The sequence below is a fragment of the Sabethes cyaneus genome, chromosome 1 (genome assembly GCF_943734655.1).
Source record: "Sabethes cyaneus chromosome 1, idSabCyanKW18_F2, whole genome shotgun sequence".
Lineage (NCBI taxonomy): Eukaryota > Metazoa > Arthropoda > Insecta > Diptera > Culicidae > Sabethes > Sabethes cyaneus.
Window position 1 is genome coordinate 142977895 of NC_071353.1, and position 72089 is coordinate 143049983.

The following is a 72089-nucleotide window of genomic DNA, read 5'->3' on the forward strand; positions in this document are numbered from 1 at the left end:
GTTCATTCGGAGGACGTGCTGAATATGTTTCAAATCCCGAAGAACTTTGTTATAAAGTGCACAGTATGTATCCACTTACGACTCCTATCGAAAGTATTTACGCGTGGTTTAGGCCTGCGTCGGTTTTGCTACAAACAACATATTTTGGCACTCTGCCTGTCCACAATTTGCAAGTTCTCAATATTTTCTATTTCTATTTCGTAATCTTCAAAATAATTTAAGCTACTAAAATAAACCTAAGACGGCTAATCAACTTACCCACCTTCCTATCGACTGCTCTTCAAAATTGTACGACAAAGTTGCTCTTAGAAGTGCGCTTTCTTTCACTTCCAACGTTCTTTCACAGCGTTGAGGTTTTCCACGATGTCGACTGAAATCTGTCACTGAAAAAAAAAGATTGCTTTTGTCAATCAAAATTGTTTCGTTTGTTTTACAGTAGATCAACATACCATTGCTGATGCTATTGATTATCGATTATCGATCCTTTAGCATAGAACACTAAATGTGCCATAAATTATTCATTGTAGGTTGCTTGTCGTGGGTGTTAAGTTGAGTTGAGAAACTTTCGGTTAGCTTTTTGATTACGTGTTCACTCTTTTCCTTACTGCCAGCACGGGATAATCAGTAGACCCGTCACTTGTGTGCGGAGAAAAAGTAATTCTAAATATGGTTTATTCTTAAACTGCAATAGTACGACTGCTATTCTTAGTTCAAATTACTTCACCGAATAATTCACTGGTCAAACTCTTCCTGTATTTCCTCTTCCTCGCTGTCCATGGTGACCGTCGAGGAAGTCAGCGGTCGCTGCACCCGTCCCGGATTGGCGTACGGTTCCAGATTGACGCCCGTTTCGGTCACCAGCTTGTCCAGCAGGCTTTTCTCCACCAGCTCCTGCTGGTACCAGTCGAGTTTCTTCTGCGCCAGTTGCTTGACGTGAAACAACGCTTCCGAATATTGGTTGGTCGAGATCAAACACTCGATCAGCATGGCTAGCAGGTCCCACACGCGAACCGGTGGGGCGATCGGTTCCTCCAGTTTGACCTTGAGAATTTTTATTGCCGCTAGAAATTCTCGCCTTTCGACGGCATCCTGGAGATCGATTACCTTTCTGACTTCCATCATCGCTTGCTGCAGTGTTTCGTTAATTTTCTGCGATGGAGGCGTAGCTCTCGATAGACATTTTCCCGCTTCTTGTAGTGCTTTCAATGCTTTGTCGTAGTCACGGAATTCATCGATCTCGGCCTGTGCGCAGTTAGCGTAAAAATTCGCCAACTGATTGTAGGCCTGTCCTTTGGTGTAGAAAGTAACGATATTTTTCAGAATCTTAGAATCACTCTGCCAATTCAGAGCCTGCAAATAGTTTCCGGCCATTACGTACACTTCCTTCTGTCGTGACATTCCGGCGAAGAATATGATTTTATCTGTGTCACCCGATTTGAGTAAACTTTTCATCGCACGAATTTTATCGCCAGCTTGGGTGAACTTCTTCGTAGCCGAATGATAGTCGCCCTGTTCTTGCAAAATTTCACCAAGCTGAATCAAGATCTTGATTCGCAGATCCTCCGGTACTTCATTTTTTGTCGGAGTCAACAGTTCTGCCAGGGTTTCCGTCAGCGGGACCGAATGTTCGGCAGCTATCTGCAGCGCCCGTTCCAGCTGCCGAGTGGTGGCCAACAGCTGAACTGCCTTATAGTTTTGTTCTACTCCGATGAAGAAGTCCGCACATCGGCTGACCAACTCCGGATCCGAGCTGGCGTCCAGCTCGGAGGCGATCACCTGCAACGATTCGGGTTGTTGCGACTTGAAAGCCATCTCAACCGCTTTGTGAAGCATTCCCGCCCGATGGTATAGCTCGACAGCTCGGCGGAAATCACCATTTTCTTCGAAGAACGCAGCCGCAGAAGCTTTATCCCGTGGTCGAGCGATGCAAGCCACTGCCCACAGATCATCCTGCAGATCGTTCTCCTTGCAAATGCGGACGGCATTACCGTAGGTTTGTGCCCGCGTATAAAATTGAATTGCTTCGGCAAATTTACCACAATTTTCGTAGTATCTTGCCAGATGATAGCAAGCGGCTCGATCCCCGCTGTTCCGCGCTATCTCGTCGGCTTTGCCGACCTGACCGATGAAGCAGAGAATTCTAACCTGCGAGAACCAATCGTCCGATTTCTGGTACACCTTGAAGGCACCCTCCATATCGCCGCTACTTTCGATATACTGCGCCCACCATTTGAGCAGCTCCGGATCTTTCGTTGTTTGCATGTATTTTTTCAGCGCTCCCGGGTCGTCCATCAACAGCTGACTGACGTTGTGCATTAAAGTGTTTGTTTTTTCATAGTACTGAATTGCTTTTTGAGTTTTACCGTTTTCCTTTAGCCACTCCGCATACTTGTGGTACGTATTTTTCAGATGCACCCTATCCAAATGCTCGGCTATTTCCAGTGCTTCGTCGAACCGCCCGGCAGCTTGGTACAGTTTGTTCAGCAAATCGTATCGACCGACTTTCTTGTACAGAGCCTCCGCTTCCGGTATCATGTTTAATTCGATAGCCAAAATTGCCACTCGACACTCGTGTTCCAGGGAGAGGTCTTCCATGGCCTTCCGAAGCGCCCTAACCGATCTGGCCATTTTGAGATGACCTAGGCACACCTTCGCCACATCCAGACGGCCTGTGCTTACACAAAGCTTCGCCAGATTGGTCCAAACCGTGTCCGATTTCAGTGAACGAATACAGCTGAAGGCTTGATCCATATTTTCCTGCGCTACGTTTAGACTAAAGTTTAGAACCATATTTCTGGTGACCAAATCACAATGCTCTAAACCTTTGAAGTCTCTCAGTGGAATCAACTCAATTTGATTCAGTTTCAAAATAATCACATGTGGAATGCATAGGTTTATCAACTGCTCGCCACTGGCGAGTTCAATCTGCTCCAGTTCCTTAAATTGAGATTTTTGATCCACAAATAGTATGTTGATCTGAGATTCCGGAATACTTCCACCTTTACCAGAGGCTTTTTGTGCTGGCCCACAAATCGGCTTCGCCTCGCAAGCCAGCATTCGCGGATCATCCGAGTCCCAGTAGAAATTGATTGGCATGTACTGAACGGTCGTCGAGTCCGAATCCGTCTTACCCGTGGTAAACTCGTAGTACTTGATGACGTTGCTCTCCAAATTCCACAGGTACAGCTTTCCATCCGGAAGCAGCTGCTCGTTGGCGATGGTCAGCGCTAGGTACGTTCCCGTTGCGTTGCTTTTGGCTGCGATAATTTCGCCAAACTTTTCGAACAAATCGTACCCGCACTTGGAGGGCTGAACCAGCTTTAGCTCATGGCGGGAAACGTCGAACAGCTTAACGTAACCGTTCATGGTGAAGACGGTCAAAAAAGGACCCAATAGATCGGCGCCAATCGGTTTTCCTAAAATTAAATAAAATGTTATGGGTTTTTTCTTTGAATTCGTTTGGCGTACGGCTACGTATTACGGGAAGGTTATTGCAATAAATTTTCAAATGCGAGTCACGTTATCGGTTATTTCGACAAAAAGGTCTAACAATACGATATATTTGAGCGGATTTAGGAACAGAAAACTTGATCCAAAACAAGTCCAAAATTCTGATAAGGCTGAAACAACCTGTTGGTTCAAATTCTGTGCATCAAACACTTATTAATGGAAGAGGGTTTCAAGCACCAAGAGGGAGTTGAACATCTTGCAAAACTACTTAAGCTTATTACAGCGCTGTAACTTATCGTGTTTGTTGCAAGTTGTCGCAATCATTGGTACTGTTTGTGATGTTATATATTTTGACGTCGTTGGTGTAAAACAGGCGGCATCCAGATGCCAGTATAACAGAAAGTTTGTTGATAAATAGCGAAAACAAAAAAGGTTCAATATTACGCCCTTGGGGAACGCACAGTGGCCCAAAAGGGCGAAAAGTGGAACTTTTTTCCTAGTGTCTTTCGCTTTTATTTTATCATTTACGGTCTTCAGCACTTTTGTTCGTATGAATATCCCCCTTAATGTAAAACTGTCAAAAGTTAGTTTTATTGCTTACTATTATGAAAATAAAAAAAAAAAAACATTTTGTGTTAAGAAATACAGACATAGCTTCTTCGGCAAAGTTGTAAATAATGTAAAAACAAGCAACTTTGCTGAAGAAATAAAATTTCTATCTTTATCGAGTGCTGAATTATAGCGCATATTCTTTGAAATTTCTCTAAAAATTAGTTTTTCATTCTTAGCTTTTGTTAGTTGCATTTTACACGAACCCATTGTTCTAGGAAATTATCAAAGCACTCAAAATACACGTTTTTGCAGAAGACCGCAAATCCCTTGGTCTTTTACTTTGTAAGTTATCATATATTCAACCTTAAAATTTCCATCGCTTCACGAGCCTATGGGGTAAAATGGGACGAGTCGATTTATGAAATCAGTGCTTCATCTCAAAGCTTAAAAGTCAAGTACTATAAACTTGTATGGGTTCCGCTTATCCCCAACCACCCAAATGAGAGGTGGTTAGGAGGAGGAAATGAGAGGAGAGAGGGATAGATTGCATTTTACAAGAATATATGGTTCTAGCCGATTATTGAAAGACTCAAAATACACGTTTTTGCAGAAGATTGCAAATTTCTAGGACCTTTCCTTACAAAGTTATCGCTATGGGCTCGTGAGATTAAGGAAAAATAAAGCTTAAATAAGCGATAACTTTTTAAGGAAATGTCCTAGAGATTTGAAACCATCTGCTAAAACATGTGTTTTGAGTCCTTCAACAATCGCCTAGAGCCATATATTCTTGTGAAATGCAACCAACATACGCTAAGTATGAAAAACTTATTTTTAAAGAGCTTCCAAAGAAAATGCTCTATAGCTCTGCACTTGATAGAGATAGAAATGCTATTTCATTAGCAAAGTTGTTGCCTTTGTATTTTTTATAATTTTGCCGAAGAAACCATGAGCCTTTAGCGAGCGCGAAACACATAAAACGTATGCTTACCGTGCTCTCATTTGGGTGGTTGGGGATAAGCGGAACCCATACAAGTTTATAATACTTGACTTAAGCTTTAAGTTGAAGTGCTGATTTGATAAATTCACTAGCCCCATTTTATCCCATGGGCTCGTGAATCTATGGAAACTTAAAGCTTGAACATGCAATAACTTACCAAGTAAAGGTCCAACAGATTTGCGGTCTTCGGCAAAAACGTGTATTTTGAGTGCCTCGATAATTTCCTAGAACATTGTATTCTTGTAAAATGCAACTAAGAAAAGCTAAGTATGAAAAACCAATTTTTAAAGAAGTTTTTAAGAATATGCCCTATAGTTCAGCACTCTATAAAGATAGAAATTTTATTTCTTCAGCAAAGTTGCTAGTTTTTAAATTGTTTACAACTTTGCCAAAGAAGCTATGTCTATATTTCTTAACACAAAAAAGTTATTTTTTTATTTTCATTATAGTAAACGATGACTAACTTTTGTCAGTTTTAGATTAAGGAGGAGATTCATACGAACAAAAGTGCTGAAAACCATAAACGATAAAATGAAAACAAAACACACTAAAAGCTCTACTTTTCTCCCTTTTGGACTTCTGTGGAACGCCCAGGAAACATACGTAAACACTTCGGAATGGAAAGCTTCGATCTTAACGCAAAGTGATCGATTTGTCAAATAGGAACTGAATCAGGCGATCAAGGGTACGTAGACTCCAACTTTCTCTAGTTTGCTTAACAGAATTCCTTCATATCAGTGTAGAGAGCATCAACCTGTCCACCGTTGCCCATTGTGCGAACGCAGAATGATGCAAGTTCGGTCAAATTTATCGCCACAGTCTCTCTTGTCACCTTTCTTGTGAATAGGGAATATAAATGAGGAACAGTTCAGGAAATTTGATCTCTTGCAGTGACCTGTTAAATAATTTCGTAGGTGGAGCAAGCAATACCTCCGAGCAAACCTTCAAAATTGACGATGGAATGCCATCTGAACCAGCAGAATATGAAAGCTTTTAACTTTTGGAGAGCAGACGTGACGATGTGTTCACTAATGTGAAATGGGTGGAGCTCAAAAACATATTCAATGGATTTATAAAATATTGGTCAAAAAGATCGCACTTCTCAAATGCAGAGCTAGCAACTTGTTACCTCTTTTGACTGAAGCTGATTAGCAGCGAAAGCCGTACTTACTATGGGTTTCACAAGCAATTGCGGTCGAGCAGACCAAGCCCCGTACAAAGTGCACCATGTATAAGACGCTCATTACACTGGTTGTTCTCTACGGGCATAAAACAATGCTCGAGGAGGACCTGCGAGTGTTTAGAGGTTTCCAAAAACCAGGCTAAAAACGATCTTCGGCGACGTACAGGACAACGGAGTATGGAAACGGAGGATGAAAAGGTGGCTAAAGCTGGTCGGATACGATGGACAGGGCATGTTGCAAGAATGCCGGACAACCACCCTGCAAAGATGGTATTCGCCTCAAATCCGGTAGGAACAAGAAGACCTGCAGCGTAGCGAGAAAGATGGTTAGACCAGGTGAAGCGAGATCTGGCACAGTGTACTCGATGTCCAAGGAATTGCAGACTGGAATCCCACAACCGAGTAAATTGGAGAAACTGATTATTGTCACCAAACTGCAGAGCATTATCCCTGAGTTTCAAGTTGGAGACAACAGCACCGAAAGAGTTCAGGTGCTCATAAATGCTGCTAATATTGTTACGACGATCCGGTGGTAAATAGATCACATCCGTATTCACAACTCGACGAGGCGTAGCAATTCTGACCCATAGCTGCTCTACGATAACAGAAATAGGCTTCTAGCAAGTTGAAACAGCAATCAGAACTCCCTCGCCACGGGTTTTTATACTGTTTCAGGGGTTACGATTGATGCGATGGACAGCAAAGCCATTGCCGAATAGCTGCGCACTGTATAACCATTCGTCAAGCCATGTTTCTGTCAACATGATAACATCGTAGCGCTTGTCTGCAGCCGCAAAGGCTCCGTTGCTCCGTTACTGGAGGATTGAGGAGTTTTACGCGAGGATAACAGTTTCTGTGCCACGGCATGTGCAACCGGCTACTTCAAATACCCGATAGGCACATAGGAACTTGGTTATAGATGCCTACCGTTGCTTGTTTCTACAAGCAACTCGAGAAATTATTGTGAACGAGCTCAAGCAGCGGTTTTACGTGCCGAGGTAGCGTAACTCAACATCGGGAAGAAGCCAATCTCAACAGCTCAACACGTTCAGTACAAGTTCGAATTGGACAAAGCGCAGTGAAAAGGTAGATAGTTCTATTTGTCCACGTAATCTGTCGTTTTGTTCGTTCTCAGGGATGTCGAGCGACATCATATGAAATCTACCAGAGCTTCGAGTCGGGTTTTCCAGCCACCTTCATCTTTCCACCACGAGATGCTTTTAACAATATCCGTAGAAGCAGAGTCTATCGTGAATTGACAATCTGTGACGTTTTGCAAGCCACTGATCGACCGGTTTGGAGTTACTAGATTGGGTGCCCTAATTCCGTCTTCGTCGTCAGTGGCAGCCTAGAGCCGAGGTGGCTCGTACTGTTTCAAGCAGTCGTTTTCACTCCATCTGCTGAACTGATATTCCACCAGAACGACCGTGACCTCAGACATTTGCATGTCTCCTCGCCCAACGTGATACTGGGACGCACTACAGATGGAATTATGGACGCCCCCGATCCCCCCGTCACAGTCGAGCCTTTCCAGTCAGCGACCAGCAGCCGTCCCGGTCCTGTTGGCGGGTTTCAGGCAAGTTTGAAATCGTTGATCCCAGCCCCACTGTTGATCCGTTCTTCGCTTCTAGTTCATCGCAATCGAGCCTCTCAAAACTCCATCTCGTTCACGTCTATTACCAGAACGTTGGTGGTATGAATACGAGTGTTCCTGACTACCTGCTAGCATGCGCCGACAGTCCGTACGAGATAATTGTGCTGACCGAAACCTGGCTTGACAACCGTACGTGCTCTCGGCAGATATTTGGGCCGAACTACGAAGCCTTTCGCTGTGATCGAAGTGTGCTCAACAGCCTCAAAGCTACGGGAGGCGGAGTCTTGATTGCGGTCCACCGCCAGTTGCAGACCTTCGTCATCGAAAACGTCGAGTGGTTGCCGGTCGAGCAAGTATGGGAAAATATCAAACGTACCTCCTGACCGCATCGGAGACCCGCTTATTCTGAATGCACATATTAATTCAGTTAACCTAATAGCATCGATGGCATCTGCGTCGGATGACATTATTATTCTGGGCGATTTCAATCTACCAAGCATTAAGTGGCGTGAAAGCGGCAACGGGTACCTGTACGCTGACATGGGTTCGTCAACTTTATCGCCTATCAATATTGAATTGCTCGATTGCTATAGTACTCCAAGCGGTCAACAAGTAAACGATAGACCCAACGAAAATGGGCGCCTCCTCGATCTATGCTTTGCCAGTGTTCGTAGTCAGGCCCCGGAAGTAAATATTGCGCCTCCGGCCGTCTTCTACGACTACGCCCGTGCTGATTTTGGGGATATTCTAAATGTTTTAAGCAGCATCCACTGAAGCACAGTTTTAGATAATGACGATATAAACACTGCTGCCACAACCTTCTCCAATATCTTGAACTACGTTATCGATCGTCACGTTCCCAAAAGAACTGCTCCCGCTCAGTAGCAGACATCCTGGCTAAACACTATGTTGCGACGTCTCAAATCCGAAAGGAAAGCTGCTCTAAAGAAATTTTCGAGGTACAGGACCTTAGCCCTCCGCAACCACTACCTGTCGATTAATACAAGATTGTTACCTTGTAACCACCCAAGTTGTTACCAAAGTGTTAATTTGCAAAACTTCGTTACACAAGATTGCAGTAGACCGGGTACCCAAATGAAGAATAGATTTTCATCATTCATATTATAGCCTTTGTTCAAGTTAGTTGATAATAAATAGTTCTACAAGATTGAAGTATAACATATTGGCGACGAGGATTTAAACTCGAATTCATTGCTTTGAAGGAAGAGCCATTCATCCAAAATGGCAAGATCTGGAGGCGATTTTCAAGACCTGTATCGGCAAATTTTGCGACAGAATAAGGAGATGGCGGAGCAAAACGCTCGGATGATGCAGTTTATGGAACGTTTCGGCATTCAAGAAAACGCTTCAGCGCGGTCATCGAGCAGTCCGGAATTCATCATCGAATCTCTGGCATCCAACATCCGGGAATTCGTCTATGATCCAGAAAACGGTCTCGTTTTCGACCGGTGGTACCGGAAGTACGAAGATCTCTTCCTCAAGGACGGGGCGAAGTTGGAGGATGCAGCAAAAGTTCGGTTGCTACTGAGAAGCCTTAGTGTGACTGTGCATGACAAGTATGTCAACTTCGTGCTTCCAAAGCACCCCCGTGAATTTTCATTCGAAGAAACAGTGAAGAAATTGAAAGAGCTGTTCAGCGTTCGCGTCTCACTGTTTAGCAAACGGTACCTATGTTTTCAACTGAGCAAAAACGACGCTGACGATTTTGTGACGTACGCAGGTATAACCAACAAATACTGTGAAGATTTTGAGCTGAACAAGATTACGGCCGATCAGTTCAAAAGCCTGATTTTTATGTGCGGGTTACGCACTCCGAAGGATGTCGACATTCGAACAAGACTTCTATCCAAGCTGGAAAACAATGCAGAAGAGGAGTGTAATCTTGAATCACTCATCGCAGAATGCCAACGTCTTCAAAACCTGAAACATGATGTAGCTATCGTGGAACAGAAAAAACCGAAAAGTTCAATTTGTTCAGTCAAGCAAAACAAACCACCATCGATTAAATCGCGCTCAAAGGAAAGCAAGAAGTCAAAGACTGAAGGTCCTAAAACACCCTGTTGGCAGTGTGGCGGAATGGATTACGTCCGAGACTGCACATACACGAAGCATGTTTGTCGGAACTGTAAGCAAACTGGACATAAAGAGGGTTATTGTGGCTGTTATACGACGAAAGCGGCATCAAAGGGGAAGAATAAAGTAAATGGTATTTACTCTATAAACCAAGTTAGCTATCCTTCGAGACGAAAGTTTCTGACAATCGACATCGATGGATCTTATATCACGCTACAGTTGGACACTGCTTCCTATATTTCAATCATCTCACAGAAGCAGTGGAAGAAAATGGGTTCACCTTTACTGACTCCTACTACTCAAACTGCTAGGACAGCGTCAGATAAGCCGCTTCGTCTACTTGGTAAACATCGATGCACAGTTACTCTTGGAGATATCACCAAAACTACAGTTTTATATGTGACAATCAGTTGCATAAATTTGTTCGGGCTGGATTGGATCGAGTTGTTCGAACTATGGGACACCGCACTATCTGCAATTTGTAACCAAGTTTATGCTGGTGCCGATCCAGCTAATATAGAATAGCTAACATAGAACAGTACAAAGCCAAGTTTCCAGATGTGTTTAAGCCTAGCTTTGGACACTGTAACAAGATGAAGGTTCACCTATATCTCAAGCCAGATGCCAGACCTGTCTTCAAATCTCCTGTCTTCACATCCATAGAGAAGATTAATGCTGAATTGGATCGTTTGCAAGGATTGGGTATCATTACGCCAGTGGATTTTTCGCAATGGGCTGCACCAACCGTAGCAGTTAAAAAGCCAAGAGGAAAAGTGCGCATTTGTGCGGATTACTCAACTGGACTTAATGCTGTTTTGGAATCCAATCGCTATCCGTTACCAGTACCAGATGATATATTCAGCAAGCTTAACGGATGCCGGTATTTTAGCATCATCGACCTGAGCGATGCTTATCTTCAGGTTGAAGTTGATGACGACTCGAAGCAGCTACTAACGATTAACACGCTCCGAGGCCTCTTGCGGTTCAATCGACTTGCGCCGGGCGTAAAATCTGCCCTGGAGCTCTCCAGCAATTGATGAACAGCATGGTTGCTGGACTTAAAGGAGTGGACTCGTTCTTGGACGACATTTTGGTGTATATCAGAACTGAAAAGGAGCATCACGAATCTCTTTACGGTCTGTTTCAACGTCTCCAGTCATACGGTTTCATTTTGAGGGAAGAAAAGTGCAAACTTCTTCAGCCGCAGATCAAATACCTTGGACATATTGTAGATGCCAAAGGACTCCGTCCTGATCCGGTCAAGATTGAATCTATCATCAAAATGCCGCCGCCGCATGACTTTACAAGTCTACGTTCATTTCTTGGTGCGGTAAATTTTTATGCAAAATTTTTCCAGGAGATGCATCAGTTGCGATTGCGACGGCCACTTGACGCGCTGCTTAAGAAAGACACCAAATTTAATTGGAATAGTGAGTGCCAACAATCATTCCAGCGGTTCAAAGATGTTCTTCAGTCGGATTTATTGCTTACGCATTATGATTCTGCTCTACCCATCATCGTTGCTGCTGGCGCATCGCAGTCTGGAATTGGCGCATGGCTGATGCATTAGTTTCCCGAAGGTACTCTGAAAGCTGTTGCACACGCGTCTCGCTCTCTCACTTCCGCAGAGGCAAATTATGGTCAGATCGAAAAGAAAGGTCTTGCATTGGTGTTTTCCGTAACGAAATTCCATCGCATGCTGCTAGGTCGCAAGTTCACGCTCCAGATAGATCACCAGCCACTGTTGCGAATTTTCGGACTGAAGAAATGAATACCTGTTCACAAGGCAAGCCGACTTCAACGTTGGGCACTGACACTCATGTGCTATAATTTCGATATTGAATACGTATCCACAACTCAATTCGGATATGTCGACGTACTATCTCGATTGATCGACAGCAACGTCAAACCAGATGAGGATTTTATCATTGCTTCTATACAAACGGAGGACGACGTTGAGGTGCCACTTCAAGAAGCCATCAGCACACTACCGGTAACATTCAAATCGGTGCGTAGTGCTACACTCCAGTGCCCAGGGACTCCAGCAAGTGGAGCAGCATATCCATCTTGGATGGCCTTCTAAGCTCGACAGCATTGTCAACGCTGCAGTACGACCGTTTTTCGTTCATCGAGATGTATTGTCGGTTGTAAAGGATTGTGTTATGATGTCTAACCGATTAGTAGTTCCAGAAAATTTACGTAAGCGAATTATGAAGCAACTTCATCGAGGACATCCGGGGATGGAGAGGATGAAAGCTGTTGCACGTAGCCATGTGTACTGGCCAGGAATCGATGATAATATTGCCGACTTCGTAAAAAGGTGTGATAATTGCATTACTCATTCGAAGACGCCAACAAAAGTGCCACTGCAATCATGGCCACTTGCGCAATCTCCATAGGAACGTATCCACATTGATTTCGCTGGCCCAATAAACGGATTACACTTTCTAGTGGTTGTGGACGGCTTTTCAAAATGGCCAGAAATACGCATCGTACGGTCCCCAACAACGGCTGCAGTAACTGAGTTTCTGAGTGAATTATTTGCACGGTTTGGCATTCCAAATGTTATAGTTTCCGACAATGGTACACAGTTCACATCGGAACAGTTTGCGATACTATGCAAGAAGAATGGTATTCAGCATTTTCGAATTTCGCCTTATCACCCGCAGTCAAACGGACAGGCCGAAAAATTCGTAGACACCTTGAAGAGGTCATTGCGTAAAATCAACGAAGGGGAAGCTATCTCTGAAACGCTCCGATCATTCCTCCAAGTATATAGGACTACACCTAGTCGTGTTCTTAGTGGCAAGACACCGCCACAGCAGATGCTTGGTCGTAACATGAAGACAATCCTTGATCTTCTACATTACAATCAACCGAAATCGGTAGTTTTCAACTACAGTCAGAACGACTAGTTCAATCTGAAGCACGGCGCAATTCCACGTGATTTCAAAAGTGTAGACAAGGTCTACGCTAAAGTCCACAGCAGCAATAATAAATGGCAATGGGTTTCCGGCGTTATCATTGAAAACATCGGACGTGTCAACCACAATGTGCTGCTCGACGTGTATCACGGACGCAAGAAGCTTATTAGGTCGCATACCAACCAACTTAAGCATCGTTTTAATGAGACAACAGCTGACGCTGAAAGTTCGATGTCCCTAGGTATTCTGGTTATATGTTCGGCCTAAACAATACAACCAGCGGTAGCGTACCGCATTCCACGAGACGTTCACTCCAGATCGAGGAGGAAATAGTTCCCGTTGTGTCAACTTCCGAATCTCAAGCCGACGTTCAACAACAGTCTGAGGGAGCGGTAGAAGGACCGAGTGACCTGTATACAATCTCAAGTTCACAGACCATCGCAGTATCGGATTTAGATGTCGGTTCCAGCCAAAAAGGGCGACCTGCTTCATTGCTTGAAAGGGAACAACTTTCAGATGATTCCATTACTGAGTCTTCACCTGTTCGACCCCAGAGAACAATCAGGATGCCGTCTAGTCTTGAGCCTTACCTGTTCTGGAAATAAGAAGGGAGGAAATGTTACCTTGTAACCACCCAAGTTGTTACCAAGGTGTTGTTTAATTTGCAAAACTTTACACAAGATTGCAGTAGACCCAAATGAAGAATAGATTTTTGATCATTCATGTTATAGCATTTGTTCAAGTTAGTTGATAATAAATAGTTCTACAAGATTGAAGTATAACATTTTGAATGTTTAGAAAAAATAGAGTATTATATTCATGCAATTTGTGTTGTGTTTTAACCCTATATCGGCTGTACATAGGCGAAAACACACAATAAGTTTTCTTATTCAAGGTTTCATAGCAACAACCTGTCCAACGTAGTCTTACGTCAACCATGCGGTCGTATCTATAACATAACCCTTCAGATTTTTGTTAAGAGACTTACCTTCATTATCGTTAAAGAATATCTCTTGCAGGACGACCCCGCTGAGCGAATAAATCCTAACCTGCTCCGCACCGAGCGCCACCAGATTCTGCTCGTACAGGAAAATTGCAACGCAATCAACGCCGAAGCTGCCAACATGCGTGATGGATAGCTCATCGACATTCTCCGCTCTGCTGCTGCTGCTGCCTCTACTAGCCGCCGTACTAGATGACACGATAGAACTACCGCCCGGACTGCCCACACGATACACGACAGCCGTACGACCATTCGTTACTACAAGATTTATCTCGCTCAGTGCAAGATGGATGATGGAATTATCGCTTTTCATCACCGACGAGCGCCGCTCGCTAGCGCCACTCGTCGAGGCGACGGACAAACTTTGTTGCACCAAGAGCAACTCGTTTGACTTTTTCTGGGTGGCCCACAAGGTTCGTGTATGGCCGGCCAGCAGTGCTTGTTCCTTCAGAATGAACACACTCGATAAACAGTTCACCATCATGCAGGGTCGATTGGTATCCGTGATGCCCCAGGTGAGACTTTTTATTGTCCCCCGAACCGGCGTAACATTAGTTAGCTGCCACTGCTTCTCCGGATAGTCGTACGACCGGTTAACGTTCAGCCGGCGCCAAGTGTACAAATTGCCCTGATTCGTGCCGGCACTTAAAGTTTGGTTATCTTTGCAGTAAGCAACACAGGTAAACGCTTCCACCGCTGGATTGACCCTGCCGGCGGCTTCATCGGCACCCGGTACTCCACTGCTGGCCAATTCCATCGATAGTACGTAATTATCGTTGCTTTCGATGTCCCAAATTCGTACCGACAGGTCGCCCGTCAGAATGGCGAGAGCAGCACCGACTCCGGCAACCCAGGTGATGGCACTCTTGTAGCCGGATGCCTTCACCGAGCCGGACAGCTTGACGCGATCCAGCTCCGTGATCTGTCCGTTTCCGTCCACCTCGTAGTGGCCAATGGTGATATCCTCCAGCAGCAGGACGATGGAATCTCTGAAAAGTGATTGTTTTATATACTTTTTTTACTTAAATCTGAATCTAAATCCGAATGTACGTACTGCTTTGGATGCCACAAAATCTGAATGATAGGTATGCTATCAGTTCGAATTATTTCCGTGCAAGTTCCTTGCTGGTTAATGTAGTACAAAAAGCCAGCCTGCGTACAAGCGTAGAAACAATAGTTATCCTGCAGTGTTGAATGTGCTAAATTACGCACAGCTGTTCTTGGTCGCCAAGTTGTCAGTGTATCCAGAGCTGCTTCATCACCGGCCACTGCAGCCCTGTGGGAAAAAACTCATCTTAATTTTCCACTCTGAACCACCAGAAAAAAGCCTACTTCGCAAGATTAGTCAACTCTCTGTTGCTGGCGCTCTCGACCGCCCGGCGAAAGGTTATATGCAGCAGCGGGTCTCGCAAATCGTGATGGAACATAGTCAAAAACTGGCCGTGCCCGTCGTAGCGCCATCCCGTCAGCACTCCCATGGCGTCAGCCGTGATGACACGGCCTCCCTTTTCGCTGAATTCCAGCAGCATAAGCGGTGACTTGTGCGGTCCACTGATGGTGGTAAAATCGCGCTTGCCATCGTACCACGCGTGAATTTCCCCATTCTCCCACCCGCTGAGCAGAATTTTCCTCTCCGGATGCCACGTAAGGACGGTAGCCTGCGACGTCGAATGCACCGGGTAGGTTACGTTCCGCAGTGGAACACCCTAAAATCAAGTAGAAAAGAAAAACAAACTATTACGCGTTCCGTTGAGTAGGTACAGGATTTTAGCATGTTAAAATTACCGTATCGTCGAAGATCGTAACGGAACCGCCTCGCTCATGGCTGTAGGATGCTACCGCAAAGATGGGCTCGTTCGGGTGCCAACAGCTAACGGTACTGATGGCTTCGCTGTCCAAAAATTGCACCTTCGAGTCGAAATACAGTGTCATTTCCAAGATCGATGCCGGATGGTGAAAATTTTTATTGATCCAACAACCGAACTGCAATGTTATTAATCAGAAGATAGATTTCATTCATAAAATCACAACGATTACAACAAGAAAGAAAACTCACAACAAACCGTTACCATGGCGTCGTCGGTGCTTCTGTTTCGATCAACACTTTGCTGATTCGGAATTACGAACACTTGCGCACCAATTCAAGGTCAGGTTTGTTTACAACTCTTTGAGTGCGCGGATCACTTATTTTACTAAAATATCAATAATTATTAGCTAAAAACATATCGATTAGCATGAAGGCTTGAACACAAAAACTGATGCATTGTGGTTCAATTAATGAAAACCTTTCACTATATGCAATGAAACTGATTAATGCTGATTGAACAAAACTTGCACCTGTGCCTGTGTCTGTCGTTTCGAGTTTGCCGAAGCCGAAGACGGTCGCTACGCGCTAGCACACTAGCACAGGTGCACTCACACAAAAAGGGATCGGAGAAAGCAAAATGGAAAAAACCGTTGCCAAGTTTCTTTTTCGTAAACTCAATTGCTCGATTAAGTTTTATGGTTTCAAGGTTTCAACTAAAACTGAATGATTATATTCGTCAGATCTCGATTTTCGAGTATCTATTCAAACGCAGCATATTATACAAGTTTATTGCGTTTTACCAATATCAAAATTCTCATATTTTTGGGATTTGTTTATATGCAGGTATAATAGTAGTTAGATATCGCATATAAAACTTTGGCAGCAAAAGGCAACTCTTTTGCTGAATCAAAAGCTCACGGTGTTTCAATCAGTGTTTGATAAAAAGAAAATTAAATTCATATGAGTTCTTTATTGTTGCTATCAGTTGTTGCTAATGTTGGATTGATTTTTGTTGGATATCGTGTTAACTGGCACTGGCACGATTGATATACTGCTCTGATTCAAACTTCGGACACTTAAGCTATACTGCAACTTTGTCCCAGGCCACATGTTCGAAGGAATTATTTATAATTTCATCTTATTGAGAAGTTCAGTACGCGTAATATATTGATGAAAATAACTTATATCGTGCAACTCAATTAAGTGAGTTTATATATTTTTATTGAACACTTACACAGATATTTTAAAACTGCGCGAACGGCATTTAAAGTAAGTTCAATTTGCACAGCTTTATAATCAGGACAATTTATTTTCGTAAGATAAGAAGCTGAAAAATCTGATATTATTCGTGGCTGTCCGAAGTTTGAATCGCTCGTGCAAAATGTGATTCAAATTTCGGACTCTTAAATTTCCCTAATATTTTTAAAAGAAAACATTTAGCACTGTATTTTTTTTTAGTTAATGCAGCGTAGGATGAAGCTCTGCCTTCCTTTGTGAAACTAGATGGTTCGCCCCCTGAAAACAAATGGAGTATAATACGCTTAACCGTCAATGAGGTGGAGAATCTGCAAGGTTCAAGGTGAAGAAATCTCGAGCGTACGAAATGATTGGTTTCACGGCGAATACCCGCAAGCCATGGAGAGGAAAAAAGAGTTTGGAAAAACTATCTAAGCATGTCCACGAGAGAGAATTTGGCGAAGTATCGACGAGCGCTGAATGAGCTGACCACGATTCTGAGGAGGAAAAAGCGCCAGAAGGAAGACAGCTGGTTTTTCGAGAAGGTGAACCGAAGTCGACGCGAGGTGGTCGACAGGACCAGAAGGAGACGCAACGGAAGTTAACCTAGGAGTACCTTCAAACGACAACAGCGTTCCGGCTCCTGTTCTTGAAGAGATCCGACGAGAAATCGGTCAGCTGAATAATTGAGTCTCCGGAAAGGACCGACTCCCGGTAGAACTCTACAAAAATAGCCAACAACCGCTAGCACCGGCACTTCACTGGATAATTTCAAGGATTTGGGAGAAGGAGAAGCCACCGGAGGCGTAATCTATTCCATGTACAAAAAGAGCGATCGGTAAGATTACTGTAACTACCGCGGCATTACGCTGGTCAACGCTACCTACAAGGTTGCTCGTGCAGATTATGTTGCGTCGTCTATCCCCAACAGCAAGAGAAATCATAGGGCAGTATAAGACGGGCTTAGGACTGAATATAAATCCTAGTAAGACCACAATTGTACCATTTACAAAAAGAAATAAAACTAATTTCATAACTTTGCACTTAGACCAAACTCCTCTACCGTTTTCTACAGAAACTAAGTGTCTTGGAATTACTCTAGATAAAAAACTTAACTGGAATACACATATCGAACAAGTGATCAACAAAGCTACTAGTGCTTTTTGGGCATGTAAAAGAATGTTCGGTAAAAAATGGGGTCTAAGGCCAAAAATGATACATTGGATTTACTCGGCTATAGTGAAACCTAGAATCACATACGCAGCATTAGTTTGGTGGCCGAAAACGAAACAAAAAACGATTCAAATTAAACTTGAAAAGCTGCAAAGGCTCGCTACTATCGCTATAACAGGAGCAATGGGTACTACTCCGTCTAAAGCCCTAGATGCTCTATTAAATCTGCTGCCATTATCTCAGGTCATTCAACTAGATGCCGTTAAAAACGCGATAAGACTCAGACGAACCAAAAATCTTTTCAGTGGTGATCTAAAAGGCCACCTAAGTATCCTAAAGGAATTTGAAATTAATCCTCTTATTTTTCAAGCTGAAGATCTAATGGAAAAAAAATTCGATTTTGACCATTTATTTAGCATCCATGAACCAGATCGTAGTGAATGGGAACGAGGGGGCCCCTATGTCAGAGATGGTTCAATAACTTTTTACACTGATGGTTCGAAATTGGCAGACCGAGTGGGGGCTGGCATTACTGGTCCTGGACTGAATAGGTCAGTGGCAATGGGCAAATGGCCAACGGTCTTTCAAGCCGAAATATATGCTATTCTAGAATGTACTTCGATCTGCTTGAAGAGAAAATATAGGTATGCAAATATTTGTATTTTCTCAGACAGTCAAGCAGCTCTGAGAGCTCTAAAATCTGTTGCTTGCACTTCCAAATTAGTCTGGGACTGTGTAAAACTGCTTCAACAGCTATCTACACACAACAGGGTAAACCTCTTTTGGGTTCCCGGGCACTGTGGTATAGAAGGTAATGAAAGAGCAGACGAGTTAGCCAGAACTGGATCTGCAATGGAATTTATAGGTCCCGAACCTTTCTGTGGGGTATCCAATAGTACGTGCAAGATGGAACTGAAAAAATGGGAAGAGAATCAGGTCAAATTGAACTGGACTCTGAATTGAACTACTCTATCAGCTCGTCATGCAAAACGGTTTATTAAGCCAAATGCCTCAATCACGCAAAAGCTATTGAATCTTTCAAAAAAAGATTTGAGTACTTTTAGCGGAGTGGTTACTGGTCATTGTCCAAGCAAATATCATCTGAAGGTAATAGGAAAGCTTAATGATGATAGATGTCGTTTCTGCAATCTAGAGTGTGAAAGTGCTCATCATATACTGTGCGAATGCACGGCATTATTCAATAAAAGGCGCAAATTTCTTGATAAAGGACTGTTGGAGCCTTCGGAAATATGGGCTAGTTCTCCTCAGAAAGTAATACAATTTATTCTCAACATATTACCGTGTTGGGATGAAGCCTTCAATTAAAATAACAATTACTAAACAATATAGTAGCTGTAAAGACATACAGCAAAAGAGGACACACCACAATAGATCAAAGAACTGGTCGCAGTGGTCCAAGGTCCCCAACAAGGAAAAAAAAAAAAAAAGACGGGCTTTATAGGGCCCCGTGCTACTACGAATCAAATTTTTACTCTCCGACAAATCCTCCAGAAATGTCGAGAGTACAATGTGCCCACTCATCATATTTTCGTGGATTTCAGAGCAGCATACGATACAGTTGAATGAGAATAGCTATGGCAGATAATGCACGAGTACGGACAGACTGATGCGGCTGGTCAAAGCTACTAGCGAGTGATGTGCTACGTGCGTGCTTCGGAGACACTCGAGCCTTTTCGAATCGCGTCGAGGGTTGCGGTAAGGGGTTGAACTATATGGTTGGCTACACTAAAAACGGTCGCTAGAAGTAAAAGGCTACAAATCAACGCGTCGCATACCAAATATATAGTACGAAGAGGCTGCAGAAAAAACAACGCAAGGATGCCGAACGACTGTGCATTGAAATCCGTTCTCTTCAAGAACCCCACCGGCACCAGGAATAGCAGGGCCCAACGTGCTAGATGGCTTGACCAGGTTGAAGCCGACTTGCGTGTGTCGAGACGCGCAACGAATTGGAATTGGCGACGAGCAGCCCAGGACCGAGTATAGTGAAGAGGAATACTTGATACAGCAACGGCTATTAGTGTAACTACTGTCTTACCTGACTCAACGAATACGTGCGATTGAAATAAAATTTATACGATACCGTTTTATTCGTTTATAGCGTATATGCATTTTATTCAGTAAATACGAATATCAAGAAGTTTTTTTAAGTTATGTTTTTATTATTGCTTTAAACCTGTAAAAAGTTGCACGAATAACTAGTTTAACAAAGAAAGCATTGCATAATACTGTTACTAGAAATTACGTTTTTGTAAGTTATTTTTTGGGGTGCGAATTAAGCGAGGAACGTCGTCCATTTCAACTTTTTCCCGATTTTGAGCTCCCGCGAGCACAACGCGTATTTGCTATGAGTCGGGTAAACCCAGCAGGGGGAGGGGTAAGGGGCGCTGAGTTCCCCCTAGGATAGGTCTAGCCCTCCTGGAAAAATCGACCAAGTCTTTTGAATTTTGTAAAACCTAAAGTTGAACTTGAAAGTAATCTTTACTTGCATCAATGTTCTGGTTTAATGTGCGTTTAATTTTAATATGCCAACGAAATAAAATGGTCGAAAACATGCCAGGCGCTATAGCCCCCCCCCCTAAAAGTGCACGCTAGTTTCGCCAATGCACAATGGCCAAAAACGAGCTCGTAATCCTAATAATTAGAAGCCGCTAATTTGAAATCCTACAAGATACCCATTCGTATGTACAAAAAGGTAAGGAATCGATTAGTGATCGTCCCATCTTGCGCAAACTTCGGAAAGTGGTCCATTTTGGCCTAATATCCCCAAAAATCATGGTAAAAGCTAAAAAGTATAAAAACTTATTTGCCGCTCGTGAAATTAATTCAATTAGTTTCCAAATATTCCCAAAACAGCAGAAGAATCAAATCCTATCTATTCCATACTGTGCGAAATGCAAGAATATTCTATTTTGCACAATTCACCCCTACATAGGGTTAATAGGGGCATAGTGAGCATACGGGGCAAAATGGGCCACCGTTCGTTTGGGCATATTGGACAATCAATTTCGCTAATTTCATTGATGAACTTGTTGATAATGTTCTTAATAAGCATCTCAACAAAAACTGCATCCAAATTCGTTGACATGTCTGAGATATTGAGAAAAAACTCGAGCCGACTCAGGATTGTAAAAATACTATAAGAATTGCAACCCACAAAATAAGCTCTATAGCTATTTGTTGCGTGCTCTGGACTTCTCCACTCCATATATGGTTACTTTTAGCATATATGAACAATCACTTCGTATCATCGAGATATTTTTTTGTTTTATCGTATTATTCTAATTATTTTTGATTAGCATAGCTGTAAGGGGCATAATGAGCATACGTGGTAATGTATTTGTATATAACCAATAAACGCTGGAAAGTAATATAAACATTAAAATGACACAGTCAAGTATACTGCTGCGTAATTGTAAAAATAGTGGTTACAGAGCAAAAGTTGTGTCTTTCATCTACCTGCCACTTGAACTGCCATGTTGCCTATGTTGTTCAACTAAAAAAAATCGGTAAATAGAAACAATCATAAAACAACCGCTAAATAAAATGAAAATAGTCACTGTTCGATGTTACATACGCTTCAAAGTAACTGATCTGTTTATACGTCAATCCAACATATAATTGTTATACGATATCGAATTTTGTAAAAAGGAGACACCACTATTTTTATCACTAACATAGAAAGAGCTTAGGGTCGGTCTAATTGCATACACGAATCAACCAGGGGATAGACCGATGAGAGATAGCGATCACTTGATCAGTAGCCATCCGATAGCGAACGAATAAACACAAGCTCGTACGCGTTCAATTTTATAGCCTGAAATAAATGTAGTTTTTTCATAGAACAAATATATGAGAGTTCACTAAAAGTGCTGTGGTATTTTTACTACGCCGAATTGCAAGGGAAGGATTTCGAAAAAGATTGGATATTGGTCAACGATAAAGGAATGAAGGATTTCTAGTTCGAGACTGAAAGATAGACTAGAGGGGAGAGGCTGCTAGCTGTGTGATAGTTATCGATTGAGTACGATCCTATATTTAGTGCGATACAAAAAATTGTCTTGGTTAAGCCAATCGTAAATCGGGCTTCAGCCCGCGAACCGCCTCCCAACAGTCACCATTTCTCTTTTCTTTTATATGATATAATCTTTTATGTTATTTTCTAGTAAAAACTGGCTAAAATGGTAACTTAAATGGTAAGTGCCCATAGTGCCCCGCATAGTGGCCCATTATGCCCCGTATGGTTTTTGAACGAAGCAAAAAGTATCATTTTTTAAACATTCAAATTTGATGGCTGTTCATAGTCAATCAATATTCTAATATTGTTAATTTATCAAAGACATGTCAAGTCGTAAGTTTATGGCAATTATTAGAATTTTGATTACGCGCTACATGTTTTATGACGCGTTTTGCTTAGGTGGCCCATATTGCCCCTACCACCCCTATATAGTAAAACCTATGTAAAGCGGGTAAACCTAACTTAATTAAAAGAAAAAATGTGTATTTTACCATACTAAATAACTTTCGAGAACAATTGAAAACAATAAAAAAATGGGATGTAAAGTTATTAGACAAAATTGATTTTAAAGTGTCATTTTTAAACATAGTATTATACCTCACAACTATTAAGAGATATATAGTTACTATGTTCAGCAAAGTTAGCCATTTTAGTGTATTCTACAATTTTTCTGAAGAAAAAATTTTTTTTGGACGTATTAAAAAAACAAAAGTTTGTATCCCCCTGATAGGTGAATTTATGATCACCCTAATAATTTAAAAAGATGCGCTGTATTTTATTGATAAACTTCTCTAAAGACACTATCGATGAAAAATTGCGCATTCGTGACGCAAGAGCAAATGAACGTGTATTTTGTGGATCTAGGGGAGAATCAGGCAAAACAGACCAATTGCGAATTCATCACGGTATGAAATCGATGATATTCAACTCTCCTGAGGGTTTTCGAACTATTCGAGTTTATTCCCCGGCCTTTGAGTTAGTTTCAATCGCTTTAATTAAGTTTTACTATGAATTTAGGGGTGAATTGGGTATAATAGACTATTCTTGCATATCCGCAGTATGGAATGGATGGAATTTGATTCTTCGTATGTTTCGACAATGTTTGGAAGCTATTTGAGTTATTTTCACGGGCGGCAAATAAGTTGTCATACTGTTTAATTTTCTTTTTCCATGATTTTTGTGGGTAATAGGGTAAAATGGACCACTTCTCGAAGTTTGCGCAGGATGGGACCACCACCAATCGATTTCTTGCATTTTTTACATAGGAATAGGTATTTTGTGGGATTCCAAACTAGCGGCTTCTAATTATTGGGATTATGAGCTCGTTTTTGCCCATTGTGCAATGGCAAGCGCCACCCCGGCTCTCGGCTGGTAGAAGAAGAAGAAGAAGAATTAAACTTGACATTGCACTTAAAATTAGACTAGAATTTGAACTTGAAGTTCTTCTTGATACCGGACATGGATACGAATTGCAAAACGACGTTTTTTTGAAATTAGAATTGACATTTTCCGTCTTATTCGCTCATACTTTTTGCTTCTTTTCTGTTTTATTTTTTCTCTTTTCCAGGTCCGTTTTTTCATTTTTTGTTCCGTTTTTTCACTTTTTGTTCCGTTTTTTTCCTCCTTTAATCTCGTTTCCTTTTTTCTGTCCTGCTTCGTTCTGTCTGTGTATTTACTTATTTTGTGTTATTTTTTCCATTTTTCATCTTTTCTGTTCTCTTTTTCTCCTTTCCAGTTTTTGTCCTTTTCAAACTTTTTTATCTTCTCGTATGCTGGTTTTGCATGTTCGACCGGTTATGTTTTTTTGATATCCCGTCTTTCCTGTCTGTTTTGGCTCTCTTTTCTTTCTTTCCGGTTTTGTATTTTTATCTCATTTTTCGTCTAGTTCTTTTGCGTTTTACTGTTTTCTTTAATTCGTTTTTGGTCTACTATTTTTCTGTTAGATTTTTACTGTATTCCTCGCGTCCTGCTCTCTCTCCTTCTTTTCTTCTTTCTTCTTTTTCCTTTTAGTTTCTGTGTTACGTATTTTATTTTTTGCCTTGTTTTTCCTCATTTTTTTCTTTTCTATTTCTCTTGTTATTTTCCGTTTTCCCTTCCAGTTTGTTATGTTTTTTCTTTCGTTTTTCTTTTTACCATGCCAGTTTTTTGTTTTTTTTTCTGTCCGCATACCCCTCCTTTTTCGTTCCTTTTCTCTTTTTCGTTTTCGCCTTTTTTCGGAGTTCTGATTTTCCTCTGATCCATTCTTCGTATATTTTATTTCGTTTTTGCTCGTTTTCAAACCCTTTTTTTTGTTTTCCTGTCTCCTTTCTTGTTACTTTGTCTTACAATCCATTTTTCGGTCCGGGTTTTCGTCCTTTTTCGCTTTATAACTCCTTTTCTATCCTGTTTTTCGTTGTTTATCTCCTTCTTCCGTTTTATCTCTTTTTTTTTTTTTTTGAAATATTTCTGGAGTTCAGCAGGAGATGGACTACCTCTGGATCCGTCGGTAATCCATCTGTGAATATGCTGGGAAAATTTACTAGTATAAATAAACTTGAAATTTAATTTATAACGGGACTTGAAATTGGACTTGAAACTAGTACTATTTTCATTGGCGGAACTAGGGGGGGGAGAGGTGGAGAGATTTAGCCCCCTCTAGAAAAATGGAGCTGGCCGACCAAACCCCTAGAAATGAGCGCTAGTTCCGTCAATGACTATTTTTACGCAATTAATATACTTATTTGAAAAATAGCGGCCGAACTGCGGACTCCTAGGTTACAGAAAATATTTTGTTTTACATTAAATTGTACAGAGAAGGGGGGGGGGGCATGTGCACGGTTCGGTTGGCGGACTGCTGTAAGGTTTCTAACCCGTGTTCTAAATCTGGCTACGATTATTCTGTCGTTTATCGGTTCTCACTTCAACAGGGCAATGGATGAAGACATCTCAATAGAAACATTTCGAAATTCCGGTTTAAAACTACCCTGCTAGCGAAGGCGAAAGATTATCGGAAGGAAAGGTGCCGTCGATTATTGATTGGAGCGGTAATCACTACTAGAGCAGAGTGTTGTTTATGCAGTTGCCGTGGTGTTTGAAGGACGAAAATGGGAAGAAACTAGGTGGCAGCTGATTACAGATTTGTTCACGGAATATTTTCTGAAGGCGTTGCGCGTGGTATAAATTTTGTAGAAGCTCGAAACTAGCTGAAATCCCTATACGACTTGCTACGCAGTAGGGAACACTGAAAAGATGCAATGAGAGATCGTGCGCGCGGAGCGCAGTCCGCTTTCCATTTCGGAGGGCTGTGGGATGCAGCAGTAGAGCCAGCGGAATACAATTTACTGCGTGTTGCTGTTCTCGGATACCGCGTTGCGTCAACTGAAAACTTTTGCACATTGTTGTCTAAGATAAAAGGATGCATTAATTCTGACTAATTAATCTCTGACATCCTGATATCCGATGATCCTGATATGTCCGATGGTCCGAAGGACCATTTACTCGAAGGCATTTCTAAATCGGAGCGCCTCTGCAACAGCTTAAAACTGCCATACCGAACTGGTGGGCTCTACTGCTCACAATGTTCCACCGTGGAATCACCGTTCAGAACTGCCTTTGGCATGGGAACTCACACTCAAGGCTGTCAAACCTATTCCTCGCCTCGTGCCAATATTCAGCGACAGCATGGAGGTCTTTTTTCTATGTCAGCCTCCACGGGGATTGGTTACCCGATCTCCATTAAGAGATGCTTAGATACCAATGTCACAATGTGTTATACTAAAACTATGAATTTGACGTAGGATTACTTCTAGCGTCTAGCTAGCGTCACGAAAAATGAAAGATAGTGGACGATAATACCTAACTCTGCCAATTCTCAATAAATTTTGATGGTTTGATGGTTATTGAAAAATTGCTTTTCAGCTGTTACATAGTGAAAATAATGAAAATTTTCGTGTAGAAACCTTGTTTCGCAGGCACGGACAATCGTTATATACTAAGTGATTCGGCTATAATTAAAATAATATAAATATTACCTCACAGAAGGAAGCCAGCTGATGTCCACCGCTAAGCTGATGTAGGTAGCGCTAAGGATAAACCACCACGCCCCAGGCCGCCTGCCTGCCGCTCGACCTGCCATTGATTAATGCTTCCCGATTGTCTGCACCTTCCATCTGGGCTCGAAACCTCGAATGTCATCAGGCTGGATAAAAACGAGAAATTAATCTGTTGCATTGATTTGCAAACAATTGGGAACGGCAATGCCGACTCGCAAGCTGGTCGGCTTGCTGAAATGGGCTGTGCATTACGGCGCGCCGGTCGGTCCTAGGGTTCCATCAGCAGCAGCGCAGCGTAGACCAAACAAACCCTGGATCCGGCTGTTGTTGTTGTGAAATTTGAATAAATTGTATTTATCGAAATTCGAAATAAATGATTTATCGAGTTTATTCGGGCAGCGAAAATAATTAATTATTGCATCTCATTTTTAAGTGTGGACAACGATAATTTGTATCTATTTAATGCACATTATTTTCACCGAAAATCGATCTGCAGATTGCGTTTGCTCCAGACCACCTGGTCTGGGTGAACCGCCGCTTGTCAGCTCGGTGATGCCATTGTGATGAACATTTTCACGGTAAAGATTTTCGCCAGCATTTTCCATACTCTTAAAGCAATGCTTTCGATTGAAGCTAAGAAATGGTGAATGTAAATCGCAACCCATCTAGACACAATCAAAACATAAATTTGCATTCAATCTTAGAACAAAACGACAGAATAGTACTGGCAGGGAGCTAGCTGGTGACGATCCAGAAAGCATGAAAGGATTACAAAGCCCGTCATGGGGGAACATTTTCCGATTATTGCAGCTTGACGAGAAAATCGGTTTTCTGCCATCGCGCGAACGAGATGCGGTTCTTAGACATGCTTTGGAGGCAAAAGCCCCAAACGACAAACGAATTGAAATTCCAAATGTTGAAATTTTGAATAAATATTTGAGTACGAGATTTTATTTTATTATTTCTATTGGATTTCCCGCAGCAGCGGTGTGGTGAGTGTGCGAGTTCACAGATTGATATTTGCTTTTACCGTCAACCTTCGCTTCGGTTCCTGATTCTCCCATAGGTTGCTTGAGGTCGAAAGCCATGCCATTTTTGGCTGGATGCTAAATCCGCGTACCGACTCAGGTATATTCCATGCCCACCGCACCACCACAGGACGAGGGCGCCTGTCTGGAATAAGGTAATCAGTGGTTCCATCAGCAAGGATAAACATTCGTTAGTCTGGTCAGACGAGAAAGCACAAAATTACCTTCCCTTCTTGGATCATAATGCACTTTCTAATGGGACGAAATGCGAAGGGGAAAACCGCTGACGAATTATGTTCCAAGATATTTAACATTAGGTACACAGTCGTCGGATTAAAACGAAAAGCACCGAAAGTTGATCTTTGGAAACGCGAAAAATACGAAGCTGGGAAAAACTAATCAAAAACTTCAACCACTGCTGTGTAGCATAATCTGAGTCCGTTTATCTTTGCTTGAGTGTGTGTGACACAGCCCCATCATCGCCATCCATCTGGGATGGCTCAATGAAAACTTCTTTTAATAAACCACTTCCCTATCAATCCTTTTCATCCTCCTAATTTGATTACACGCAGAAAAGTTGTTATCATTCTATCGCCTCAACCCAAAAAAAAGGTGCCACCAGGCAAATCCCTCGTGTTACGCAGCTAAGCTGCCACATTCAACCCCGCCGGAACCCCCCGCCTTGGTTTGCCACCCACCCACCCATTCCAATCCATATACGAGAAAAAAGGTGAGTAAAAAAACTCCGTGTTCAAAGCAATGCTTTTTCCCCCGTAGGCTAATGCCACCGTCATAAATATTTTATTCATGATGATGGCTGTTCTCGAGGATCCCACCCGAAAGACCAAAGGAACGCAGGACGTTATATGATAAATAGACTACCTGCTGCCGGATTTGAAATGATTTTTTTATTCTCGAAACCCCAAAACTCTCTGAACTCTGTTGTTGGCTTATCAACTGTTGCCATCGGTTCTTTACGGTGTAGCAGAGCTAGAGGTGAAAAGAGCCCGGTGTCGCTGGTTCCGGAATGCAGTCTGTGAAGATGGGAAATTCAAAGCGCAAATACGCTACACGATCCGGCCCGGCCGGAAGCACGACTACCTCCGACTGGCTGGCTGGGTGGGTGGGTTCTGCGGTACGAGCATATTTTACAGGAAGTTGTGAATGAGCGATTCTAGACACTAGACTGGTGGTGAGCTGAATGGGAAAAATGGAAAATCAACTCTTCAACTTTTGCAACAACGGTAACGGTAGGTCGGCAAGGTGTGCGGCAAGCGATGTTCAATTTTAGTGCAATTTGTGTTTTCCCTATTTTTTTTCAGGGAAATTCATCACTGTTAAAAAAAACCTGAACATCTCTCACCCCTTCCGAGGGGACGACGAATCAAATGGAAAATGGCAAACACCTTTTCCACTTGAATGGCGTCTTCGTACCTACGCGTTGGAAGGTAGAGACAGAGATGTGGTCCCCGGAGCAGGACAAATTAGATCTATTTGATGACAAATTACATTCAGATTTGGCCTTTCACGTCAAGATCTGCTACACTGACGGGAAGGGGGCGAAATATAACGCATAAATAAAGCACCTTGTCGGAAAAAATACAAAGCTGTGTGGCGATACAAAGGGGAACCCTGCCGTGTTTGTGAATACGGATTTATTTTATCCTAAATAAAGCTATCTCCGTGATTTGATTTATGAGTTGACCTTGGTTTGGTAGAAAAGTTTCCGTTCAAAATTTTCGGTGGATTTTATTTCGGAGGAGACAGTGAAGCAAGTTGCAACTTACGAAAGAAAGCGGATTTATGAAAATGAATAACATTATTTAAGCCCAACTCTTTCGGTCTTTCGGTTGACGACAGTGTCAACAACTGTGGGGGAAATCACCGAAGTGAAAGGCAGTCTTCATTTAAGTGGTAGAATCTGTGACTCTCTTCATGCCGAATTAAAACGAGGTGGCAGCTCATGGAGCTATAAAAGTACAAGAGCCAGCAACTCCAATTCTTACGTCGTCGCAGTACCAGTCCTAATACGAGCGACTGACCTAAACGGAGAACGGGTAATGGGTAAGGTCGTGTACCTTCAGGGAAGGAGGAACTTTTGCGTATGCTGAGTGTAGTAACGAGGAATAGCCGTGTCAGCCTTAAGCGTCTTTTCCCATATCAGAAACGGTATGATTGACGATTCTTCAACCAAATAAGCGACTGTACTCCAGATTAGGAACGGCTCATGACAGCGTTTGATTCGGTGCAGACGGCTGAATTAAGACATGTGTTGTCTCGGCACTAAAGCTAAAATGGCAGCCCCATCACGAGATCTGGCAGCGTGGCCCTAGTAAGGCCACCTACCTAAACAAAATTACTATGAATAATCAAGAAAATTCGTCTTCGGTATGAACAAAGGTGACGGAATAGGAACATGGGACCGATACTTGGTACCTGGAACTGCAATTTTGTGGATGGCGACCGGATGCTGTATCGTGGCACTGCAGGAGATCTGTCGCAATAGCGAGAAGGCGAGGAGGATCTGTGGTGATAAGACCCCTATTTTACCAGAGCGGTACAGCGACCAACAAGCTGGCTCACGGTTGGAGCCCCACTGACAGTCGAAGAGCTAATTTGTGTGAAGCGTAGCGATGACATCTAGTTTACTCTAAGGCTAACATGTTGGCATCGAAAACATGGCTGCTTGCCAGCTACTTGGGTAGAACCCAAGAAACTTTTTTGTTGTATAACAGCTTATTAAGCGCTTGTCGCCCGGTAATGAGCTATACAATGATCGAATAAGCTACTATTCAATAAACATGTTTGTTAGGAACGCATGATCGCGTGATGGGCTGGAAGGCGATCAACCAGAGGATGTGTATATATGTATAAGGTCGTTTCTTCAACTACACGTTGCCAGAATTTGCTTAGGAAAAATTCGGAGTTTTATCACCGGAGAAATGAGTGATCACTCTTCATCACGTTTGTTTTATAGGTAACTAGCTGACCCGACAAACTTCGTATTGCTACAAATTAACCTGTGTTGTACATAAATCATGAATCTCGGATGATCTTTGTCACAATCTCGAGTTTTGCAAGTTTCTGAGGAGTTCAACCTTAGATGATTCATTTTGGCAGCTACGTAACTATGCAAGCATCCCAGGTAACCAATAAGCATCAGCAATGCTATTCAAATGTAGGCCAATAAGCATTTAAGTCGCCTTAAATGCTACTTAAATGCTTTTTTTGGCAAAATATACAGCTACTTTGCTGATAACCTTCTTATAGTGCTGACAATGCTAATTTACAGCTAATTACCAACACGAAGAATTTGAATACAATTTTGGATGCCAATTTACAACACCTATGCAGTCAAAAAGCTAATATACAACAACGTGCAGTATAAAATGCCAGATACACTGATTTGCTGCTTATGTTAATGCTTATTAGTTACCAGGAATGGGTAGTTTAATATACAAATTTGCAATTTTTCCTCACAGTAACGTAGAAAACAACTCCCCTGTCCCCTCATTGCATAGCCAGAAAGCGGATAGTAATATTCGCCATGATTGTACAACATTTCGCCGAATTTCAGTTTGCGAAAAACCTTAAGGGGAATGTACCATTTCACGGAAAACTTTTTTGTGGAAAGTACCATTTCGCGATCCTCTCCTTACTCGCTGTCGTTCGTTCCAGGAAACCCAGGTACACCCAGGAAAACAAATAAACCTACACAGTAGTGATTTCTGCGCGGAGTTGCCTCCTCCCAGTGGGCGGCGCTTCCGACGGCGGGTCTAGGAATGATCTAGTGTTACTATAGATAGTTTTTGTGGTCTTGTTATTGATGTTTAATAACTAATGTTTTATGGAATAGTCTCGAATTTCTCGAGTTCGATTAGTTTTTGAGTTTCGCAAAAATTTCTGTTTTATTTGTATGAGAGTCCATATCCCCCTACCACAGGGGTGAGAGGTCTCTAACTATCATAAAACAAATTCAAGACTCCAAAATCTCCGACATGCCAAATTTGGTTCCATTTGCTTGATTAGTTCTCAAGTTATAAGGAAATTTGAATTTCATTTGTATGGGAGCCCCCCCCCTCCTAAACAGGTGAGGGGTCTTAATTCATCATAGAAAAAAATTTTGCCTCCAAAAACACCTACATGCCAAATTTGGTTCTATTTGCTTGATTAGTTCTCGAGTTATGCAGAAATTTGTGCTTCATTTGTATGGGAGGCCCCCCTCTTAGTGAGGGGAGGGGTCTCTAACCATTACTAAAACCTTTTCTGGCCCCAAAAACCTCTACATGCAAATTTTCACGCCGATTGGTTCAGTAGTTTTTGATTCTATAAGGAACATCCCGACAGACAGACAGAAATCCATTTTTATATATAAGACTAGCTGACCCGACAAACTTCGTATTGCCTCAAATTAAACTGTGTTGTACATAAATCGTGAATCTCGGATGCCCTTTGTCACAATCTTGAGTTTTGCAAGTTTCTGGGGAGTTCATGGGTGTTTTAATATACAAATTTTCCTCACAGTAAAGTAGAAAACAATTCCCCCCATTGCATAGCCTGATAAAAGAAAGCGGATAGCATTTTAATATTTTTGAAGCTTGTTTTTGTCTTTTTATCGTTTTCGTCTTTTTAACGTCTCTTGATTTCGATCTCGATTTTCTACATCTATTTATAGTTATTTCGTTATTTTATACTATCCTTTTGAGCATTTTTTATTGCTGGCATTGGATAAGACTTTTTTGCCGTCTTTTGTATTTTTTTATTGTATTTTTGTCGCCTCTTCGTCGTCTTTTCATTACGTTATTGTTATTTTTTCGATAACGTTTCGCCGTCTTTTTGTCACCTCTTTATTGTCTTCTCTTCGTACAAGTCGTCTTTTTTAAACGCCTTTTTTATCGTGTTTTTTGTTGTCTTTGTCGTATCTAATCATTTCCTTTTGTTGCTGTTTTGGCTTTTTTTCGTATTCTTATTATTGTCGTTTCGATACCTTTTCGCCGTTGTCGTCTTTTTGTTGTCTCTTTTCCTCTGCGTCATCTTTTTGTAATCTCTCTGTCATATTTTTCTTCTTGCTTTGTGCCATTTTTATCGACTTTCTTGTTGCTGTTTTGGCGTAGTTTCGTCGTCGTTTAGTCGTCGTTTCTTTATTTTTGTAATTTATTCATCGCCTTTTTGTTATTATCTCCTTGTTACTTTTGATCAATTTTTTGTCATTCTACTTGTTGTCAAGACAACAAAAATGTTTCATCCATGTTATGTTGCCCTTTTAAGGTTTTTTAGACCTTTTGTGTCGCCATTTCCGTCGGTTTCCGTTGTTTTTTTTGTCAATTTTTTATCCTATTTTCGTCACTTTAATTTTTCCATCGCATTTTCATCGTCTGCTCATTAGAGTAGTGAACCCTCTTTACTATGTTCGTTTCTTTCTCTCAGAAGAACTTTATGAGAAACTTTCATTACTATTCACTTGTATGTAGAGCACTTGTGATTTTTGCAACTGTAAGAAAATTTTAACCATTTCCGTAAAGTTTATGAAAATCCGTAGATACGAGCACTTGATCCGTAGGTCAATGAAAAATTTGGAGCTAAAGGTGCTCTCCCACCTTGGTTACGTCGTCCATGGGTAGTATAAGATGGGCTATATAGGGGCTACAGCGGATCAAATTTTATCACTCCAATAAATCCTCCAGAAATGTCAGGATACAATAGGTGGTTGATTTCAGGGAAGCATACGATACAGTCGAGCGCAAACAGCTATACGCGGCAGATTTATACAACCCTGCAACGAGTGACGTACTACGAGCGTGCTCTCCAAGTGCTGTCTTTCCGAGAGTATTGCGGACTTCGAAACGAGAAATGATCTTCGGTTATAGAAGCCAACAACTAGACGACCGTGATATTATTATTAGAAACCTTGGGACGGCGGCGGCAATTTGCGTCAGATTAAAACCAAAGGCTGGTAGGATTGGGAGCTAGGGACCACTACCTAGCTCTCCGCTGTGAACAACATTCAGAACCGACGCCAACCGGCCTTGGGTAGATCTTGCGCGGCTGAAGCAGCCAGACGTTACCGCAAACTACGCGCATTCACGCGAAGCTGCGCTGCCGGAAAAGAACGAGCTGGACGAAACGCCTCTCGAGGACTGTTGGAACACCGTTAAAACAGCCATTAGCAGTGTAGTGGAGAGCTCCGTCGGGTAGCTGGTCAGAGGAACGACTGGTTTAACGATGAATGTAGGAGGGCGATGGATGAGGAGAATCTGCGCAGCGTGGGCGACAAAGATGCACAGTGCTGGACTTCACAGGCCGAAGAAGATGTAGCCAAATCCATGTAACCCAAATCTACCCATATAACCCAAACCATGTAACCCAAATCTTTTGGAAGAAAAAGCGCTGCCTGGAAGAGCAGGAGTATTGGGAGTTGGAGGGGATGCATCGTTCTCAGCAAACGCAAAAAATGGCCATCCTGCAGCTAAAGAACAATAAATTTGCTGGAAAAGTTGGCATTGGAACGGCGCTTATTAAAATGAAACCAGAAAAGCTGGCGACTTGTCTGCACCTACTTATTGTTAACATTTGGGATACAGAATAGCTATAGCTACCAGCGGAGTGAACAGATATGATCTACGCACCAGTTATACATTGACTTGAAAGCTGCATATGATTCCATCGACCGAAAAGAAGTATGGAAATTCATGGACGAGAATGGCTTTTCCAGGAAGCTGATCAAATTGATTCAATCTATAATGGATGGTACACAGTGCTGTGTTCTGATTTCGGGTGGTTTCTCGAGATCATTTGAATCACACGTCAAGGTTCGTTTAAGTGATGATCTCTCTTGCCTGCCATTCAACCTAGCACTACAAGCTGTTATGAACGGCTTGTAAGGCACGATCTGCAACAAATCTAGTCTAGGAGGAAATAACTGATAATTAAATGGCTGGTTAAGTGCGATTTTTATTATTTTTGGTTTGTCGGAAATGGTGACGGAATTAACGGTGCAGCAGGCACCGATTATTAGCATACATTTAAATTAATTTTTCTCATTGTAGTTGGCTCTAAATAAACCATTGACGGTAATCGAAACAACTCCTTCTTTTTTTTAATGATTTCAATACAATTAACCAGTGAAAAACGTGAGTGGTTCAAATTTAAACATGAATTATAAGCATTATTAAAACACCTACGTTGCTGGCATCATCTTAGATAGGAACCCACCCACCTTCATGATGCATTTTCTTTAACTTTCAAACAGAAGAAATAAAACCCGAAGGCTCTTTCACCATTCGAACAAAATGTGCTGTTCAACAAAATGTTTTTATTTTCGTTTTTCACATCTATCGATATAATTGGCTGTTTGGAAAACATCTGATGCCAAAATAATTGAAAATAATACTATTGGAGTTTCTTTTTTTTTCTTCTTTTTTATAGTTTCTGCTCCCCCGTTGCACTTCTTCATCTTCCGTATATACAATGGATTTGCTCCTGCCGCTTCTGCTTCCGTAAGGTAGTGGAACCAAGCTTGGTCCATTGTACTTGTACCCGAAACCATTGCCCGTTTGGACCACATAGAATTTTGATATTTTTTTCTTGGAAATTATCAGTTTTACTGGAGGATTTTATGTTGAATTATAAAGCTTAAAATCGAGGCCGGGACACTAAATATGCTGCGCCGCAATTGGTGCCAGCAACTAGCAGCAGTTCGTTGCATCTGGCGAAATACGCTGAAATTGGTCCACCGGAACAACATTACTTGCGCGCCGATAGCAAACAAACACAACATAACGACGAAGGAGGAAAGCCTCGAGAGCCCACTTTTCGGGAGAGCTACTTTAAACAGGTAAAAGCGCCCGCTCCCGCTCGTTGCAATGCAAAAACTTCAACACTTGAGCCTCTACTGGGGGGTGCACTTTGGATTGGTTTTCGATTTTCATTTTTTTTCATTTCAACCTCTCTGCCTCATTAATAGTACACGTTGAAACGATAGGAAATGATCATTACCATTCTCTGGCGAAGGGCAGTGCGACTGCGATGCTCCGCTATCTGGGAAATCTGGGAAAGCTGCAGGGGAGAAAACGCAACCTCCCTGATAGGCGATTATTCCATTTATCAGAATCTTAAACCGAACGATGCTGAACACTGGCTCTGCTCGGATGAATGGCCAACCATAGTATCGGAAGCTATTCACCGAACGAACTTTTGCTCTCTCTTTTTTTTTCGCTGGCGCGCAATGAAAATCATAAAACCGGAAACAACGATGCTCTTGATTGAAGTAACAACAGAGCCAGGAGTGAGCAGAGAAAAAAATGCACATCGGATGTGCATTTTCGCAACTACCGACGAGCCTGGTTCTGGTTGATTCGACTGTTAATTAAAGCAACTAATTGGCGGAATTAATAAAGTTAAAGCGCAAAAACTTGAAACACTCACTCGCCCGGACTCAATCCGCGGGCGTTTTGCATGAACCAATTCTAGCGGATAATCGATTCGCCGATCAACGGCGAACTTATTACTGTGTTGTGATTTTCATCAGCTCATAGCTCATTCGTGCACTCTTGCTACTCTACGAGTTAGAGTAAGGAGAAAATTAGATTCTACTTCTGGAACTATGCTTGGATTCAAAATGATTCCCAAGGATAAATAATCATGAGAGTTCTTCTGCATTCTTCGTTTCATAAAACTTGTTATTTACAAGAATCTTCTGCCAACTAAACCACATCAGAGCAAATGTGGTCAGAGCCTCATCAGGCATAAAACGAGCCGAAGAAGCAGCAGCAGTAGCTATCCCAAGACAAATAAAAACTTTTCTTACCCACAGTTTTCCCATGGGAACTAGCCTTCATTGTGCCACACCACAAGCATCTTGCGGCAAAAGTGATGGTCCTTTCTTCTGGGCTAGTTGCGAATAACTCTCGGAGGGGATCAAAACGATATGAGAGCTGTTGGTGCTTACGTAACGTTAACGTACGTCCAGCGTTCTGAAGATGAACCAGTAATTAAACACCGACAGCAGCCTCTCCTGTCCGGAGCAAATAGTGCGACACGTTTCCGACCGACGGCAATCGGTGCTTGGTCCAATTTCTAATGAATTCAACTAAGATTGAAACTATTTTCTAACCAGTTGCATCACCGGCACCTTCCAGGTGATTAGCTGCATGCTGTGGGAAACGTAACAATCTTCTGTCTGTTTGAAGCATTGCAGTGGTGCAATATCGAGTAACCAATTTGGCATTCAATTTGTAACAGGAAAGTGGCGTAAACTACCGGTTTTAGATTTCTTTATCTCAACGTACTCAACAAGTTGTTAGCCACATTTCCTGATTGGCATCATCACTAGCGGGCACTAGCGACATAAACAAAAACCGGAACACCCGACTTTTCAGAAGAATGTCTTAGAGTATTCGTAGGATGGCGAACCTGTGTCATAAAAATACCAGCCGATTGGATTCAGAGGTCCGGAATTTCAATTAGACTTCAATTTAGACTAATTTGAACTTGAAGGTGCACGGGCATGGACACAAAGTTTTACTTTAAACTAGGAACTAGGACATTTTTCGTCTTATTCTCTCACACGTTTTACCATTTTTCTGTTCCATTTTTTCTCTTTTCCGGTCCCGTTTCCACATTTTTTTTTTTCGTTTTTCTTCACTTTTCACTGTCACTTTTCTTCAGTTTTTCCTTTCTTTCCTCTCTTTTTTTCATTTTGTCAATCCCGTGTTTGTAGTTCTTTCCTTCTTCAATTCGATTTTGTCTTGTTTGCAGATTTGTTTCCCATTTTTTGTTACTTTCCTTCCTGTTTTCAGTCTTCTCTTTTTTCCTTTTTTCTCGTTTCGAGCTTTCGTCTCTAACGTTCGTTTCTAACTCTTTCAATCTGCTTTCCTTTTAGTTTTACGCTTTGGTCTGTTCCGCTTTTTCCCTTTTTAAAACTCTATTGTTCCCTTTTTTTCTATATCAAAATAGTTCCCTATTTTTCCCTTTCGTTTCCGGTTTTATCTCCCGTTTTTTTCATCTTTTTCTGTTCCGTGTTATCTTTTACTTAAGTCCGTTTTTTCTGGTTTTCTTTCTTCGTTTTTTTTCTCGTTTACATCCCAACTTTCTCCTGTTATATACCGTTTGATCTCTTTTTGCCGTTTTTCTAATTTTCTCTATTGATTTTGTTTGTTCACTTGTTTTGCAATTCTTATTTTCTTTTTTTTTGTTTCTCTTGTTTTCTGTTCCTCATTCTTTCTCGTGCCGTTTTCTCTTTTTTCCACTTTCTTTTTTTTCTGCCCGCCTGTTTGCTTGCCTGTTTCTCCGTACTTTTTTATTTCTTTTTTTCTGTCCTGTTTTTTCTGTTCTGTCTTTTCTTGAGTCTTGATTTTGCTCTGCTCCGTTTTTCGTCTCTTTTCTTTTATTTTTCCTCTTTTTCTGTCTACTCTTTTGTTATCTTCACTCCGCCTTTCGACTGTTATTCCCGTTTATTTAGTCCTTTTGCGTTTTTCATTTTCCTTTGTTCCGTTCTTCCTCCTTTTCTACCACATTCTGTTTTTCTTTTCCGTTTTGCTCTTTTGTCCCGTTTTTCCTGTTTTTCTGTTCTCATTTCCAGGCTCCCGAATTTTCTCACCTTTTCCTTTGGCTTCCACTTTCCTTCTGTTTTTCCACTTTTATTCTCGTTTTCCATTTTTTCTGGCCCTTGTTTCTCGTTTCTTGTTTCATATTTTTTTGTTTTCAGACCAATTTTTCACTCACTTTCTTGTTTTCCTTCTTTTCTTTTTTTTTCTCGTTTGCAGTTTTTGCCTTTTCTATTTCTTTTTATCTCCTATCCCTATTGTTTTTCGTCTTGATTTGTTCCGTAATTTCCCTTTGATGCTCCGTTTTTTTTTATCTTTTCTGTCACGTTTATTCGGCTTTTCGCTTTCCTTTTTTAGTTCTCGCGTATACGTCTTTTCGCCAGCTTTACATTTATATTTGGTATTCTTTTCTTGTCTCGTTTTTTTTCTTTCTCTTCCCGTTTTCCCACCATTTCCGTCACCATTCTCTCGTCCATGTCTCTTCTTTTCCAGTCCCTTTGCGTCCTTTTAAATCGTGATTATTCTCTTTTTTGGTCCGTTTTTCTCTCCATGTTTTTCGTTTTCTGTCCCATTTTTCCTTGCTTTCTGCTCTCATTTCTCATTTTTTATACCCCCGCATTTGCTGCTTTTCTTTCGAGAGAAAACATGCAAACGGAAGAGATGAAATGAGATAAAACGGCCGAGCAAAAGAGAAGAAAGAAAGACGGACAGACAGAAAGAACGGAACAGACGAAAACGGGAAAAAACGGGATAGAAAAGTAGTTAAAAAGCGAAAGTTGGACAGCAAAATAGGAAATACGAGATAGGAAAACCGACAGGAAAACGACGAAAACGGGACAGGACAGAGAGAGAGAGAGGAAACAGCGGCCAGAATAAGGGAAGAGTTAAGAGTTTCTTTTCGATGGCCCATTTTTTCGCTTCTTTGTCTTTTTATTCTGTTTTGCCGTTCTTCTTGTCGTTTTCCACGTTTGATCTATCGATTTTCCTTTTTCTCTTGTTTTGCTATATCTCTTATCTTTTTTACTTCTGTTGTTTTCTGTTCCATAGTTCCTTTCTTGTCTCGTATTCCCTCTTTTTCACTTTCCTTTTTCTTTTTTTTTTCTTACCGCTGTTGCCTATTTCTCTGTTCTTCTATCCCGTTTTGCCTGTTTTTCTGTTCTTGTTTCTCTATTTTCATCCCATATTTTCTCATCGTTTCTGCTTTCACTTTCCTTCTGTTTTTGCACTTTATCTGTCGTTTTCCATTTTTTCTGTCCCTTGTTTGTTATTTCATTAGCCGTTTTCCTCAGTTTTCTGTCCCATAACTTTCTTGTTTGCAGTTTTGTTTTTCACACTTTTTTTCGTATTTTATTTTTTTTCTTTTTCGCTTTTTTCTCGCTTCTAGTTTTTGACTTATTCTATCTTTTTTATCTCTTTGTGTTCCGTCTTCATCTGTTCCATTTTTCTTCTCTTTGGTACCCGATTTTTTCCTTCTTTTATGCTACATTAATTCATTTTTTAGCACCTGCGTATTCGTCATTTTTTTCTCCAGCTTTACTTTTATTTTCCTGTTTTATTATTCTTTTTATGTTTTATTTTCCTTTTTTGTACCTCTATATTCTTTTACATCCCGTTTTCAAAACGGTGAGTCGGTTTTCTTCGTTCTCTTTCGCGATGCTTTTTCCTTTTTGGTTTGCGTTCAATTCTCTCGTTTTTCTTCTTTCTTTTCCCCGTTTTTTCGCCGTTTTCGTCACGTGTTTTTCTTTGTCTGTTCCGTCTTCCCTCTTTCTTTCGTCTATCTTTCTTCTATTCCGGTCCCACCCTTTTCGCCCTTTTCGCATCGTGATTATCCTCTTTTCTGTTCCGTTCTCTCGACTTTTTCTTCGTGTTCTATCCCATTTGTCTTTTTTTCTGTTCTCATTTCTCCATTTGCATGCTTTCGTATTTTCTTTTTTTTTTTCTTCACTTTCAATTAGACAAAAAAGTATAACACCGGAAACGGGATAAAAAAAGAGAAAAAATGCGATAGATAAGGAGAAAATTTCCGTCAGGAAAATCAGTATCAGAATAAGAGGAAAAATGGAACAGAAAACAAAACAAAATCTAGAGAAAATATGCAAATTAATAAGACAAATGAGATAAAACGGCCAAGCAAAACAGAATGTGACAGAAAAAAAGAAAAACAGGACATAATAACAGGAAGAACGGAACGGACGAAAACGAAAAATTAGACAGAAAAGAAGCTAGAAAGCGAAGAACACGAAAACTGAGACCGCATAAACGAAAAAAAAGTTGTCCAAAGTTGGACAGGAAAACACGAGACAAAAATGGACGAAAAGTGGAATAAAGGAAAATCCCCAGGAAAACGACGAAAACGGGACAGAAAAAAACAAAAAGGAACAGAGAGAAAGAGGAAACAGTGGGCAGAAAAAAGGGAAAAGAGGAGTGTTAAAAAGGGGAATTAAACCTAAAAATGGACATAAATTGGATTTAAATTAGACTTGAAAATCTAGACTTGGAGAATATGAAATTATACGAGGAATTTAAATTGTACTTGAAATTGGACTTGAAATCAGAGTTTAAATTTGACTTGAAATTGGACTTGAAATCAGAGTTTAAATTTGACTTAAAATTGGTCATAAAATTAGAGTTAAATTAGACTTGAAATTGGGCTTCAAATTGGATATGTAATTGACATTGGTTTTGTATATTAAATTAGACATGAATTTGGACTAATTTGAACTTGAAAATAAAATTCATTTAAAATTGACATTTCACGTCTCATTCTCTCCCACGTTTTACCTTTTCCATGTTCAGTATTTTCTGTTTTGTAATTCCGTTTTCCACTTTTTGTTACGCTCTTTTCTCTTTTTCTTGGTTTCTGCTCTCCATCTGTTTTTCATTTTTTCTCTCGTTATCCATTTTTCCTGTGTTTACAGTTTCATTGCTCCGTTTTTCTTGCTTTCTCATTTTCAGTCTTTTCCGTTATCTTTTTAAATTTCCAGTTTTCGTGATTTTCTAACTCTTTTTATCTTCTTTCCTTCCCGTTTCTCGTTTTTGGGTCGTATTCCTCTCTTTGGTGACACTTTTTCCGCCCTTTTGTCTTTTTATTCTGTTTTTGGCTCCCTTTTTTCCTTTTCCTCTCCGGTTTTTCTTTTTTATCTCCCGTCCTTCGTCTTTTGCTCTTCCGTTTTATTTTTTTCTGTAGTTCATTTTTACTATTATTCTTTTGTTCTTTCTCTATCTCATTTTCCCGTTTTACGTCTCATTTTTTTTATATCTCGTTTGATGTTTTCCCGTTTCTCTTGTTTCTTCTATCAGTTTTCTTTCTTTTTCTTTTTTTAGCTCATCTTGTTTTCTTTCTTTTTCTCTATCGTTTTTCATTTTTTCTACTCGCTGTTTACTTTTTCTCTGCTCCTCTTCTCTTCTTTTCCTATCTCGGTTTTTTGCCCTTTACTTCTAAATTTTCTATACTGGACAATCTCAATACTGGTCAATCTCGGTGTAGTGATTAGCATTCAAGCCTCTCACCCGCGACCGGGCGTTCAATTCCCAATCCCGTAGAAGTCACCAATAACCCAAGCTGTTAAGGTGATCAAAAAAAATCCTCTTCACTATTCTAAGTCTTTCTTGATCCGTTTTCCCTGGTGTCAGGCCCGTTTTTCCTCTTTTCTTGTTTTGTTTTTTGCCAGTGTCTGTCCCATTTCAACCTATTTTTCGTTCCGGTTTCCGTCTTTTTTCGCTTTTTATCTCGTTTTTCGTTCATTCGTTATTCGTCTGTTTCGTTCGTTTTTTTATTGTATTTTGTTTTTCCTTCTTTTCTGCGACGTTCTGTTTTTCTTTTGCATTCCGTAGTTATTTTATTCTTCCAATTTTATTTTCCCGTCCCGTTTTTTCAGTTTTCTTTCTTATTTTCCCTCATGTTTTTTCTTTTCGCTGTCGTTCTTCATCTTTTTCTGTCCAGTCTTCTCGTTTTTATCTCGTTTTCCCTTTTTTTCTCTCTCGTTTTCTTTTTTCCACTTTGTATGTTCCGTTTTCCTTCCCATTCAGACACGTTTTTTCTTGTTTTCTTTTTTTTCATGCCAGTTTTTCCTCTTTTTACAACCCGTTTGTCCAGTTTTTGTCAGTGTTTGCCTCGTTCTATTTTCTGTTTGAAAAAACACATAACACGATTTTCTCTGGAACCGCTCTGCCGATTTAAATGCCGGCATTAGAATGAATTGCTTTAAAATTGAAATTGAAACTAGAATTGAAAGTAGATTTGAATCGGACTTTAAATTATATTTAAAGTTGTCTTTTTTCTGTTTAATATCTTCGCCGATCACTGCAAATTCGAAAGATAATTTTCTCGATCAGGGTCTCACATTGTATTGTTGATAAATCAGACCTAGTAAAAATCAGCCTACTGCGATTGCAGCATCAATTCCACATAACTTATAGCAAGCAGTTCAGAGATAGTATCATTTTACGAGCGTTGAAAACCATAAACACCCAATTTCCGCTGCAGAATGAAAAACATAACCCCCGGTGGACCGGTTGAATCGGTCCTGCCGTCGGTGGTGCGTGGTCAATTCGGTCTGCAAGTGACATAAATTTAAACTCAAAGGGGTACATTTTAACCTTAAAACATTAATTACGACGTTATTGCATCCCAGCACACTTTCCTGCACCGGAACGGACCGAGGAGGAGCAATCGCAAGAGCAACGTGCGTTGCAGGTACAAGGTTTCAGCCACCAGCCAGCGTCACCATTATCCTACCACCTGGTTCCAGCAGTGTTACTTGGCCGCTCGAATTTCACCTCCAAATCAGAACTCCAACTATTTGTAGGTAACTGGTAGACTGTAGGAGCAAACTTGTTCGACCGATTGTTTAGCTGTAGGGGTTTCTCGTACGAAGTCCAATCCTAGGGTGGTCGGGATTAGCCTGTGGCCTGTGACCCTTCTTCTGGTTAGAGGAGGTCTAGTGTGATGCAGATTGTATCTTTCGAATCATTGCAGACTAGGGATTCATTCTATTCTCGAAAGTCTGTGTAGTTGAATTTTAACTATTCATAATTGTACAGTTTTATCAAGATATGGATCACTCAAAAAATTTCATTGTTAAGTTCTACTATAATAATTTCCACTTATTACGCGGTAATCAACTTTATCAACACCCTGATGCCAGCCTGATGACTGTTTGTTTCTCCATTGCTGCGAAAATAACACGCAACACCACCGACCGGTTACCTCCGTCCGGACCGGGCATTCTCCGGTTTGCACAATTCAACCAACACTGTGCTGTATGCTGTGTGTGCAGCAGGAACATAATGTTGCATTAAATGAGTTAAGCTGTACCTCAATGATCTTTTACTGGTCCCTTCTACGGCTACGAGACACCGAGAGTTACAGGTCTATTTCCGCTCGGTTTGCAGCCTGGCACTGCATACAGGTTCTGCGCAGTGCCGTTCATTGAGATGTATATTTGTTTTGGTCGGAACCGGGCACCGGGCTGGTGCCGGTTCCACCTCCGGCAGCCCCGAACTTGCCAACCAGCATCAGCATAAAAACCAATTTGCTTGTTCCTGTATTTGGAAAGGTGAAGTGCTGGCTGACCGGCGCTGCTGCAGCAGGAGATGGCACTCAAGAGTACGGCAAACAATTGTGATTTTCAATTTATCCCTTAAACATATTCCGCAAAACCGTATCTGTAAACCCTAGGTGTAGGTGCTATTTTCGAAGGTGTGTCGGGATGTGACTGGCTGACTGTTGTGGATTTCGACGACTACGGGGAGGGAGAAAAAATATACCAACCTGGGCAAGCTTTCAAACTCTCGGGTTCGGGTTTGAGGCAATCGAACTACTGATGCGTGTATATTGAAATTAGAACCACTGCTGATGCTGAGGGTAAATGGATTAGGACAAGAAAAGCTGGCAATTAGGTTGCCCAAATGGGACGATTCTATAGACAGGTAGGTTCAAGGATAGTTATCGAATTGCGTTTTTGGAAAGTTTGCTAGATTAGGATAATCATTGATTTCAATTGCAATTGAAATGTTGTAAAATTTCTGTTCAAGGTTTTCACCAAGAGTTGCTGCTTAGCCATTACCAAAAATTATCTAATGGATCGTAACCTAAGTAACTTGAAGAAATGATTTGCTTTGTCACGAGCTTACGAGCTTTGCATCCAAAATTATCTTTGGATGGAAGCCTCCTAGGAGTTGGTGAAAATCGTGTCTCTCGTTTCGATGTCCGCTCGTTGGATCACCCTCTTAACAGCGGCGTTGAATAGCGTGCAGGATAAGCCGTCACCTTGTCTCAACCCTCGCCGCGTCTCGAGGGGACTCAAGATAGTGTCCCCAAGATCACTCGATCCAACGTAGCTCCGATCAATCGCGTCAGTTTATCCGGATAACCATGTTCACGCATTATTTGCCACAGCTGGTCTCGATCGACCGTATCGTATGCTGCTTTAAAGTCAATAGAGATGTGATGCGTGGGCTCGTTGTGCTCCCGTCATTTCTATAAGGTCTGTCGAATGGTGAAAATTTGCTAGGTAATGGCGCGTGCTTTCATGATGACCGCCTGATAATTCTCTACAAAACTTTGTGCGTCAGTGACAGCCGGCGTAATAGGATTTGGGTAAGTAGACGGCGTTTACCAGTGGTATGCCGCGATAATTGCAGCAGTCGGGACAAACAACTCCTTCCATCCAGCTGTTGCCAGCGTTTCTCGGCCAGCAGTGCTGGTTCTTACCGGCGACTTTGTTGGTTTTCAGCAACCCGATTTATCGTTTGACTTCTTGAAGATCAGAGGCTGGGACATTACTGTCTTTCATGGGCATTCCTAGGTTAACTTTCGTTTCACCTTCTTCTACAGCGCTTCTAATGTTCGAAGCTGAAATGTTTTGACGGGACTTTGTTCTGAAATGCTTGCTCTTTCAGCGCAAAAAAGTTCGTCACGATTAATTTTGTTTCAAATTTCAAATATATTTGATGGCGACCGCGAACCGGAAATCAATTTTGGGGTGCATTGTAAAATTTAATGTAAAACAAACCAATTTCTGCTACCCAAAAGTCCGCAGTTTGTAATTTAATCGGCAGCTATTTTTGCGATAAGTAAATTAAATATGTAAAACTACTTGCAGTTTCTAGTCCAATTACAAATACACCTAATTTTACGTTTGGTTTTAATTTTATGCCTGCTTAAAGCTCAAGTACAAGTACAAATTCAATTTGAATTTCATGCCTAATTTCTGCACCAATAAAGTCCAATGTTAAATCTAGTTGCAAGTTCAATTCGAAATACAATTTCAAATGCAATTTGAATCCAATTTATATCCAATTTCAATGATAGGTTCAATTTCAAGTCAGACTTTACTGAACAAAATCCGTAGTTTTACCATCTGTGTTTTTATCACCGATAAAAGGGTTTCTTTCAAAATTAGGAAAAGAGCCAAATTTAATCAAATTTCAGTTTAAATAAAAATTTTAGGTATCATTTTAACCATCCATCAACCTTCATGCTTCATTTGAAGGTTTATAGTTCATGTTTTTGTTTTTTTAAATGTATATTATTGTCTAAAATACTAGAGTTTGTTTTTTCGCGGACTTAACTTTTCGCTGTCTTTTGTCAGGTCGTTGTTGTCTTTTATCGTATTTATATCATCTATTTGTCGTATTTTTGCTGTATTTTTGTGGTCTGTGAATCATCTTTTTGTCGTTATTCGCGTCTGTTTTCGACATTTTTTGACGTTGTTTTCTACGGCCTTTTTGAATAACTAAAGTTTTTTCACCGCTTTTTTTTGTTGTTTTTTCGTCATTTTTTGTTATTTTTCGACGTCCCGTTTTGTTGTTAAGAAAATAAAAATAAAATAAAAGGCAACACCTTTTCGTCGTCCGTTCGTCTTCTTTCTGTCGTATATTCACCATCTTTTCGTCGTCTTTTTTGCAAATGTTTTATCGCCTTTTCGACATCCTTTTGTTGTGTTTTTTATTATCTTTTGTTGCTGTTTTGGCACCTTTTCGTTTCATTTTCTTCGCATATTAGTCATCTTTTCTTCGTATGTTTTCTGTGTTTTGAAAGCTGATATTTGACAATCAAATTTAACAATCTGCGGACTACAGACTACAGACTTATTGCTTAAATATAGTAAATCTAATAAAGAATATGGAATAACGCCATCGCAAATTATTTTTAAAGTTTTTGTTACACCCCCTCTCCCCCTCAGTATTGAGAAATTCATAGTAGCAAAAAACTCAATGAGATTTCAAGCACATGAAATTTCAACCTTGATCACAAGCGCCAAACTCACATATGAATTTCTCTCGCTATTATAGGCGATGTCTCTGTTGCTATGCGATGTGAACCAAATTCAGCTTGCTGAGCATTTTGCTTAATTCTTCCACTTTCTGGCATTTCATACAACGAACCAGAGAGCGAAAGAGAATCTACCGTCAGAGAAAACATCAGCAGCGAAAAATGCCGCACACATTTATGAATTGAGACGGCAAACATATTGGCGGAATTTACATTTTTCCTACGCGGGAATTGACATTTTCTAAACTAGAAAGTAACAAGCCAAATAGGAATTAGATAAACATGTAGTTTAAACGTGTGTTTTAGTTTAACTTTACGATTTATTTAGAGATTCATTCTCTCGCGCTCACTCACAGTTACGTATCGCACGAGAGAATGCCTATGCTGTTCAACAACGAATTTGTATGTATATGTGTATAGCTAGGGGTAGCAGTTGAAGCAAAGCAGAATGTGATCAAGCGGGAAGAAATATGTGTGAGTTTTGTGCTTCTTGCTATGAACACAGAAAAACTCCCGCGTGAGTTTTTTTTTCTGCATAGAATCAAGTTGACATGATTTACAGTTGATTTTGGTTGTCGCACCAAATTTATAGTTTGTTTAAGTCCTCTTGCAGTGCCATGCAGTCCGAAACCGACAGTATTGCTCGAAGTACAGGAGACGACAGCGATGCACCCAGGTCGCTTACGAAAAAGTTGAATAGCAATGGTCCGAGTACGCTCCCTTGGAGTACGCCGGAGAGAATAAGAAACGTTCGAGAGTGCGTGCAACGTATGCCGTGCGGTCCGTCAGATATGAACTGAGCCATTCTGTAATCCAATCCAGAGGACCCATGTACTTCAACTTAAAATTTAAAAATAATTGAGTAATTCTCGCTGAATCGGGGCCGCTACCGACACGAGGTCTTCAAATATTGGAACTTTTGCACTTGATTGGTTGAAAATGGTTAAAAAAATAAGAATTGCACTTTTGATATTTCAAAACAGTGAACCCCTTGTTTGCCAAGGGGTCCAAAAGTTTAAAAAAAAAGTCGAACTTAAAGCAAACCTGAGATCTTTATGGTGTGATATTCCCTAAATTTGCAATGAAACAACTAACAAATGGCATGGTTCTACTTTACAGAAGAACAAAGTGGTCAAATGGAGTAAAAACTTTTTTGGCGGTCATCTTGGATTTAGTCGCCATATTGGTTTTTATCAAAGAATCGCCGTTTTCACCATGAGCTCTCAATCGATTTTATTTTAAGACCACCATTGGAAAACTGAGAAAAAATGCTATAAGAAACATTCATAAAATTGAGTGTGCATTGGCATTAATCTTCCACATGATTGTGAGGAATGTGCTGCTCGACCCAAAGATGCATTGGCATTAACTAAATGAAACAACAAACGACACGGTTTTGTAAAGAGGAAGGGTAGGGTTTTTAAATGCAGTGAAAAAAAATTAGCGGCCATCTTGGATCTTGGTCGTCATATTGAATTTTATCGAAAAATCACCGTTTTCGCCATGAGCCCCCCTAACCAATTTTAATTTTGAGTTCACTTTGAGAATGCTGAGGAAAAATGTCATATGAAGCATTAATTAATTTGAATGTGTAGTTGAATTATCCTGGCTAAATAATTAATTTTCTAAAGCAAAATTTAACATTACATGAGAATTGTAAACCTTGCTACAGGTAATTAATTGTTATATTTAGTTAATACCAATGGACACCTAATTTGAAGAGAAGTTTCTTGTAGCATTCTTTCTCAGCTTTCCAATGATGGTCTTAAAATTGGGGGGCTCATGGTGAAAACGGCGATTTTGTGATAAAATCCAATATGGCGACTAAATCCAAGATGGCCGCCAAAAATTGTTTCACTCCATTTGAACGCTCTGTTCTTCTACTTTACAGAACCATGCCATTTGACGATTTGACGAGATTCTCTTTGCGTCTCCCCTCTTACGTTTATTACGGCGACATAAATGCACTTGAATGTGTCTATTTTGCATATAACGGTTGCTGGCGTTATTGGCTAGCTAATCCTTCAGAAAAATTACGTTGAAATGCACTTATGCCGTCGTAATAGTCATAAGAGAGGAGACGCAAAGAGAATCTCTCATTTGCACATTGGACCTTTTGACATGTTGGCCGAAATTTGTTAGTTGTTTCATTGCAAATTTGGGGAATATCACATCATATAGATCTCAAGGTTTGCTTAAAATTCAGTTTGCCTGAATCTACATTTTTCGCATTAAGCATTTATTCTTCCCCAACTTAAAATAACTTTCGGGCCCCTTAGCGAACAAGGGGTCCACTGTTTCGAGGTATTAGCAGTGCAATTCTTATTTTTTAACCATTTTCAACCAATCAAGTGAAAAAGTTCCAATATTTGAAGATTCTGTGCCAGTGGTGGCACCGTTTCAGCGAGAATTACTCATTTGCTTAAATAAAATAAGGAATATGGAATAAAAGGGAACAAAGAAAGCGAAAAGACGGAAAACGGGTAGGAAAATAACCAAAATCATGAGAAGAACATAAAGCAAACCACAGCGAAAAAAATAGATTGAAGATAGGACAAAAAGAGACAGAAAACGAAGAAAATTAATGGAACGGGAAACGCGAAACAGAAAAACTATAGAAAAAGAATAAAAATGGCAGAAAAGTGAAAGCAAAAATTTAGAAAAAGAGTACAGAACGAAAAAAAACGGAATAAAAAGTGAAGAAATGGGGCTGGAATGAAGAGAAAAAAAAGGTAAAAGGATGATTGCCGTCAGACAATCTAGCGTTTTATTTTACCGTGAAGAAGCCAGTCCCGTTGGTAACCGGCCCCCCTAACGACGATCACGAACAGTAAAATATGTGAGAAAACAAGCCGAAATAGAAAAACAAACGGGCAAGAAAAAAGGAAAAAGAAAAGAACAAAATGTGACAGAATGGAAAGGAAACTGGAATTTAAAGAGAGACAAAAAGTGGAAAAGAAAAAAGCTGAACAGGAAAGAGGCAACAAATGAGGATATTGGATAGAAAAAGATGAAGAATGGAAGAGAAAAGAAAAAAATGCGAGCAAAGAAAAAAACATGGAGAAAACGAAGACAACAAGAAAGAAAATGAGGCTATACTGACTAGAAAAAGAAAAAAAACGGGACAAAAAGATTAAAAAATGTGATAATAAAGAAGAAAAGAAAAAGGAAAAATGGAATAAAGGATAAAAAACGGTATAAAAAAGGAGGAAAAGAAAAGGAGAAATGCGGAAGCAGGAAAATGGAGAAAACAGAAACGTATAAATTGAAAACGGAATACAACAGGGATAAAACTGAAAAGAAAAACAGAATATAACAGGAAGGAGGAAGAAAAGATCAGAGCAAGAACGGAACAGACGAAAGCGAAAAACGTGATAGAATTCGAGTTAAAAACGGCAAAATAGGCGAGAGAGACGAAGACCAAAAAATAGAAAATGGCGAAAAAACAACTGGCCTTGGCCTAAAAACGAGTATAAATGACAAAAAATGGAGCTGAGGAAAATATGGACTCAGGAAAAGGCCGAAAAATGGGAAAGAGAAAAGATATAAACAATGCAGAAAAAAAAGAAGAAAAATGAAAGGGAAAATAAGAAAAACAATAGACTACAAGGCAAAAAAAGAACAGCGAGAGAAAATATAAAGAAAACTAATAGAGAAAACAAAGAATATGGCAAAAGGAGGCCAAATTGGATATAAAGGGAGAAAGATGGGACAATAAAGTGGAAAATGGAAAATGAAACAGGAAAAGAAGAACAGAAAAGCAGGAAAAACGGCCTGAAGAAAAAGGTAAAACCGAAAATAAAAAAAAACAAAAACGGGAGATAAAGGAAGAAAGCGGCTGAAACAGGAAAATTTGACAGGTTGGTTTTACCATCCGAGAGCCGGACTCTTGCCGTATCAAGAATTCCTCTCCATTGCACTCGGTCATGGGCTACTCGTCGCCAATTCGTTGCGCGTTTTGACACACGCAAGTCTTTTTCAACCTGGTCGAGCCATCTAGCAGGTTGGGTCCCTCTATTCCTGGTGCCGGTGGAGTTCTTGAAGAGAACGAATTTCACTGCACAGTCGTATGGCATCCTTGCGACGTGGCCAGCTCACCGTAGTCTCCCAACTTTCACCAGGTGCAGTACGATGGAAATACCTCCAAGCAGTGCTTGAAGCTCCTGATTCTTACGCCTCCGCCACTTTCCGCTTTCCGTTTGTACTCCGCCAAAAATCGTCCGCCTTTCATTCAAATACGCCAAGTGCACGTGTGTCTTCCGTAAGTAAGGGTACTGTCTCAAATCCACAGAGGACTACCGGTCTGAAAATGAAAAAATGGGGCACCAAAAAGAGGTAAAACGGAACAGGCGTAGACAAAAAACAAGACGGAAAGAAGATAAAAAGAATTAGATAATACAAAACCTGGCAACGTAAAAATGGGAAAAAGAGAAGATGGAAAACGAGAAAGAAATAAATAAAAAAGGTGCGGAAAACTGGACTGAAAATAGGACAACATGGGACAGAAAACACAGCTAAACGGAACAATGAAATGGGAAGCAGGGACAGAAAAACAGGGAAATGGGAGAAAAAGATTAAAACTGGAAGGAAAGTGAGAGTACAAACCAAGAAAACGATACAGAAGAAAAAGAAAAACGGAATAAAAAGTGGAAGTGTCTAATTTTTTGTCCAAAACTTCAACTTCAAATTAGTCCTAATTCAAGTTAAATTTAATGTCAAGTCCGATTGCAAGTCCAATATCGATTTTAAATCCAACTGCACCCAAAAGTCCCGAAGTTTTTAACTAAGTCGGCCGTTATTTTTGTGAAAAGCAATAACCGATTCATCATTCAACGGATACTCCGTTTCTTCAGGCCGAACTACTCTTCTCTTTATTCAGCCTATGTTTAGTTGGAATTGAAAAAAAAATCTGGACGCCACTCGTGCGGCAGGCTTCATTTTGCTCATCTTATGCATACAGAGCCAGAGCAATTTGCTTCTCACAACGATCAAGTGCTTTCGTTTTCTGTTCGATCGATGCCTGATGCCTGAATACTATCTTCTTATTCTAGGCGTTCAAATTTACTTTTAGTCAGGCATTAGTTAAATTTGCGACAGGCTATACGACTGCTCGGGTTTTAAGTATCGTTAAAATTGTTTTCTCATTATGAATGAAAATATTAAAATTTCACCAAAATTACTTTGTTTTAATTTCATCTCAAATTAAGCTTTATTTTGAGTCCAAATTATTTCGCTTATCCTAATCCGGGCAGCTGCCCGCTGCCTTGCCCCGAACGGAGAACGTGCAACTTCCCTTGCGTGTGTGTTCGGCACGCAGGATAGCCGTCCCGTGTGCATCGCAGGTTGGGTACCACTCGAGAGGTAGGTAAACAATTACCCTAAATGCTTTGCCATTACGCTCCATTTAGGCCCAATCCGGAGCTGTTCCAATGCCCCCCAACAGAAAGGCCCATTAGTATCAATTAGTAGCAATATTGATAAAACAGTTGAGCCTGTCAAACCGAACGGTACCACACAGCACCGGCTAGACCACGAAGCCCCGTCCTTCTCCTCAGTTTCAGTTTTATTCCGTTCGTGTGCCGTCCCGTTGCCGAAAACGAACTCAAAATTCGACATCAATTCAACACGCCCGATAATGTGCCGTCCCTTAGGTTGTGTGACGAGGTCTAAAGTCTATTAAAAGCGAACAGGAGCCAGCTTTTAATGTCAATTGACGACATTTTCGCGCGAATTTATTGCCGTGGCACCGATCATGCCGACCGACCGGCAGTGGCAGGCAGAAGCACTCGGTGTCCCAGCTTAATTTAAGGAGTTCGGCTTAGTAGAGGAGACGACACAATCGCGACTGCTTGCTTGCTTGCTTGCTTGCTGTCTGTGTGCTGTGTGCCTCCCTCCAGGGAGACATAAATTCCGGCACTTTGAAGCACAGTCTCGTCACAAGACAGCAGAAGATAGATTAAACCGTATTATCCTCACTGTATCCCCCGAAGGCGCATCTGATGGCCCGCCGGAAGTACAGCTACAGCTCTTCCCAGTTGTTGCTGTCGTCGTCGTCATCGGAATCAGAATCGAAGCTGGCGGAGGCAGGACGCAGGAAGGAACAACTTTTTGCAAATTTCTCGTCATCTCATCATGTTTGCTTTCCTCGCACCAGAAAAAGTGATTCTTTGGCAATACTCCAACCAATCTCCTAGCTAGATGGGAAGTTTTTCGCCCTGCATTAGAACGAAACCGGCGCAAGAAAGTCGAAGTCAAGGTTCAAAGGCCTTTACGGTGCGGTTTGCTCGGCTGGGCTTGGATGGGAACCCCGTGGGAAACGACTTTTCTGCTCGTTTCATCCCAAATGGGTTTTTATTACAAATTATTTAATTTCCCACTGATTTAATATTTGCCTGCGACGACGACCGACGGCTGCTGGGAAGGGCGAAGTCAGCCAGCCAGCCAAATTATTTGATGCTTGAGCAGCAGCAAACAAGGTGATGAATATTTATAAATGCTTATGCTTCGTTGATGGAGTTTCTGTAGCGAACGAGCTTTCTTCCCGGGATGGGTGGATGGGTGGTTGTGTGTGCCAATGGCGGGAGGCTGCGACAGATGTGATGAATTTATTAGGCGATAAATTTGGTGTTGTGGTTTAAATTTCATTACGAAGTTGAATGTATTATCGTGAAGTTGGTACCGGAGGTAATGCTTGGTTATACTGTTGTGAGATTAGAGATTGTAAATCCGAAAAATCTAGGAAATGGAGTAAAATTTTCGAATGTCTAATCTAATCTAATCTCCTACCAACGCAGCCAAGCTTGAAAGCATCCTGGAAAATGAAGATTACTTGAATCAATCATTCTTCTTGTCAACGGCCAGGCCAACTACGCGGCATGTACCGCATAGAGAATTCCAAGGAATCATGTGGAACCAGAAATATTACCATTCCATAATTACATTAAACTCCTAAATCAAGGGGAAGGAAAAAAAGCGTGAACCTCCCGTACCAAACGCTTCCCATTTACAGTCGCTTTGATAAACGCTTTGATTTATTTAAAATTGTTGAGAGTATCTGGCTACATCGTAGCTACTCAATTAAACAAATTGAAAGATTAGTATCATAGTATCATAAAGTTAGATATAGTATCATAATGTTAAAAAATTGAGAAAAAGTCCAGAAGCCGAGAGCTGAGAAGTTGAAAAATTAAAAAAATAAATAAATGAAAAGTCGAAAATTTACCAAATTGTTGTTGCTTCAAAGTTGAAAAGAGAAAAAGTCGAAAGGTTAAAAATTTAAACCGGTAAAAAGTCGTCAAAAAGTCAGAAACATCAAGAAAATCATCAATTCAAGAGTAAGTTGAAGAAATTAAAATAATGCCAAGCAACAATGTGAGTTTTATTGTACTCCTATCGTGGTTTTCATGACCAATTTTACTCTTAAATGCCATCATAAGAGTGTAATAAAACCCAAATTGTTACTTGGGATTAAGTGTAGAAAACTGTGAAATTGCAAAGTCGAATGGTCAAAAAGACAGAAAATCGAAGAGTTACACCGTCATAAAACTAAATAGTTGACAGAAATGTGTCGAAGTCGGAAAATCAAGAAACTGACAAGTAGAAAAATCAAAAAAAAGTTGAAGTAGATTTTTCTACTTTTCTACAAAGTCGAAAAAGGAATTTTAAGAATTCAAAGACTCAAAGAGATAAACGTAGGAAAAGTCTAAAAGAAAAATAGTCAGAAATTCAAAAGGTGAAACAGTCAAAAATTCGGACATCTAAAATTAACTGACAAGCGATAAATAAATAAATTGAATAGTGAAAATTAAGTAAAATATCTTGAAGTAAAAAAAGAAAAAGTAGAAGGAGGCAAAAAATCAAAACGTCTCAACAGGTTAAAAAGTCAGAGAATCAAAAATCAAAAATATGAAAATCATAAAGCATGAAACTCATAATCAAGAATTTGAAAGAAAAGTCTAGAAACTGGAAGGTCGAGAACCTGAAAATTAAAAAAACCTAAGAATTTAAGCATCGATGAAACGAAAAGACGAAAAATTATGAAGCAAAAAGTAGAAAGTAAAAATAAGACAGACAGACAGTCAGACAGACAGACAGACAGACAGACAGACAGACAGACAGACAGACAGACAGACAGACAGACAGACAGACAGACAGACAGACAGACAGACAGACAGACAGACAGACAGACAGACAGACAGACAGACAGACAGACAGACAGACAGACAGACAGACAGACAGACAGACAGACAGACAGACAGACAGACAGACAGACAGACAGACAGACAGACAGACAGACAGACAGACAGACAGACAGACAGACAGACAGACAGACAGACAGACAGACAGACAGACAGACAGACAGACAGACAGACAGACAGACAGACAGACAGACAGACAGACAGACAGACAGACAGACAGACAGACAGACAGACAGACAGACAGACAGACAGACAGACAGACAGACAGACAGACAGACAGACAGACAGACAGACAGACAGACAGACAGACAGACAGACAGACAGACAGACAGACAGACAGACAGACAGACAGACAGACAGACAGACAGACAGACAGACAGACAGACAGACAGACAGACAGACAGACAGACAGACAGACAGACAGACAGACAGACAGACAGACAGACAGACAGACAGACAGACAGACAGACAGACAGACAGACAGACAGACAGACAGACAGACAGACAGACAGACAGACAGACAGACAGACAGACAGACAGACAGACAGACAGACAGACAGACAGACAGACAGACAGACAGACAGACAGACAGACAGACAGACAGACAGACAGACAGACAGACAGACAGACAGACAGACAGACAGACAGACAGACAGACAGACAGACAGACAGACAGACAGACAGACAGACAGACAGACAGACAGACAGACAGACAGACAGACAGACAGACAGACAGACAGACAGACAGACAGACAGACAGACAGACAGACAGACAGACAGACAGACAGACAGACAGACAGACAGACAGACAGACAGACAGACAGACAGACAGACAGACAGACAGACAGACAGACAGACAGACAGACAGACAGACAGACAGACAGACAGACAGACAGACAGACAGACAGACAGACAGACAGACAGACAGACAGACAGACAGACAGACAGACAGACAGACAGACAGACAGACAGACAGACAGACAGACAGACAGACAGACAGACAGACAGACAGACAGACAGACAGACAGACAGACAGACAGACAGACAGACAGACAGACAGACAGACAGACAGACAGACAGACAGACAGACAGACAGACAGACAGACAGACAGACAGACAGACAGACAGACAGACAGACAGACAGACAGACAGACAGACAGACAGACAGACAGACAGACAGACAGACAGACAGACAGACAGACAGACAGACAGACAGACAGACAGACAGACAGACAGACAGACAGACAGACAGACAGACAGACAGACAGACAGACAGACAGACAGACAGACAGACAGACAGACAGACAGACAGACAGACAGACAGACAGACAGACAGACAGACAGACAGACAGACAGACAGACAGACAGACAGACAGACAGACAGACAGACAGACAGACAGACAGACAGACAGACAGACAGACAGACAGACAGACAGACAGACAGACAGACAGACAGACAGACAGACAGACAGACAGACAGACAGACAGACAGACAGACAGACAGACAGACAGACAGACAGACAGACAGACAGACAGACAGACAGACAGACAGACAGACAGACAGACAGACAGACAGACAGACAGACAGACAGACAGACAGACAGACAGACAGACAGACAGACAGACAGACAGACAGACAGACAGACAGACAGACAGACAGACAGACAGACAGACAGACAGACAGACAGACAGACAGACAGACAGACAGACAGACAGACAGACAGACAGACAGACAGACAGACAGACAGACAGACAGACAGACAGACAGACAGACAGACAGACAGACAGACAGACAGACAGACAGACAGACAGACAGACAGACAGACAGACAGACAGACAGACAGACAGACAGACAGACAGACAGACAGACAGACAGACAGACAGACAGACAGACAGACAGACAGACAGACAGACAGACAGACAGACAGACAGACAGACAGACAGACAGACAGACAGACAGACAGACAGACAGACAGACAGACAGACAGACAGACAGACAGACAGACAGACAGACAGACAGACAGACAGACAGACAGACAGACAGACAGACAGACAGACAGACGGACAGACAGACAGACAGACAGGGAAATAGGCGACAAAGTTTTTAAATACTGTTTTCGTTCATACATCCATTAAGTATGCTTACAGACTGTTGAAATATTGGCATGGGCAGTATTCAGAAAATATAATCTGAATCATATCTGAAGTCTGCCCATGCCAATATTTCAATAGTTACAAATGAATCCAGTCGACAGAAAACACAACTATGCTTACAGATATATTCAAAACGCCTAAAAGTCAAAAAGTCGAAAAGTCTAAAAGTTGAAAAGTTAAAAACCGGAAAAGTCAAAAGTCTAAAAGTCGAAATGTCGTAAAGTGTATAAGTCTAAAAGTTAAAAAGTCAAAAAGTCAGAAAGTCGAAAAGTCAAGAAGCCGAAGAGTCGAAAGGTCGAAAATCGAAAGCTCGAAAGGTGGAAAACCCGAAAAGTTCAAAAGTCGAGAAGTACAAAGGCCGAAAAGTCGAAGTGTTGAAAAGTTGAATAGTTGAAAAATCGAAAAATCAAAAGCTCAAAAAGTCGAAAAATCGAAGGCCGATAAGTCTAAAAGTTGAAAATTCGAAAAGTCCAAGAGTCGCAAAATCGAATGTTCTAAAAATTGAAAAGTCGAAAAGACGAAAAATCGAAAAGCCGAAAATTCGAAAAGTCCAAAAATCGAAAAATCGAACAATCGAAAGATCGGAATGTCGAAATGCCGAAAAGTTGAAGAGTCGAAAGGTCTAAAAGTTTAAAAATTGAAAGGCCTAAAACTCAAAAAAATCGAAAAAACGAAAGTTCAAAAAGTCTAAAAATCGAAAGATCGAAAGGCCGAAAAGTCTAAAAGTTGAAAATTCGAAAAGTCCAGAGGACGCAAAATCGAATGTTTTAAAAATCGAAAAGTTGAAAAGTCGAAAAGACGAAAAATCGAAAAGCCGGAAATTCGAAAAGTCCAAAAATTGAAAAATCGAACAATCGAAAGCTCGAAATGTCGAAATGCTGAAAAGTCTAAAAGTTGAAAAATCGAAAGCCGAAAAGTCTAAAAGTTGAAAAGTCGAAAAGCCAAAAGATCGAAAAGTCGAAAGGCCGAAAGATTGTAAAGTCGAAATATCGAAAGCTCAAAATGTCGAAAAGCTTAAAAGTTGGAAAGTCCAAAAATCGAAACATCGAAAAGTCGAAAAGCTAAAAAGTCGAATGCTCTAAAAATCGAATAGTTGAAAAGTCAAAAGATTTAAAAGTGGAAAAGCCGTCAAAAAGTAGAAAAGTCGACAAGTCTAAGAGTTGAAAAGTCTAAAAGTCGTTAAGTCGAAAAGCCGAAATGTCATAAAATCTAAAAGTCGAAAAAGCGAAAGCTCGAAAAGTATAAAAGTTGAATAGGCGAAAAGATCGAAAAGCCGAAAAGTCTAAAAGTCGAAAATTTGAAAAAGTTGAAAAATCAAAAAGTCGAACAACTAAATTCTTAGGATAGCTTAGCATATGATTGAAATGAATTAAATGTAATGCCAATAACTAACGGCAGATAATGCCATTTTATGGCTGCGCAAAATACACTCAATCAAAACTCCTGTCTAATCTCCGACGTATACAAAGTGCAAACCAATCTGCAAAAAACGCAAATGCACCACCGAAAGAGATGTGGATGTGGACGGGCACTCTTCATGGTTGGTTAAGTTGAGCAGAGAATCAAAAATCTTGAACGCACGCGACACAAAGATATTGTCTTTATTTTATTTTTATAGGCTGTCAGTCTTAATAAATCAAAACAGATTTTGTACATTCTTCGACGTTTCGACTATATTTTGTAGTCTTTATCAAGGATTTCAACGATACATTGGGTGTTAGATTTGTTACAAATGTTTTAATTTTCAATTTTATACTGTCTGTCCTTTGTCAATCGAAAGGAATAAAATCAAAAAATTTAAAAATCAGAGATGATAAAGTCTGATTAACTTAACCAGCATCATACACAACCTAAAACGAACTTAATGGACATACCACAAAAGAGGGCATACTGTGCGGTGAATATGCTCTGCCAGAGTCACTTCACATGTGCATGCTGCACACATCACTCTGTTAGGATGTGCAATTCAAAAACTTTGTTAGCAAAGCAAACGAAATAGGAAATTGCCAAGCCGCCAACGATAAAAGTTCAATATCCTGCTGAAGATGCTGAAGACCAAGAGAAATCCATCCGACCGCTCTCGTCGGCCGGCGGTCGGAGATTAGAACTTTTGTTCGAATCGTCGTTCCCAGCAGCGTTGGCGGCGGCTTATCTGGTAAACAACAGCTTCTTCCAGCCGATCGGGACTCCGATCGGGAGGGTCAACCTCGACGCAACCACATGCAGAAGGGCCATCATCCAATCCATCGTTCGATGCAGTGCGGGGCGAAAGCAAATAAAATCCTGATTCCTGACCGCAATAAAATCTGATTGAAAATCCATAAGTGACTAGAATCCCGACGCTGCCTGGGCTGGGTGGACACGATACAAGCGGACAAACAGCAGACCGAGGTGAGACGAAGATCGGAAACCGCAAAACCAATCCGTTTCCATACCCTGCCCAGAAGCACTGAGCCCCCACTCAGGCTCGGGCTTCCTTGAACCCGATTCAGGCTCTTCCACGTGGCAGGCCGATACGACTTTGGCAGATTCAGCCGGTTGGTGCCTCCTATCGGGCACTGCAAACCGGCTTTCTACATATGCGAACTGTCTGCCGCAGCAGTGCCACCACCAACAGAGTGGTTTTCGATTGAAAACTCAATTGACATTAGTCGAGGGCAGAAGACAAACAGATTGTATTTAGTAGCTTGCATACATTGTCCATGGCGTCCAAGAAGGATAAAAAGGGTTCGCTTGTGGTCTGGTCTGGTATTGCCGAGATAGGGCACTGCCTTTGTAGACTTTCCGTGATGTGTTCGAATGCAAATCGTATTTCTATGCCTTTCCCTAACACAGGATATTTGTATGTTAAGGTTTTGCAACAAAGCTTTCCTCCCAAACAACCATCTAAAGCAAATTTTAAATGGAAATTTCAAAACAAATAGGTTTGAATGTACAAAAAATGGTCACTTCCACGTGGGTGGGTATCGAAACGAAACCGTGGCCTTGGGATGAATCGATGTTACACAACATACACGAGTTGTAAAGATTTTTTTCCGATACATTTACCTTCAAAATCCGAGCAACAACTGTCTCCGAATGACAGCCGACACGTGCCAGAGGAAAAACCGCGTCGAATGACGCTAGCGCCAACTGTCACTAGGCCATAATCAAATTCAAATTTATTCAATCCTGTATCGGTTTCACGCCATAGTGCTGATGCTCGAAACGCACCATTCGGCAGCAGCGAATGGCAGTGTTTTTTTTTGCGTTATTTCGCAATCCTCTGACAACATAATCTCACGCCTAGGCGTAAATCCGTCCGTGAAATGTGCCTCTTTGCCGGTTCATTTGTTTTCGCCCGCTGGCTGCTGTCATGCAGACAGGTACCACCGCTCTAAAAGAAACACAATTTTGGTTTTCAGTTAGTCACACCTGTCGCAGCTCAGCCAACCAGCATCAACGGCAGCATGATTTTGTTTTCCGTTAAGAAAAACCAAACTCGACATGTCGAACGGTGCGGATATTCGAGTTTTTCCAATCCAACACCGCCGCCACACCGACGGCGAGGAACCTAACGCCGACCTGCTGCTGCCTTCACGAAAAATGCGATGGGCAAAATTAAAATTTTCCCCTCACAATTTTCCTCTCACAATTTTCCCAAACTGTCAGTTCGTTTCTGGTGGGGGCGGGGGCGACAGGCCGAAAAGGTGAAACAAGAGCAATACACTTGTTCGGAGAATTGAAAACTAGGCTTCCGCCGAAAAACAGCAGCACCAGGCTTTGCGGGAGTGGGAGTAGCAAAAGTTTCCGACATTAGCGGTGAAGCCATGGCCACAGATTGTCGGGAATTGTCGACGATGGGAAGTGTGGCTGTAAGCTTGCTGGCTGGGTGGGATGCCTCTTCTGCCTGTGGTAAACTTCTTCTCTGGCAGGATGAAATGTGTCGATCGTAGGCCCCGGCCTACTAATTGTTTTGTTTTTCCTCGGTGAGAGTCGATTAAGTGTCATATCAGTTTGCCATAAGGATTTCAGCAAAGATCTTCAAAGAAAAAATAAAGAAAAAAAAGTTTAGCAGCGGATAAACAGAACTAAACCAAGATAAAACAAAATTAAGACAACATCGATTTAAATTGAATAGATATACCTAGTGAGACCCAGTTGAGGCTTAACGACATTTGTCGTAGATGCTTCTGTTTGTTGTATTCCGATTTGTTTGTGAAACCTTGACGTAAGCCGTATTCTGTGTACAACTTAAGCTGCTTCCATTTCTTAGAACTCAGTCAAGTTATCAGTCGGTAAGACAAACATAATAATACTATATAAAACTGACCAGTACGATACATTCCATTGCAATCGCTTTTGGAATAGTGCTGAGTGCTATTCTACAGATGGACCAATTACGTATTTTACTGTAAGTATTCATAAAAATAGTTCAGATTTAAATAAATAAAAATATACTGAATAGTTTTGCCAATATTTACAGGCTTTTCTTAGCAACCGTGAGTGGTGTCTTGAGTGCCTCAGACGGCACCACTGAGCTAACCATTCTCGGCGGAGTTGCGCCTAAAGTGCACGTGAAACCCAGTTTGAAAGCAGTCACTAGCCTACGCGCCGGCACCGGAGAAGTGCTAATCGATCCCGTTGAAAATCACAACCTGAAGATACTGAACCTAGTCGGGGAGTTGAATGCTGTTCCTGAAAATATACACAATCTTAGAAGTTTGGAGATTCTGAATCTCTGTGGCAACAATTTTCAGTATGTGTCATTGGATTCTTTCCGAGGAATGTCCCGACTCGCGAAGTTGAATTTGGGTCATAACCGAATCGACACGGTCAGCTCGACAATCGATATCAATCTACCAGCCCTAACTGAGCTGTTGCTCCACGGAAATAAGTTGCGAACGCTGGATCTAACTCGTTTGCAAGCAGATAAGCTGGAGCGGCTTTATGTGTCAGAAAATCAGCTTAAGCAGATCGACGGCTTTCCCCAGCTGTTTCCGAGCTTGGTGCGGACGGATTTATTCGGTAACAAGTGGAACTGTGCTTGGTTGAATAGCACCCTGCAAGCGCTAGGTGACGTTGAAACGCTCAGCTATCTACCGAAACCGGCGTGCAACGATGCAGGAACAGTTAAAGTGGCTAGTTTAGAATGCGAATGATTTATCTGACAATAGTTAAAGGTACAGTTTTTCAGTTATCATATATGAATAGAATATTGATGTTGAAATTTCAAATATTTACCACTGGATAAAGAGGACCAAATTTGTTTTCATGTAGTTATGGGACATTTAGCAAAATACTATACCTCACGAGAAAAATTAAAAAATAAACTTCTAAAAAATAAATTAAATAATAAATCGTTCTACGTCTCTGACGAAAGTCATTTTCGTCATACGTTTTTTGTATTTTTTCATTTTCCTATTCAAAAAGTGGAAAGTCTTTCACATATACAGACATTTGGATGGAACCAATTTTTCAAAACAATTTGTTTACTAGGCGATAACTCACCTAATTATTATCGCCTAATAATCAAACGAACTGTTTTGATTACAGTGGAAACTGATAGTAAGTCTAAAATAAGTCTAACTAAAATGTTTTTCTAAAATTAATAGGAACATTTTACAAAATAAATATTGTCCTTTTTGTTTGTTTTTCAAAAATTAATAGGAACATTTTACAAAATAAATAGGGTACGTTGCTGCTTCGTCGTAATTGCCTATTCCCGTCCTATCCAACATAAAATATTAAAAATATCAGCATTTTTATGACACACAATGCAAAACTAGTTATTCCCTAATATTTTAGTTTGTTGTCTATCATACCATACGCGATCAATCAAAGTGAGCTGAGATATATTTAAATGCTTTTTATCATTAAAGAATTTCCTACGTTTTTTCGTGCGAAGAAGAAGAAAATGTCATTCATAAATGAAAATAACTCACGCAAGGCATTGTCGTTATTCTACAGCCAGGAAAACTTGCCTAACCTGTAGAAATTTTGCAGAATAACATTTGTCATGCCATCCTATACAAATACATGCGCGTTAGCTTCGTAAACATTGTTGTGATTTTTAGTTCGGACGATGAAAAATTTTGATGGATGGATTTTAAAACGGTACGACGAATTTAAGAAATAAAGTGAGTTGCGTAATTGCTTTAATAATCGCTTTTCAGTGATTTCAAAGATCACGGATCGGAAGGTAAGTGTGCTTTAGTCAAATCAGCGCAAGAACTTTTGGAGTATTCATTAAATCCATCCAACAAATGATGAAAATTTGAATGGCTTTACTTACTACGACGGAAATTAGAAATAAACCATATTGTTGCTTTTTTGCGCAGTCTAATTTCAATCAAGCCTTCCCGAAAATTAAATTTAAATTTTTATACACTCAAATCTCGTTTTACGGTCGTAAAAAAAGAGGACGTAAATTCAATTCTTGGACGTAAGAAAAGAGGACGTTAATTCGAATTTAGAGAATTTTCAGGAAAACCCCCTGATGAATGGACGTAAAACAAGATTCTAGTGCATAAAAGTGAGCGTGAAAATGTTTGGTTATATTTATATGTTCCGCCAAAACTCCAGAACGCCCGGACCGTTCTCCACCAAATTTGGCCCACATACTTACTTTACTACTTTAGTGGCAACGGTCGGTTACCAATCCTGCGCCAAACGAATTATGGTCCTCCAGTACCGTCGGTCCTGGGCTGCCGTTCTCCAATCCCCACGGACACCAGCTTAACGAGCATCGTCTTCGACAGCCCACACCCACCGGGTGCGGGGTCTGCCTCGGAGTCTTGGCTACTCTTTCGTCGGACATTCTGGCCACGTGTCCAGCCCACCACAGCCTGCCACATTGCACTGCCCTCACTATATCAGCATATTTGTATACTTGGTACAGCTCGTGATTCATGCATCTGCGCCACACTCCATTTTCCATTTTGCCGCCAAGTATAGATCGCAGAATCTTACGCTCAAAAACCCCAAGCACTCGCCGATCAGCTTCCTTTAGCGTCCATGATTCGTGTCCGTAAGAGGCCACCGGGAAGCAAAAAGGTGGGGGGTATCTTCTAGGGCCGCGGTGGTCCGGTTTCGAAAAAGTGCGGACATTAGCAATTGGGTAAAAAATGCGTAATTTTTCAAGGGTGGTGTCTTTGAAGAACTTTTATAATAAAATATAGTGCATCTTTCTGCACTATTAGGTTGACCTGTTAGGGTGACCTATTAGGGTGTTACGAACTTCTATTTTTAATTTTGAGTCTTTAGATTTTCAACTTCTTACTTCCAACTTTCAACTTTTGACTTTCGATTTTCGACTCCCCGATTCTAACTTTCGAACTTTTGATTTTCGTTTTTCTACTTTTGACTTTCGTGTTTCGATTTCCCAGTTCCGACTTTCGAGTTTCGATTTTTGATTTTCGATTTACGACTCTTTCAGACTTTCGACTGTTGTCTTTTGATCTTCAACCTTTGACTTTTGACCTCCTACTTCCGACTTTCGATTGTTGACTTTCCACTTTCGACTTTCCATTTCTGATTTTTCGACTTCCAACTTCCCACTAACGTGTACTTACTTTCGACTTCGGCTTTCGATTTTCAAATTTAGACTTGCGATTGTCGTCTTTTAATTTTATACTTTCTACTTTCGAATTACGTCCTTCGGATTTTCACTTTCGACTTTCGAACGTTGACTTCCGATTTACCACTTCTGAATTTCGATTTTTGATTTCCCATTTCTAACTTTCGACTTATGACCTTCAATTTTTCACTTTCTACTTTCTACTTCCCACTTCCGACTTTCGACATCCCACTTCCAAATTTCGACTTTCAACCTTCGAATTTCTACTTTCTACTTTCAACCTTCAACTTTCGACTTTACACTTCCAAGCTTCGATTTTCGTTTTTTGACTTTCGACTTTACTTGGCGCTCCCCTAGACGGTTATTATAAAAAAAATGCTCCGTGAAACCGGACCTCACCAGTCGATTCGTGAGGTTGTGCTTAGAAATACTCACAGTAAGAGATACGCGGAAACTAAAGCCAACGATTTGGCATCAGTGTACAAAAACTGTCAGCACTTGCTAAGGAGCAAAATGCTGTAGCAGTGTGACTTGATTGTTTTCAACATGATCCGCTTCTGTTTTATTTACATCAATTTTGCATGATAGAGCGATATATCTTTCAACTTAATCAGTGTAAAATGCATTGCAAAGCTTTATACACACTGTTTCCGAGGAGTATAATATTCAAGGGGCGTGAAAAAAGCTTAAGAATATTTCATAACTATTTCAATACTTGTTAATCAAACATTTAAGTAAACAGTATGCGTGTTCGATTGGCTCCCTTTTGACAATTCTCGCTGTTCGATTGGCTGTAATTTTCTAGAACTAGAATGGTTATCTTGCAAAAACTTGATGCCCTCAAGTAATTCAAACAGTTCTTATTCAAGCGCAACTTGTCTTCTTTAAGAATGCAATAAGTATTGATGAACTTATCGCGCTCTTGGAAAAATTTTCTTTGTCTTGTGCAAGAAATGTTAGTTTAATAAGCGCTTTCGGGTTGATTTAGATAAAACCATTGAAAAAATGGCGAACAGGGCTATTTTGATTACTTTTGAAATTGTAGTCAATTGCATGTGGGCGCTTATAAATATGGTATTATGCAATACCATTAATGATCTTATCTTTTTAAATAAATGTTTAGAGATATAAAAGCCTTTTTGCCACAATTAGTTAAAAATTTGGTAGCTATCAACTTCTTCGTGAAGTCATTAATTTTTTTATTAATTTAATTTTTCAATAATCTAGCAAAAATAACTGGCTCGTTAAAATTTTCTAACTTTCATGTCACAAAACATCGATAAACCGAGCGTGGCATAAAAAATTTCTCATTTATGAGCAGCAAAGCAGCTTTTATCACCATTTTTATTTTCAATTTTCATTTACACCCATTTCGAAATAGCAATATCTGTGAATGGTTAATAGCTTATAGCTCTTGGTCAATTTAAAACGTTTAAGGCAGTGAAAAGTGTATGATGTCTTGCAAGTGTTCTTTGAAGAGACAACCATAAAATCATCAACACTTGTGGCGGTTTTCTTTTTGTTTCAAGCGACTCTTGGAAGTCATTATAAATAGATATCGATAAAAATTACAAGTTTTAAAAGGATCTTTGGAAATTTTCTTGAGAACCTTCTTTAGTGTGGGCCTCCCTCGCCTTATAAGGGTTTTATGGCTGTTTTATCCCAGTTTTGTAGAATTACAAGTTTGAGATCGGTTTTAAGCAACAAATGCTGGAAACCTCTTCAAGTGCACCTTAAAATTGAAATTGTTACTTGGGAAGTGAAGTATGACCAAAATAGGCCTCTTACTGAAACAATTCAATTTGTAAGATATGACTATAACTGGTATACGTGCTATCCAGAAGGTAAAATTTGATAAACTGTATTGTTATTTTCTATGCAACTAACTAAGATTAATGGTAGTCGAACTTATACGCTTGATATATTAGATATTCAATAAAATGGACTTACGCCCTTTAAACTTTCAAAATAGACTTCAGCAGCAGTAAAGTTCATGTAATGTTGTATTTAAAATGTGTATATAGGTCTATAGGTTATTTCATGAACTGGTGGTTTAAAACGTGGTTTGTAATGAGTGTTTTGTCGTTTTTACATTGTTTTTAATACTTACGGCACTTAAAAGGGCGTAACTCACATTTCCACCGTAGGAGGATTTTCATTGGCGTAGCTAGGAAATTTCCGTGGAGGGGGCCTAGGGGGTGCCTTCCAAAAAAATTTTAATTATGATCTTGTTACTCTGGCTGTCACCGATAGCACAAGGTTTTGTAGGGAAATACCAGGCGGGCTTGATGAGGGTCCACGCAATTACCAGAAATGTCGGGAGTACAACCTGTACGCACATCACATCTTTATTGATTTCAAAGCAACATGCGATCCAGTCGATCGAAACCAGCTATGGCAGATAATGCACGAACACGGTTTTCCGAATAAACTGACTCAACTGAGCAGAGCTATATTGGAGAGAGTGTTGTGTGCATCTCGTGGATACTTTCGAGTTACTTTGAGACGCGGCGAAAGTTGGGACAAGGTGACGGCTTATTTTGCATGCTATTCAATATCGCACTTCAAGGGGTGATCCTACGAAATCGGAATTTAGGACGACTGTTCTAAACATAAATGCGGCCAAGACCAAATACTCAAAGGAAACAAACGCGTGCCTCTCGCAGACGGTAACTGTTGATGGCGACGAACTAGTAGTTGCAGATGGGTTCGTATATTTGGAATTGCTGGTGCACACGGACAACAAAACTAGTAAGGGGATTTAGTTGCGCATTTAAGCGGGAAATTAGGCTTCCTTTTCCCTTCGCAAAACACTAGGCATACGCTATGTTCGAGCGGAAGGTACTGCGGACGATATCTAGCGGAGTACAAACTGAAAGCGAAGAATAACGGAGACGCATGAATCATGAGCTACAAGCACTGTTTGGAGAGATTGCCATCGTCATCTGGCGAAAGTCAGTAGGCTACAGTGCAACGAAAACAGTTCTCTTTAACAACTGCTCCAGCATCAGGAACAGTGAGGCTCAACGTGCATGATGGCTCGACCAGGTCGAAAGTGGTTTGCGACTTCTGTGACTGGGAAATTTGCGACGAGTGGCCCAAGATGTAGTTCAATGGAGACGAACGCTTGAAACAGCATGAGCCGGAGTGGCTACTAAGCTACTGACGACGACGACAACTACGCTTTTACGATGCCTAGTGAACAAGAAAATATCTACACAGCGGGAACATATACACTCAGTTTTATCCCAGTTTCCAATTCCAACGAGGAAAATTTCTGGAGGGGGCCTGCAGAATTCTGGAGGGGGCCTGGTACCCCAGGCACCCCCTCTAGCTACGCCAATGAGGATTTTGAAAGTTTCACCAGAGATGCAGTGCATCCTCTCGAATCGACTGGTGAGGTCCGATTTCATGGAGCATTTTTTTATAATAACGGTCTGGGGGAGCACCGGGCTTTAGATTTTCGACTGCCAACTTCCGACTTTCCACGAATGTTCATTTTCGACCTTTGATTTTTGGATTCTCGACTTTGACTTCCGAATTCTCGATTATTGGCTTTAGATTTTCGACCTTTGACTTTTGATTTTCGTCTTTTCACTTTTGACTTTCGACTTTTGCATTTAGACTTCCTACTTTCCCACTGTTGACTTTTGACCTGCGATTTTCGACTACCCACTTCTGACTTTCAACTTCTCACTTCCGACTTTTGACCTCCCGCTTCTAGCTTTCAAATTTCGACTTTCGTCTTTCGATTTCCCATTTCCGATTTTCGTCTTTCGATTGTTGATTTCCGGCTTACGACTTACCACTTTAGACTTCCTACTTTCGACTGTCTTTTGATTTTCGACCTTCGATTTTCGACTTGCTACTCCTGACTTTCGATTTTCGATTTTCGATTTTTAAACTTCCACTTTCGATTTTAGACTTTCCTCCCCTTCCGACTTTCAACTTCCCATTTCCGAATTTCGACCTACCGCTTCCAAATTTCGACTTTCCACTCCAGATTTTCGACTTCCCACTTCCGAACTTCGACTTTCCATTTCCGATTTTCGACTTTCGACTTCCCGCTTCCGGCTTTTGACATTTGACTTTCGACTTTCAACTTCCATCCTTCGACTTTCAACATTTGCCTTTCGATTTCGAGTTTCAACTTTAATCTTTTGTTTTGACATTCGTTATATTTTTCTCTAGTCTTTCGTCTTTCTCAATCTTCATGCTTCATGTTTCGTGCTAGAAGCGTTAACACTTCGTACTCAATATTCAAGTTCTTTAGGCTGTAGAGCACACAGACAATTGATTTTGTAGAAAAAACTTTGACTTATATCCCCCAAATTATTTTTTCCCTCCGATTTTTCTAGCCAATTTCAAAGTGAAGAGGGGACGGGGGAAATGCGATGGCCTAAATGAAAAAGAAAAAAAAATTCAATGCTGAATTTTGTTAACAAAACAAAAGTAGAAAGACAGAAAACAAAAATCAGAAAACTAAACACAGAAAACCAAATAGGGATATCAGAGAATATGCTTATTTCAATAGTTGTTGTTGTTGTTGTTTTTTATTTACGACACTTTACACTCGTTAGTGCATTCAATTATTTCAATAGTGATTTTTCAATATATTTTTTGAATCAATCAATACATAGAAAAATTTGTGATCAACTAATGTACATATCTCTAAAATCCAATGAAAAAATAGCTGTGCAAGCTGCTGAATAGCAAAACGTAACCACTTTTCGTTATATGTTTTAAATGTACTCCAATACAGTAAACAAAACGGTAGTTCTACGTTAAAACAGGAGAACAAAAAATCATACGAAAATTAAAAGCTGACAAAGCAGGCAAGAAATAGAAAAAGCAAGCAAAACCGTCCAAAATAAGGGAGAGTAGAAAATTAAAAGAGAGAGAAACTGGAAAAATAACAACAAACAAAAAGAAAACAAAGAAGCGCAAAATTTAAACAAAAAAAAAACAGAAAAAACTCCATAAGCAAAAAAGGGAAGTGGACAAAAACTGAAGATAAATCCACTCGGCTCGACTACTCAACTCGAATGCTCGACTCAACGGCTCGACTCGACTGCTCGGCTCAACTGTTGACACGGTTAAACGGTTGACAGGACTGCTTGACATGATTGCTTTACTCGACTGGACTAGTCCACTCGAATCGACTGGAATGTTCGACTAGACTGTTCGAGCTCAGCTCCGCTTAAATTCTACTTTCCTCAAATCCTTCTATACATACGGTTGAATCTCAATCGTTACAGAGTTATTAAACATTTTTAGTATTTGGTTCCGTTTGTCTTAAATTATCTCTGGTCAAAAAGTATGCAGTTAGCTCCATTCTGTTACTTTCAACAGAATGCTTCGAAAACTGAGAAAATTTTGTATTAAAAACTATTCTTACATTTTCTACTTCATGAAATTTAGTATTGAAAAATAAAAGCTTTGAAATAAGTGTTTTAAAGGCTTTTACATAAAATTTCTCCCAAAAAAGTACGATAAAGTTGATTGTTTTATTGACCAATTTGAAGCTCTCGTACCGTTCTACAATTTCCTGACGGAAAATGCGTAACTGTTTTAGTTTCGTTGCAATTTAATTGGTAACACATTGTGTTCGATGTTAAATTAGTATATGAAAATTGCACGAATTCATACACTACGCATAGCATACTAGATCACCGCGTGTGAAACTTACGGAAGTACTCACCTGGAGTCGAATGACAGAATCAACGAATTTGATATTTTTCGGAGATCTTTCAACCAACTATACAAGCTGTTCGTTTGCTGCTGTTGCTCCTGCACGTATAATTGAATGGATTGAACGTTATATTTATAGAAACCGAGGAGAGTTTGTTGAATAAACACAATTTGGAGAAGTTGTGAACCCTTGAAACTTCTTCTCTACAATCTTCATTGGTTGATGGTTGGTACTTGATGCCGAAACCAAAACTAGCCAACGGATCGGATGAGGTGAATTTATTTCCATCCGAAGACGATGATATCCCCCTTAACTTTATCACTGGACCTGGATGCCTCTCAAGAGTGAGCCACTTGAATAACAAAACCGGTTTCCAAACCCCAATCATCGCTTTTCCAGCTAACATTTCCAGCCTCTTCGGTTCGAAGTCCAACAACATCGGCATTCTGATCGTTAGAAAACGAAGCAGAAACCCCCTTTCGAGCTCTGTTTCAACCGTAGTAGTAAGGTGTATCCTTTTAACTTAAATCAATTGTACGGTCATTTGTTGTATTTTTTTTCTTCTTCTTCACTCTCTTCAGAGTTAGTTTCCTTCTACGGCCGTCTGGATCGGCGGGGGAACAATCTGCTTGTGTTCACATAATCCGAAAGGATCTCTCTCGGTGGTGTTTTCCTGTTTATGGTTCGACCAAACTTCCAGTCCCTACCAAACAACCAACCGCACAAAACCCCATCCCCATTCGGCTCGTACGGATGGACCGACGGACCGAAGTCGGACAGTCCACCTCCTCCGGCTTGCTTCAGCAGCTCCTGCGGAAGTTGTGGAAAGAGATGTGACGTACCGTAACCGTCTGTTTGTATGTGTGTTCGGTTATTTGTGTCCGTTCGTTCCGATCTGTATCGAAACGGAACGAGGCGAGACTGATGATTGTTGGTTTTTACTTTTGACTGGCTCCGGCTGCCACCGGTCGGTCGGTTGGTCGGTCGGTAGGTTTAGATTTCACTTTAAGATGTGTGAGAGGGTGTGATTGGGAGAAAAGCTTTGTTGAATTAGAATAAATAATAACGGGGAGCAAGAAGATAAACATGCTGGCGTGTTGCCGCAAACGTTTGCTGATTCAAAATTTACAAGCTTTTTGGTGAAATTAGTTTGCAAATGCGATTCGTTTGTAAACAGAAGGAATCATTAAGTCAATATCCTCTGTCAGGTATCGGTTTCTTAGTTCCAGTGGAATACAGTGCGTCTCCATTGGTTTCGAAAATTCGAATTGTAAAGAAATCAATTTGTCATTACAATTTTTGTTCCAGCTTTCAATCCCCGTTGAACGGAGAAGAAGTACAAGTTTCACCCCTTTTTTCTGAATCCACTTTTAGTTCAGAAGTGTCCACATAAACACATGCTTGAAGGGTTTTTCTAGTGGACAAAGCAATATCCGCCGCACTGAGGTTGGTGAGGGTGGAAAAGGGGCCAAATGCTAAGCTAAGGACAGTCAAGGGTCAAGTTTATAAATTTTATTCCGAATAGTCGACTCGTCGTTGTGTGGCACCGGGCGGTGGGGGTGCGCAAGAAAGCGAAACGGTAAAGTTTGACTTTTCAATTTATTCATTCTGGCAGTCAGGCAGCCAGCCATTGGAAATGGGATTGAATTTGTTGGTTGGTATCGTGGCGATATTGTAGGTACAAGAAAATTGGCCTTGAGTTTGCCTGCTGAATAGCCGAAGAGGCTTTCCAGGACCGAATGAATCGAACTGTGAAATCAACAGTCACTCACAAGCGGTGCGACCCGAAACGGGTAGGCAAATCTCATGAACCGGCAAGCGCGGAACGAAAGTGACATTCGTTTCCGGCTGTTCAGGCATACATTTACCAGGTAGAGGCGGGAAATTGAAAAACCACTTGGTTTAGGGTAGTTAAAGTGTACGATGTGACGAAACCTTCCACAAGAAGTTAAAGTTTACCGCGACTTTAACAGAGAAAGAACGGAAATTAATAAACAAAATCTTAATTAATCACAAATTCTTAATCCAAGATTTATTTCCACCTTTCAACTGCTACCAAAGTCGTAAAAAGGTGAGGCAATGCTTGCTTACCACAGGACCAACCGCGTAAGAGAAATTTTATCATTCGTTAATTGGCGTTAAATTAAATTCTTGTTTAATACCAACTGCAGTGAGTGTGCCACTGCCAACTGAAAGCTCCCATTCGTAACCATGACCTTTTCATTTAGCATCCTCACAATCCCCCGTTTAGGCTGGGGGAGGGAGAGAAAACGATTATAATTCCGGCAGCCGTTTTGTGCTGTCCGTGGTTGATGCTATGCTGTAGCTGGCTGACGGAGGCAGGAGTTGTGAAATAAAAACTGTATCGTTATGATTGTTATTACAAGCAGTGTGAAAACAGCTCAGTCCTCCAGACTGAGCTGCGGAGGGAGAAGACTTGAGGATATGTTTCCCGGCGGGGTTGCATGCATTCAAAAGCATACGAGCGCAGTGCACGATTAAAAATGGGTGTGATGTTTTGCCCTATTTGTATCGTAACAGCTTGTCAAGTCGT

The 72089-nt window shown here is 40.8% G+C and overlaps 2 protein-coding genes across 2 annotated transcripts; one reads left to right on the forward strand and one right to left on the reverse strand.

Annotated features, from left to right (window-relative positions):
• Positions 1–727: 727 nt before the first annotated feature.
• On the reverse strand, positions 728–15940 carry LOC128737802 (intraflagellar transport protein 140 homolog). Its single transcript, XM_053832516.1, has 6 exons — positions 15854–15940; positions 15583–15780; positions 15130–15503; positions 14852–15073; positions 13783–14786; positions 728–3416 (listed from the first exon to the last, which is right to left on the reverse strand). Exons 2-6 carry the CDS (start codon positions 15727–15729, stop codon positions 733–735), a joined length of 4431 nt encoding a protein of 1476 aa, XP_053688491.1. The 5' UTR covers positions 15730–15780; positions 15854–15940; the 3' UTR covers positions 728–732.
• Positions 15941–60655: 44715 nt separating this feature from the next.
• Positions 60656–61426, forward strand: LOC128746328 (leucine-rich repeat-containing protein 19-like). The gene is made up of 2 exons (XM_053843380.1): positions 60656–60678; positions 60751–61426. Exons 1-2 carry the CDS (start codon positions 60656–60658, stop codon positions 61424–61426), a joined length of 699 nt encoding a protein of 232 aa, XP_053699355.1.
• Positions 61427–72089: the final 10663 nt, after the last annotated feature.

Coding starts and splice junctions, on each gene's coding strand:
- LOC128746328 (XM_053843380.1), top strand. CDS start 60,656: ATGGACCAATTACGTATTTTACT. Junction 60,679..60,750: donor GACCAATTACGTATTTTACT/GTAAGTATTCAT, acceptor CAATATTTACAG/GCTTTTCTTAGCAACCGTGA.
- LOC128737802 (XM_053832516.1), bottom strand. CDS start 15,729: ATGACACTGTATTTCGACTCGAAGGTGCAATTTTTGGACAGCGAAGCC. Junction 14,787..14,851: donor ATTTTGTGGCATCCAAAGCA/GTACGTACATTC, acceptor ATCACTTTTCAG/AGATTCCATCGTCCTGCTGC. Junction 3,417..13,782: donor ATTCTTTAACGATAATGAAG/GTAAGTCTCTTA, acceptor ATTTAATTTTAG/GAAAACCGATTGGCGCCGAT.